This window comes from Bombina bombina, chromosome 9, assembly GCF_027579735.1.
Source record: "Bombina bombina isolate aBomBom1 chromosome 9, aBomBom1.pri, whole genome shotgun sequence".
Classification (NCBI taxonomy): Eukaryota; Metazoa; Chordata; class Amphibia; order Anura; family Bombinatoridae; genus Bombina; species Bombina bombina.
This window is the reverse complement of record NC_069507.1, coordinates 70,326,881-70,398,969: the sequence shown is the minus strand read 5'-3', so window position 1 is coordinate 70,398,969 and position 72,089 is coordinate 70,326,881. Positions and strand designations below refer to the sequence as shown.

Genomic DNA, 72,089 nt, shown 5'->3' with positions numbered 1-72,089 from the left:
TAACTAGGTACAATAGCTATTAAATAGTTAATAACTATTTAATAGCTACCTAGTTAAAATAATTACAAAATTACCTGTAAAATAAATCCTAACCTAAGTTACCAATACATCTAACACTACACTATCAATAAATAAATTAAATTAATTAACTACAATTAGCTAAAATAAAATACAATTAAATTAAATAAACTATATTACAAAAAAACAAACACTAAATTACAGAAAATAAAAAAATTACAAGAATTTTAAACTAATTACACCTAATCTAAGCCCCCTAATAAAATAAAAAAGCCCCCCAAAATAATAAAATGCCCTACCCTATACTAAATTACAAATAGCCCTTAAAAGGGCTTTTTGCGGGGCATTGCCCCAAAGTAATCAGCTCTTTTACCTGTAAAAAAAAAAGACAATACCCCCCCCAACATTACAACCCACCCAATCCCCCCTTAATAAAACCTAACACTACCCCATTGAAGATCACCCTACCTTGAGCCGTCTTCACCCAGCCGGGCACCAGTGGTCATCCGATCCGGTCCGAAGTCTTCATCTGATGGGGCAGAAGAGGACATCCGGACCGGCAGAAGTCTTCATCCTATCCGGGCAGAAGAGGACATCCAGACCGGCAGACATCTTCATCCAAGCGGCATCTTCTATCTTCATCCATCCGACGAGGAGCGGCTCCATCTTGAAGACCTCCGGCACGGAGCATCCTTCCTGGCCGACGGACTAACGACAAATTACAGTTCCTTTAAATGACGTCATCCAAGATGGCGTCCCTTGAATTCCGATTGGCTGATAGGATTCTATCAGCCAATCGGAATTAAGGTAGGAAAAATCAGATTGGCTGATTTAATCAGCCAATCGGATTGAAGTTCAATCGATTGGCTGATTGGATCAGCCAATAGAATGCAACGTCAATTCTATTGGCTGATACAATCAGCCAATCGGATTGAACTTCAATCCGATTGGCTGATTAAATCAGCCAATCAAATTTTTCCTACCTTAATTCTGATTGGCTGATAGAATCCTATCAGCCAATCGGAATTAGAGGGACGCCATCTTGGATGACGTCATTTAAAGGAACCGTCATTCGTCGTTAGTCCGTCGGCCAGGAAGGATGCTCCACGCCGGAGGTCTTCAAGATGGAGCCGCTCCTCGTCGGATGGATGAAGATAGAAGATGCCGCTTGGATGAAGATGTCTGCCGGTCCGGATGTCCTCTTCTGCCCGGATAGGATGAAGACTTCTGCCGGTCCAGATGTCCTCTTCTGCCCCATCGGATGAAGACTTCGGCCCGGATCGGATGACCACTGGTGCCCGGATGGGTGAAGACGGCTCAAGGTAGGGTGATCTTCAATGGGGTTGTGTTACGTTTTATTAAAGGGACAGTCTACCATAGAATTGTTATTGTTTTAAAAGATAGATAATCCCTTTATAACCCATTCCCCAGTTTTGCATAACCAACACTGTTATATTAATATACTTTTTACCTCTGAGATTACCTTGTATCTAGGAACCTTCTTCCAGTACCCTGATCACATGACTGTGACTGTTTATAATCTATTGTCTTAAATTTAGCATTGTGTTGTGCTAAATCTTAAATAACTTTCTGTTTTCTATATGGCCCATGTGTACTTTCTGTCTCTTTGTGTTGAAAAGAGATTTAAAAAGCCTGTGATAAGAGGCAGCCCTCAAAGGCTTAGAAATTAGCATATGAGCCTACCTATGTTTAGTTTAAACTAAGAAAACTAAGAGAAAAAAGCAAATTTGATTATAAAAGTAAATTGGAAAGTTGATTAAAATTAAAAGTCCTATCTGAATAATGCAAGTTTAATTTATACTAGACTGTCCCTTTAAGGGGGATTGGGTGGGTTTTAGAGTAGGGGTGTGTGGGTGGTGGGTTTTAATGTTGGGGGGGGATTGTTCTTTTTTTTTTACAGGTAAAAGAGCTGATTACTTTGGGGCAATGCCCCGCAAAAGGCCCTTTTAATGGCTATTTGTAATTTAGTATAGGGTAGGGCATTTTATTATTTTGGGGGGCTTTTTATTTTATTAGGGGGCTTAGATTAGGTGTAAGTAGTTTAAACTTCTTGTAATTTTTTTATTTTTTGTAATTTAGTGGGGGGGTTTTGTACTATAGTTTAGTTTATTAAATTGTATTTAATTTTAGATAATTGTAGTTAATTTATTTAATTAATTTAATGATAGTGTAGTGTTAGGTGTATTTGTAACTTAGGCTAGGATTTATTTTACAGGTAATTTTGTAATTTTTTAGCTAGGTAGCTATTAAATAGTTATTAACTATTTAATAGCTATTGTACCTAGTTAAAATAAATACAAAGTTGCCTGTAAAATAAAAATAAATCCTAAAATAGCTACAATGTAATTATTAATTATATTGTAGCTATCTTAGGGTTTATTTTATAGGTAAGTATTTAGTTTTAAATAGGAATACTTAAGTTATTAATAGTAATACTATTTAGATTTATTTAAATAATAATTAAGTTAGGGGGTGTTAAGGTTAGACTTAGGTTTAGGGGGTAATAAATTTAATATAGTGGGGGCGGGAGATTAGGGGTTAATAAATTTAATGTAGGTGGCGGCGGGGTCCGGGAGCGGCGGTTTAGGGGTTAAACACTTTATTAGTTATTGCGGTGGGAGATTGCAGTTGACAGGTAGATAGACATTGCGCATGCGTTAGGCGTTAGTTTTTTTTTTGTTGCAGGCATTTTAGGGAGTTACGGTGCTCCCATATTCAGCACAATCCCTGCTACGGCTGCATTTTATAGCGAGGTGAAAATGGAGTAAGATTTCTCCATTTTCACCACGTAAGGCCTTTCGCTGGATATTGGATACCGACTTACGACGTGGTCCCATGTTAGCCTATGGGAGTAAAAATTGCGGGTGACAGGTGAAATATACGGGCGTAAGTTGTATGCTACGCCGTATATGTGATACCAAAACAGTGCAAAAACCGGCGGCGGCGGCTTTTGCGGGGGACGCTGCATATCGGATCGGGCCCTAGATTTTTTTATTCTGATAATGTGAGATGCAAGACAAAATGTAAAAATATTTTTATAAAGGTTTATTTGAATTTGGTTTATTATGGGGTTAAATCATATGATGAGACAAATATATATATATATATATATATATATATATATGCCTCCCTCTTTCTCTCACTCACTCGCTTCCTGCTATTTACTTTGGTAATTTAAAAAAAAAAAAAAAGTAGTTACACCCTGACCAAAAAAAAAAAAATGTATCTAAAAAAGGCCTAAAACCTGTGTGTGTGTGTGTGGGGGGGGGGGGGGCAGCAGAATTTTGAGTGCCTAGGGCAGCACAAATTCTAAATACGCCACTGCCCTGACCCTAATGTTGCATCTCCTGCTGCGGTTCTCAACGTCATTGAGCTTGTTCTTTAGCTCTTGTATAGTTTCATCTTGTTTGAGAAGTTTTGTATAGACACTAGATATTGCAGTAGTGTGTGTATCTAGATTAGTTTCCAGTTGTCCCATGTCTGTGATCTCCTTCTTGAGTTCCAATATCTCGTCTTTTATGCACTGTTTTACCTGCACTATTAATGATGAGAAATCTTTTTTTGATGGCAGGGAGTTTAGCAGTGCCCTAGGTATGATGATTACTTCAGCATTGGATTCATCTTCAGAGCCTGAGGATGGAGAAGGTTCCCTTTGCAGGGCAGATGTTTTCTTCTAAATGATTAGGGAAACTGTGTCCAGTGTCTTAAAAAAATATTAACAGAGGTATTAGTAGAAGCTGTGGTTTTTACTTGGCTCTCTCTTTTGTTTAATTTTTTAGGAGACATGTTGTCTGTGTAGCTTGCTTAGCTATGAAGTTAGTGGTGTGTTTCTCTAGCAGTCTATTTAGCTCCCAATTATATGATATAGCATTGTGATTAAATCCTCAGATTATTATTCCATAAAAGGGTATGCTCTGACACACTGTGTGATATAATATTATTCAGCTACTGTCTGTATATAGATCAGCCATGCAGATCAGTTATTCCTTAAGTAAGTTATGCAATGCCTCGGACTATAAGCCGTTGGTATAAGCCTGTCTTGTCGGCCATGTTATGCAATGTATCTCGAACAGCCACGTGGATTCAAAAAACTTGCTACGCTATTATTTTTTTTCCCCCCTCTGCAAGGCTCCTTCATGAGGATCGTAGCGGTAAAAATTACATTATTTATGTACGTTATAGCAGGTCTGTGTTTTACCTTAAAGTTGTACTTTCACTCATTTTTTTTAAGTATGCTATAGCACAGCGCTGCAAGCAGGGTCACCGCTAGAGATGGGCGAATGTTTCTAAAAATTTGAAATGTAAAACGAATTTTGATACTTTCGTTCATTAAAATCGAATTTCGAATGTTTATATAACATTCTAACATTCTATTTTTGAATTTTTCAATAAAATTCGAAAATATTTGTTCAAATAATAGAATGTTTAGCTATGTATTCATTTAATTTCGAAATGTAATATTCAAATTTGAATGTGACATTCGAATTCGAAATAGTATTTCTAGTCTAAAACTGTGTTTTTTAAATGTAATATTCGAATATGACATTCGAATTCAAAATGGTATTTTTAGTTTACAACTGTGTTTAATAAATCTAATATATTCGAATTTGAATGCTACATTCAAATTCGAATGTAACATTCAAATTTGAAATAGCATTTCTAGTCTAATACTGTGTTTTTTAAATGTAATATTCAAATTCAAATATGACATTCAAATTCGAATGTGACATTCGAATTCAAAATGGTATTTTTAGTTTACAACTGTGTTTAATAAATGTAATATTTGAATTTGAATGCTACATTCGAATTTGAATGTAACATTCAAATTCGAAATAGTATTTCTAGTCTAATACTGTGTTTTTTAAATATAATATTCAAATTCAAATATCACATTCGAAAACTGTAAATAACATTCGAAAATAGAATTTTTAAGAATATTCGTTCTTATCAACATTCTATTATGTAAATCGAATTTCTACAATAACATTCGTTCTAACTTTCAAATTCGAATATAAACACATTCGCCCATCCCTAGTCATAGCTGCAGGATCTCTTTATCTTACAGCCAAGACTCCAGACAGAAGCAGATCCTTTTTTGTTGTTGGTGTCACTTCGATGCGTGAGTCTCCTGATACTGATTATCCGCGATCCTCCTTTGCTGTGTGTCGGAAGCTGTTTTTAAAATTCCAACTTGGCAGCTGCGTTGTGATCCTCGGCATGATGGGCACAGTTTGAGTGCTAATGAATAGTGCTTAGGTGCTCTAAAATGATTTTTACATGATGTAGGAGCGGGAGCTCACTCACTGTGCAGCCTCTTCCATCGAGCGCTGGCCCCGTCCCCAACACCTTGAGATTTTTATATAAAATATGTGTAAGGAAAGAACTTTGCAATATATTTTCATTCTTTGTTTTGCTTTTCATGTAATTCAGCTCTGAAAATAGAGCAATTTCAAACATTAAGATCTTGAATTGCACCTGCTGACTTATTAAGGCTAACCCTGCTACATATATGTCCTTATTTAGCTTTAACTGATAACATCAGCTTAACAATTCAATTTTTACTAACTTTACAACAGTGGCTAGACTTGTTGCCTGCAGACTAAATCCCAGATTGGCTCCTCCAAATGTGGCTATTGAAAGATAATTGCAATAAAAGGATGTTAATTAGCTTTAAAAACATTAAGACTTGGCTGATATGTTATTCTATAGCAACACAACAGAAATATCTTGTAAGTACAAGGTGTTTACTGTCACTTTAAATAGGTGCAACAGATATTGTTCACTTGCCCTGAACCCCAGTGGACCAGTTCCCCGACTGTGACCTAAGCATGCACAGGGAATTTTCAAAAAAGCCATGTAACAAGAAAACTGTTTTTTTCCAACAGATCCAAGATGTAGAATATGGAAAGTTAGAATATGGAAAGTTAAAAAAACTAAAAAACACTTTGGACTAGATTACAAGTGGCGAGCTAATGATAGCACACGGTCGCATTAACCAGTTTTGCTTGACCGTGCTACCATAAGCGCACCGCTTTAATATTACAAGTCCATGGTAAAGCAGAGAAGGGTTAGCATGGCTGACTTTGCTTGAACGTAACCATTACTTTCAATGGATTTTGGGACCTTGTTAATTTGCACTGGTATTACAAGTTTAAAGTTACACCCAAGTTACACCCAAGTGCAAGCCGAAACTGCGCTAGAATATTTAATGCATCTTGAGACCTAAAGTAAACTGTAAGGGCTAAAGGAACAGTCTAGTCAAAAGTAAACTTTCATGATTTAGATAGGGTTTGCAAATTTAAACAACTTTCCAATATACTTTTATTAAATTTGCTTTGTTTTCTTGATATTTGTTGTTGAAAACCAAACCTTGATAGGATCATATGCTTATTTCTAAGCCATTTAAGGCCGCCTCTTATCTCAGTGGATTTTGACAATTTTTCAAAGCTAAACAGTGCTAGGTTCATATGTGCCATGTACATAACATTGCACTCACTCCCATGGAGTTATTTTGGAGTATTTGCAACACAGCCCACTCATTCTCTTCCTATCTGTCTAACTGTACCTTTTAGTGTAGTCTTCTCTGGTGCATCCTCTGCCCCTTTACCACTTTTTGTTGGGGTACCACAAGGCTCCATCCTTGGTCCCCTTCTCTTCTCAATCTATTCTATACATCATCATTAGGTTCCTTAATAAAGTCTCACAGGTTTCAATATCATTTGTATGCCGATGACACCCACATTTACCTCTTTGCACCAGACCTATCCCCTTCCTTGCTAACTCGTGTCACTAACTGTCTTTTTCATATCTCATCTTGGATGTCTCCCACTACCTTAAGCTAAGTCTCTCCAAAACTGAGCTCCTTATTTTCGCTCTTATTCCAAATATTGATAATTCCATCATTACCCCAACCCTGCATGCCCAATGTCTTGGGGGTCACACTTGACTCAGATTTTTCTTTCACTCCTCACATTTTCTTTGGCCAATTCCTGCTGCTTCCACCTTAAACACATTTCCAGAATTTAGCATTTCCAGAATTTAGCTTTTCCTCACACAAGCTGCAAATACGATTTTAATTTACTCTCACATAATTTCCCGCCTTGACTACTGCAGCTCCTTCCTCTCTGGTCTCCCTAGCTGCCATCTAGCTTCTTTACAATCCATAATAAATGCCTCTGCAAGGCTCATCTTCCTTACACTTCTTTTGCTGCACCTCTCTGCCAATTCCTTCACTGGCTTCTTGAAGCTACCAGAATAAAACAAAAAATTCTGACTCTGATATACAAGGCCTTCAATAGCATTGCTCCCCCTATATCTCAGAACGTGTCTCCAGATACTCTCCCTCCCATCTCCCTCGCTCTGCTCCTGATCTCCTCTTCTCTTGTTACCTACTCACATTCCTGTCTACACTGCTTCTCCAGACTGTCCCCTATTTTGTGGAACTCTCTGCCTTGTTCCACAAGACTCTCTCCTTTGATGTCCAGCAAGTTAATAATAATGCCCCTGGTTTTGACGCCAAAGGGGGCTCGATATGATTGGCTACAGCCTGAATCGTCATTGAACACCGGAATAGATTATGCGTTACGGGGGGAGGAACAGCACAATGCATAACAACATGCAAGGGTAATTATTTAAATAATTTAGCGTTTACAATGGTTTTGATGAATAAAAAAGCCCATCTTTTACTTTATGATTACTGTAAACATAGAAGTTACCATTACTTTAACATATAGCATAGATAGGTTTGCATGTCATATTTGTCCCTTCACTTTTCATGACATTTTTTAATACCAAATCCAAAAAAGAGAGCAGCACCACTGTTAGTGCAACGGCATAGGGGATTAACTGCTATGCCCCAACAAATAATCCAATTTACAAATAGGATGCCAGCACAATGGATAAAATGTTATAATTTTATTAAAGACCTAAGATAAAGGTCTTTAATAAAATTATAACATTTTATCCATTGTGCTGGCATCCTATTTGTAAGTTGGATTATTTTTTAATACCAAACATTTTATCTTAACATTTCCATACGTTAAAAGGGAGAATTGAAACCACAGTGGATTTGATTTAAATCACAGTTTAAATCACTACTCAGTAAGACTGATTTAAATCAATTTAAATCATGGTTTTCATTTTTAGAATAACTTTTCAGATTTTTTTCCAGTTATATCAGACCATTACTGATTTGGTTATATATCATATTATAAATGAAATTAATGAATAAATTGGAAGGTGAACTATCTCCAGTTTAATAGGTTAATCATTTATATTTGATCAACTTTTCAGCTGTACTTTATTGGAAGGATGAAAATGATTTGTTTCATTTAACTAAAGAAAAATAACCATTACCTTAATAATAACAGTTTGAATAGTTTTATTTAACTAAAACAATAACATTCTGCTAGATTACGAGTCTTGCGTTAGCCTTAAAAAGCAGCGTTGAGAGGTATTACGAGTCTGGCAGGTACAGGTGTTCCGCTCACTTTTTTTCCGTGACTCCAGCTTACCGCAAATCCCCTTACGTCAATTGCATATCGGATCTTTTTAATGGGATTTTCCTAACGCTGGTATTACGAGTCTTGGAAGAAGTGAGCGGTACACCCTCTCCTGTCAAGACTCCTACCGCATTCAAAAGTCAGTAGTTAAGAGTTTTATGGGCTAACGCTATAACATAAAACTCTTAACTAAAGTGCTAAAAAGTACACTAACACCCATAAAGTACATATTAACCCCTAAACCGAGGCCCCCCGCACATCGCAAACATTTAAATACATTTTTTAACCCCTAATCTGCCGACTGGACATCGCCGCCACTGTTATAAATATATTAACCCCTAAACTGCCGCACTCCCGCCTCACAAACACTAGTTACATTTTATTAACCCCTAACCTGCCGTACCTAACATCACCGACACCTACCTACATTTATTAACCCCTAATCTGCCGCCTCCAATGTCGCCGCCACCACTATATTAAATGTATTAACCCCTAAACCTAAGTCTAACCCCCCTAACGTAAATATAATTTAAAATAATCTAAATAAAATTACTATAATTTACTAAATTATTCCTATTTAAAACTAAATACTTACCTGTAAAATAAACCCTAAGATAGCTACAATATAACTAATAGTTACATTGTAGCTATTTTAGGATTTTTTTTAATTTTACACGCAAGTTTGTATTTATTTTAACTAGGTACAATAGTTATTAAATAGTTATTAACTATTTAATAACTACCTAGCTAAAATAAGTACAAATTTACCTGTAAAATAAACCCTAACCTAAGTTACAATTACACCTAACACTACACTATAATTAAACTAATTACCTAAACTAACTGCAATTAAATACAATTAAATTAAATAAACTAAAGTACGAAAAAAACAAACACTAAATTACAAAAAATAATAAAATAATTACAAGAATTTTAAACTAATTACACCTACTCTAATCCCCCTAATAAAATAAAAAAGCCCCCCAAAATAAAAAAAAATCCCTACCCTATACTAAATTAGCATTAGCATTGCCCCAAAGTAATCAGCTCTTTTACCTTTAAAAAAAATACAATACCCCCCCAACATTAAAACCCACCACCCACACACCCAACCCTACTCTAAAACCCACCCAATCCCCCCTTAAAAAAAAAACTAACACTAACCCCTTGAAGATCACCCTACCTTGAGACGTCTTCACCCAACCGAGCAGAAGTGGTCTTCTAGAGGGGCAGAAGTCTTCATCCGATCCGGGCAGAAGAGGACCTCCAGATGGGCAGAAGTCTTCATCCAGGCGGCATCTTCTATCTTCATCCATCCGGAGCGGAGCGGGTCCATCTTGAAGCCAGCCGACGAGGAGCATCCATCCAGACCGACGACTACACGACGAATGACGGTTCCTTTAAATGACGTCATCCAGCCAATAGAATGCGAGCTCAATCCTATTGGCTGATTGGATCAGCCAATAGGATTGAACTTCAATCCTATTGGCTGATTGCATCAGCCAATAGGATTTTTACTACCTTAATTCCGATTGGCTGATAGAATCCTATCAGCCAATCGGAATTCAAGGGACGCCATTTTGGATGACGTGATTTAAAGGAACCGTCATTCGTCGTGTAGTCGTTGGTCTGGATGGATGCTCCGCGTCGGCTGGCTTCAAGATGGACCCGCTCCGCTCCGGATGGATGAAGATAGAAGATGCCATCTGGATGAAGACTTCTGCCCATCTGGAGGTCCTCTTCTGCCCGGATCGGATGAAGTCTTTTGCCCCTCTGGAGGACCACTTCTGCCCGGTTGGGTGAAGACGCCTCAAGGTAGGTTGATCTTCAAGGGGTTAGTGTTAGTTTTTTTAAGGGGGGATTGGGTTGGTTTTAGAGTAGGGTTGGGTGTGTGGGTGGTGGGTTTTAATGTTGGGGAGGTATTGTATTTTTTTACAGGTAAAAGAGCTGATTACTTTGGGGCAATGCCCCACAAAAGGCCCTTTTAAGGGCTATTTGTAATTTAGTATAGGGTAGGGATTTTTCTTATTTTGGGGGGCTTTTTTTATTTTATTAGGGGGATTAGAGTAGGTGTAATTAGTTTAAAATTCTTGTAATTATTTAATTTTTTTCTGTAATTTAGTGTTTTTTCCGTACTTTAGTTTATTTAATTTAATTGTAGTTAATTTAGGAAATTATTTTAATGATAGTGTAGTTTTAGGTGTAATTGTAATTTAGGTTTGGATTTATTTTACAGGTAAATTTGTCTTTATTTTAACTAGGTAGTTATTAAATAGTTAATAACTATTGTACCTAGTTAAAATAAATACAAAGTTGCCTGTAAAATAAAAATAAACCCTAAGATACCTACAATGTAACTATTAGTTATATTGTAGCTATCTTAGGGTTTATTTTATAGGTAAGTATTTAGTTTTAAATATGATTAATTTAGTTAATTGTAGTTATTTTATTTAGATTTATTTAAATTATATTTAAGTTAGGGGGTGTTAGGGTTAGGGTTAGACTTAGGTTTAGGGGTTAATAACTTTATTATAGTGGCGGCGACGTTGGAGGCGGCAGATTATGGGGTTAATATATTTAATATAGTTGTGGCGATGTTGGGGGGGCAGATTATGGGTTAATAAATATAATGTAGGGTTCGTCGATGTTGGGGGCGGCAGATTAGGGGTTCATAAGTATGATGTAGGTGGCGGCGATGTCTGGAGCGGCAGATTAGGGGTTAATAATATAATGCAGGTGTCGGCAATGTTGGGGGCGGCAGATTAGGGGTTAATAAGTGTAAGATTAGGGGTGTTTAGACTCGGGGTTCATGTTAGGATGTTAGGTGTAGACATAACTTTTGTTTCCCCATAGACATCAATGGGGCTGCATTAGGAGCTGAACGCTGCTTTTTTGCAGGTGTTAGGTTTTTTTTCAGCCGGCTCAGCCCCATTGATTCCTATGTTGAAATCGTGCATGATCACGTTTAGCCAGCTCACCGCTACCATAAGCAGCGCTGGTATTGAGGTGAGATGTGGAGCTAAATCTTTTTAGAGGCTAACGCCGGGTTGAAAAAAACCTGTAATACCAGTGTTGTTTGTAGGTGAGCGGTGAGCTGAAACTAAGCGTTAGCACCGCACCCCCGTTACCGCAAAACTCGTAATCTCAGTGATTATATTTTGCCCCTCTGTCCTCACACTTAGGTCCTTGCGCAGATCTATTCCACTCCAAACAATCTTGTATTCAGTAAACTTCTAGAAAGTTAGTATGGGTTGATTCTGCATACATAGATTTGCCGGGGAACAATGGCATTAAAGAGACGGTAAAGTCCAAATTAAACTTTCAGGATTCTGAAAGAACATGTAAATTGTAAACATTTTCCAATTTATCTCTCATCTAATTTGCTTTGTTCATTTGTGGGTAGCCATTGTTGAAATTCATACATATGTAGGCTCAGAAGCAATGCACTACTGGGAGCTAGCTGATTATCACAGTCTCACCCAATGTGTTCAGCTAGGCCCCAGTAGAGCATTGCTCTTCTTCAACAAAGGATTCCAAGAAAATGAATCAAATTTGATAATATAAATAAATCTGAAATCTTAAAATTGTATGCTCTATCTGAATCATCTAATACACAATTTGGGTTTATGTCCATTTAATGTCTATTTCTCAACTCTGTATGTATTTTATAACATTTTGCTGTGAAGAAGGGGTACGTTATTTCAGCAGACACAAATTCAATTTTGAGGACTACAACAATAATAATATCTGATGATATCTTCAAGACAGAAATCCCTGGGAGAGCATGACATTGTGAATGGATTAAAGGGACAGTCTACAATATAATTTTTATTGTTTTAAAAGATAGATAATCCCTTGATTACCCATTCCCCAGTTTTGCATAACCAATACTGTCCCTTTAATATACTTTTTACCTCTGTGATTACCTTGTATCTAAGCTTCTTCTGACAGCCCTCTGATCACATGACTTTATATTTTTTATCTATTGAGTTGCATTTAGTACTGTGTTGTGCTTAATCTTAAATAACTCCTCAGGCATGAACACAGTGTTATCTATATGGCCCACATGATCTAGCAGTCTCCTGTTGTGAAAAGCAAATAAAAAAGCTTGTGATAAGAGGCTGTCTGTATTGGCTTAGACAAGTTAAAAAATGTATTGAGGAGACAAGAAAAAGAACTGCAATGTTTCAGGGGTCAACCCCTTAATCATGCATGATTAAGGGGTTGGCCCTCGAAACGTTGCAGTTCTTTTTCTTGTCTCCTCAATACATTTTTTAACTTGACTGAGGTGCTGCTGTTTTGTTGGATTAAAGGTATAAGGCATTATCTATCATTTTAAACAATAACAATTTTAGTGTAAGCTAGCCTTTTAATGGAATTAATTTTCCAAAAAAGTATACATAACAGCCATAAATATACAGCATCTTGCTATACAATTAAAACTATCCTATATTTCAGGATGAATAACCTTCAGATTATAATGTAGCTTAAATAGAAACTATCTTTAGATCGATTTTTTCCTCAAAAAACATTTGAGATTCCAGAAGCCTAGATAGCTGGATAACAAAATGTGATAAAACATTATAGAAATCTCATTTATGACTGAGGCTATTAACTGTAGACTTACAAAACAAACATATTTTAAAATATAGCTTGGTATACTCATTTTGGAATAGTTTTACTATCATATAAACACCTGTGTTTAGTAATGCTTTGAATACGTCTAAATGCATCAGCCATCTATGGGACTCTCCCCAACACATCAGGCAGATGTTTTATATGGGTATTTTTTATGTCTGAGCATCATGGAGCAGATATAATGGTTTTATGCAAATCTATTTTATAACTGAAAACATGAGTCATTTAGGGAGCTAAATGTGTCTTTAAAGGGGCAGTCTACTTGAAATGCTTATTGATTATAGATAATCCCTTTATTACCAATTCCCCAGTTTTGCATAAACCATACTTTTATATTAATCTCTTCACGCCGTTAGGACGTTCCTTGCCATCTTAACTGCGCTGGGCTTTAAAACCAAAGGATAGCATGGAACGTCCTACCTTAATGGTGTCCTGCAGCCTCCCCCTTCTACGTAATTTAGGATTGGATGGCTGAGGGGGGGCAGTCCCCCATGATCCAATCTCGGCCTTGAATTTATGTGATCATCAGAACTTGCACCCCGGCATGAAGGGGTTAATACCCCTTTGATTACCTTGTATCTAAGTCTCTGCAGACTGCCTCCTTATCTCAGTTATTTTGACAGACTTGGATTTTAGCCAATCAGCACCCTCTCATAAGTAACTCCACGGTTGTGAGCACAATGTTATCTATATAGCACACATGAACTAACGCCCTCTACCTGTGAAAAGCTCTCAAATGCATTCAGATAAAAGGAGGCCCTCAAGGACTTAGAAATTAGCATATTTTAACTAAGAATACCAAGAGAGCAAAGCAAATTTGATGATATAAGTCAATTGGAAAGTTGTTTAAAATTGCATGACCTATGCAAAACATTAAAGTTTAATTTTGACTATCCCTATTTTTGCAGATGATACAAAGTTGAGTATGATGATTAGGTCAGTGCAGAATGTAATTGGTTTGCAAGGTTATTCAAAACTATAGAGGGATGGGCTGTTAAAAGGCAAATGAGATTTAAAGGGACATTAAACACTTTGAGATGGTAATATAAAATGATAAATCACACAGCCATTGGCTGCATACTCTAGTTACCTATTTATAACTGTCTCTAATTGGTCACAGCAGAGAAGGTAACCGAAGGTACAACATGGCAGCTCCCATTGTTCTATAGACACTAAAACTTTACTTATTTTGTCAATATTTAAACAGCTAATGAAACTTTAAAAATTACATATACATTTTATTCTTAGACTAATCTTTTATTTTAATGTATCATTCTATATATAATTTATTTACGCCTAGATTTGGAGTTTTGCGTTAGAAGGGGTGCGTTAGCTACGCGTGCTTTTTTCTGGCCGCACCTTTTAAATACCGCTGGTATTGAGAGTTCACAGAATGGCTGCGTTAGGCTCCAAAAAAGGAGCGTAGAGCATATTTACCGCAACTTCAACTCTCAATACCAGCGGTGCTTACGGACGCGGCCAGCTTCAAAAACGTGCTCGTGCACGATTCCCCCATAGAAAACAATGGGGCTGTTTGAGCTGAAAAAAAACCTAACACCTGCAAAAAAGCCGCGTTCAGCTCCTAACGCAGCCCCATTGTTTGCTATGGGGAAACACTTCCTACGTCTGCACCTAACACCCTAACATGTACCCAAGTCTAAACACCCCTAACCTTACACTTATTAACCCCTATTCTGCCGCCCCCGCTATCGCTGACCCCTGCATATTTTTTAACCCCTAATCTGCCGCTCCGTAAACCGCTGCTACTTACATTATCCCTATGTACCCCTAATTTGCTGCCCCTAACACCGCCGACCCCTATATTATATTTATTAACCCCTAATCTGCCCCCCACAACGTCGCCTCCACCTGCCTACACTTATTAACCCCTAATCTGCCGACCGGACCGCACCGCTATTATAATAAAGTTATTAACCCCTAATCCGCCTCACTCCTGCCTCAATAACCCTATAATAAATAGTATTAACCCCTAATCTGCCCTCCCTAACATCGCCGACACCTAACTTCAAACATTAACCCCTAATCTGCCGACTGGAGCTCACCGGTATTCTAATAAATGTATTAACCCCTAAAGCTAAGTCTAACCCTAACACTAACACCCCCCTAAATTAAATATAATTTAAATCTAACTAAATAAATTAACTCATTAAATAAATTATTCCTATTTAAAGCTAAATACTTACCTGTAAAATAAATCCTAATATAGCTACAATATAAATTATAATTATATAATAGCTATTTTAGGATTTATATTTATTTTACAGGTAACTTTGTATTTATTTTAACCAGGTACAATAGCTATTAAATAGTTAAGAACTATTTAATAGCTAAAATAGTTAAAATAATTACAAATTTACCTGTAAAATAAATCCTAACCTAAGTTACAATTAAACCTAACACTACACAATCAATAAATAAATTAAATAAAATACCTACAATTACCTACAATTAAACCTAACACTACACTATCAATAAATGAATTAAATACAATATCTACAAATAAATACAATTAAATAAACTAACTAAAGTACAAAAAATAAAAAAGAACTAAACCCCCCTTAAATAAACCTAACACTAAGCCACTGAAGATCTTCCTACCTTATCTTCACCTCACCGGGTATCACCGATCGGTCCTGGCTCCAAAATCTTCATCCAACCCAAGCGGGGGCTGGCGATCCATAATCCTGTGGCTGAAGGGGTCCAGAAGAGGCTCCAAAGTCTTCATCCTATCCGGGAAAAAGAGGCGATCCAGACCGGCAACCATCTTGATCCAAGCGGCATCTTCTATCTTCATCCGATGAGGAACGGCTCCATCGTGAAGACCTCCAGCGCGGACCAATCTTCTTCCGACGACGTCCAATTGAAGAATGATGGTTCCTTTAAGGGACGTCATCCAAGATGGAGTCCCTCGAATTCCGTTTGGCTGATACGATTTTATCAGCCAATCGGAATTAAGGTAGGAATATTCTGATTGGCTGATGGAATCAGCCAATCAGAATCAAGTTCAATCCGATTGGCCGATCCGATCAGCCAATCAGATTGAGATCGCATTCTATTGGCTGATCGGAACAGCCAATAGAATGCGAGCTCAATCTGATTGGCTGATCAGATCAGCCAATCGGATTGAACTTGATTCTGATTGGCTGATTCCATCAGCCAATCAGAATTTTCCTACCTTAATTCCGATTGGCTGATAGAATCCTATCAGCCAATCGGAATTCGAGGGACGCCATCTTGGATGACGTCCCTTAAAGGAACCGTCATTCTTCAGTTGGACGTCGTCGGAAGAAGATTGGTCCGCGCTGGAGGTCTTCACGATGGAGCCGTTCCTCATCGGATGAAGATAGAAGATGCCGCTTGGATCAAGATGGTTGCCGGTCTGGATCGCCTCTTTTTCCCGGATAGGATGAAGACTTTGGAGCCTCTTCTGGACCTCTTCAGCCACAGGATTATGGATCGCCAGCCCCCGCTTGGGTTGGATGAAGATTTTGGAGCCAGGACCGATCGGTGATACCCGGTGAGGTGAAGATAAGGTAGGAAGATCTTCAGGGGTTTAGTGTTAGGTTTATTTAAGGGGGGTTTGGGTTAGATTAGGGGTATGTGGGTGGTGGGTTGTAATGTTGGGGGGGGTATTGTATGTGTTTTTTTACAGGAAAAAGAGCTGAATTTCTTGGGGCATGCCCCGCAAAGGGCCCTGTTCAGGGCTGGTAAGGTAAAAGAGCTTTGAACTTTTTTAATTTAGAATAGGGTAGGGCATTTTTTTATTTTTTTTATTTTGGGGGTTGTTATTTTATTAGGGGGCTTAAAGTAGGTGTAATTAGTTTAAAATTGTTGTAATATTTTTCTAATGTTTGTAAATATTTTTTTATTTTTTGTAACTTAGTTCTTTTTTATTTTTTGTACTTTAGTTAGTTTATTTAATTGTAGTTATTTGTAGGTATTGTATTTAATTCATTTATTGATAGTGTAGTGTTAATTGTAGGTAATTGTAGGTATTTTATTTAATTTATTTATTGATAGTGTAGTGTTAGGTTTAATTGTAACTTAGGTTAGGATTTATTTTACAGGTAAATTTGTAATTATTTTAACTATTTTAGGTGTAATTAGTTTAAAATTGTTGTAATATTTTTCTAATGTTTGTAAATATTTTTTTATTTTTTGTAACTTAGTTCTTTTTTATTTTTTGTACTTTAGTTAGTTTATTTAATTGTAGTTATTTGTAGGTATTGTATTTAATTCATTTATTGATAGTGTAGTGTTAATTGTAGGTAATTGTAGGTATTTTATTTAATTTATTTATTGATAGTGTAGTGTTAGGTTTAATTGTAACTTAGGTTAGGATTTATTTTACAGGTAAATTTGTAATTATTTTAACTATTTTAGCTATTAAATAGTTATTAACTATTTAATAGCTATTGTACCTGGTTAAAATAAATACAAAGTTACCTGTAAAATAAATATAAATCCTAAAATAGCTACAATATAATTATTCGTTATATTGTAGCTATATTAGGGTTTATTTTACAGGTAAGTATTTAGCTTTAAATAGGAATAATTTATTTAATAAGAGTTAATTTATTTAGTTAGATTTAAATTATATTTAACTTAGGGGGGTGTTAGTGTTAGGGTTAGACTTAGCTTTAGGGGTTAATACATTTATTACAGTAGCGGCGAGATTAGATTAGGGGTTAATGTTTGAAGTTAGGTGTCGGCGATGTTAGGGAGGGCAGATTAGGGGTTAATACTATTTATTATAGGGTTATTGAGGCGGGAGTAAGGCGGATTAGGGGTTAATAACTTTATTATAGTAGCGGTGAGATCCGCTCGGCAGATTAGGGGTTAATAAGTGTAGGCAGGTGGAGGCGACGTTGTGGGGGGCAGATTAGGGGTTAATAAATATAATATAGGGGTCGGCGGTGTTAGGCGCAGCAGATTAGGGGTACATAGCTATAATGTAGGTGGCGGCGCTTTGCGGTCGGCAGATTAGGGGTTAATTATTGTAGGTAGCTGGCGGCGACTTTGTGGGGGGCAGATTAGGGGTTAATAAATATAATATAGGGGTCGGCGGTGTTAGGGGCAGCAGATTAGGGGTACATAAGTATAACGTAGGTGGCGGTCGGCAGATTAGGGGTTAAAAAAATGTAATCGAGTGGCGGCGATGTGGGGGGACCTCGGTTTAGGGGTACATAGGTAGTTTATGGGTGTTAGTGTACTTTAGAGCACAGTAGTTAAGAGCTTTATAAAACCGGCGTTAGCCCAGAAAGCTCTTAACTACTGACTTTTTTCTACGGCTGGAGTTTTGTCGTTAGATTTCTAACGCTCACTTCAGCCACGACTCTAAATACCGGAGTTAGAAAGATCCCATTGAAAAGATAGGATACGCAATTGACGTAAGGGGATCTGCGGTATGGAAAAGTCGCGGCTGGAAAGTGAGCGTTAGACCCTTTCCTGACTGACTCCAAATACTGGCGGTAGCCTAAAACCAGCGTTAGGAGCCTCTAACGCTGGTTTTGACGGCTACCGCCAAACTCTAAATCTAGGCCTTAGTGTTTAAGGTTCTACGTTTTGGAAGTAAAAATACGCAGGCTGCCTAAATGGGACTACTAGCATAACAGAAGAAGAAAATGATTTAGGCGTACTTATAAATAACAAGCTAAAAATGAGGGTGCAATGCAAGGCAGGAATTTCTAAGGCTAACAAGATACTTGTATGTATTAAAAGAGGCATTGATGCAAGGGAAGAAAACATAATTCTGTCACTATATAAATCCCTGGTAAGACCTCACCTTAAGTATGGAGTGCAGTTCTGGGGACCTATTTTTAAAAAGGACATTGAAGAATTAGACAACATTTAGAGAAGGGCCACAAAGCTAAAAGGGAATGGAGGATTTAAACTATGAGGAGAGGTTATCCAAACTGAGTCTGTTTAGAAAAAATGTGCTTGAGAGGTGATGTGATTTCTTTATACAAATATATTCAAGACCCATATACAGAGATGGCAGAAGCTCTGTTTATTCCAAGGTAATTGCTTGTGACAAGAGGTCATAATTTATGGCTAGAGGAAAGGAGATTTAATCTCCAGCAACATAAACATGTTTTCACTGTAAGAGCAATCACATTTTGGAACTGCTTGCCTAAAAAGATAGTGAATGCCAATACCTTAGATACATTTTTTGCTAAAACAGAATTCAGGGATATGACTGTTCGTGTTAGGTGGAACAGTTTCTAATTGTGTTAAAGGGACAGTGTACTCTAATATTTTCTCTATTTTAATGTGTTCTCAATTATCAATTTTACCTACTGGAGTATATTATATTGTTTACAAATAGCTCTTTCACCTTTATTTTGTCATTTGAAATAGCAGAATTTTGCCTATTGTTTCTCCACATATATTGAAAATGTCTGAACTTAAGTTCTGGTTACAAAATAAATAAATTAATAAAAAATACATGTAAACAAGAAGGTTTAGCAAAATTATGCTCCCAGTCGGGGGCCCTGACAGAGTACTAAAATGTTGATTTTCCCTTGTTCTCTCTAAGGGCCTGATCCTCTAAAGATCTCTGGTCTGCTGAGATTCTATAAGATGCCTCTTCAGTATTCCCAGGCAATTTTATCTTTGGGAACTGTCTATCTCATTAAGGGGAGTTGACTAATGTACTTTATGTTAAAGATAGACACTTACTTTACAATATAATGCTCAATAAAATAAGATGAATGTAATGCTTGTGGGATATTTCCCTATGAGAGCAAACTTGGCCAATAGTCTTATTATCCTGGCATCAAGTAGAAGGATAAGGAAATATCCCAGAACAAAGTGAGTTGTATAAAATGAGGTAAACAGTGCTCGAGGTAGACAGGGCAGTCCAAGGAATCAGCAGTACTGGGAAAAACAGCAGAGAGGTCAGACAGGCAGTGTTTAGTAACAATAAGCCAATCCTGCAATTCAGGGGTTAAACAGCAGAGTGGTCAGACAGGCAGAGTTCAGTAACAATAAGCCAATCCAGCAATTCAGGGGTTAAACAGCAGTGTGGTCAGACAGGCAGAGTTCAGTAACAATAAGGCCATCCAGCAATTCAGGGGTTAATCAGCAGAGTGGTCATACAGGCAGAGTTCAGTAACAATAAGGCAATCCAGCAATTCAGGGGTTAAACAGCAGAGTGGTCAGGCAGGCAGAGTTCAGTAACAATAAGGCAATCCAGCAATTCAGGGTTTAAACAGCAGAGTGGTCATACAGGCAGAGTTCAGTAACAATAAGGCAATCCAGCAATTCAGGGGTTAAACAGCAGAGTGGTCAGGCAGAGTTTTATAACAATAAGGCAATCCAGCAATTCAGGGGTTAAGCAGCAGAGTGGTCAGACGGGCAGAGTTCAGTAACAATAAGGCAATTCAGGGGTTAAGCAGCAGAGTGTTCAGACGGGCAGTGTTCAGTAACAATAAGGCAATCCAACAATTCAGGGGTTAATCAGCAGATTGGTCAGACGGGCAGAGTTCAGTAACAATAAGGCAATCCAGCAATTCAGGTGTTAATCAGCAGCGTGGTCAGACAGGCAGAGTTCAGTAACAATAAGGCAATCCAGCAAATCAGGGGTTAAACAGCAGAGTGGTCAGACAGGCAGAGTAACAATAAGGCAATCCAGCAATAAGTAACACCCAGGAGCACACACAGTAAGTCCTATACTTGGGCAGTGTATGTAAGTTATGCAGGTACTTACATAGGCGCCGATTCACGCCAAGGAGGACTTCAAAGGATCCAACCGGCTTGAGAGGGGAATTGACGTGCGGTGATGACGTCATCACAGCAACAGCCGCGTCCGTGGCAACAGCCAGAGCGGCGCAACGGGGAGCCGCATGACAATGATGATTTCTCTCTATGCTTGTGAGTTTTTAAGAATTGGGCCATAAGTATTGACCTTTAAGTATGCAGTAATACAGAAGATAAAGAGCACTTTGTGTATTTAATTAGACATATTAGATAATGAGATACTCTCTCCCTACAAGATCAGCCCACTGTATTGGGTTGTAATTTCAGTTAACAGAAACAACTATTTCATATACAAAAAAGAACAATTTTCCATACATTTTAAACTCACCATCTGGTATAACAAGTAATTGGAAGCGCATAAAAAGGACATGAAACCCACACATTTTCTTTAGTGATTCAGACAGAGCATACCATTTTTTAAAAAGTTTCCAATTTACTTCTATTATCAAATTTGTTTAGTTCCAATGATATTCTGTGCTGAAGAGATACCTAGGTAGACATCTGCATCACTACATAGCAGGAAATAGTGCTGCCCTCTAGTGCTCTTGTAAATGGATAACATTCTTGCAAAACTGCTGCCATATAGTGTTCCAGAAATGGGCCGGCTTCTAAGCTTACGTCCCTGCTTTTTCAACAAGATACCAAGAGAACGAAAGAAAAATTGATAATAAAAGTAAATTAGAGAGTTGATTAAAACTGTTTGCTCTATCTGAATCAGGAAATAAACATTTTGGGCTTCATATCCCTTTAATTAAAAGTTATCTAAGCCTCTTCTGATGGTCCCCTGATCACATGAATTTTATTTATTATCTATTGACTTACATTTAAGCCAATTAGTGTTGAGTTGTGCACAACCCACGGGCGTGAATGCAATGTTATCTATTTGGCTGACATGAACTAGCACTACCCTGTTGTGAAAAGCTAATAAAAAAGCATGTGATAAGAGGCTGTCTTTAGTGGCTTAGAAACAGGCAGAAATTTAGAGGTTTAAATATTATAAAATATATTATTATAACAATGTTGGTTGTGCAAAGATAGATATGGGTATCTATCTTTTTAAACAATAAAAAAAATTGTGTTGACTGTCCCTTTAAAGGACCATTAAATACAGTGTAATTGCACAATCAAAAACTGCATAATAAATAGACAATGGGATAACACATACTCTGAATTTTAAATGAGCTGCAGATTTTTTTTCCCGACAAATTTCTTCCATTTCCCCACTCCCTGTATCATGTGACAGCCATTAGCCAATCCTCAAAGCAAAGTGTGGAAAACAGCACCAACAGATATGTGGCTTGTGGGGCACGGAACCCAGGATCTGCCTTATCCTGCAAATACTCCAAGTAGAAATAATGATTTGTTCCAGCCACCAATAGTTAAAAGACCTTTATTTCTTCATTAGTGGGGTCTTAGACAAACATACAACGTTTCAGACCTGCTATAGGTCCTTAGTCATGTATGTACATGACTAAGGACCTATAGCAGGTCTGAAACGTTGTATGTTTGTCTAAGACCCCACTAATGAAGAAATAAAGGTCTTTTAACTATTGGTGGCTGGAACAAATCATTATTTCTATTTGGAGCCATTAGCCAATCACAGACTCATATATGTATACATTGCAATCTCTTGCACATGCAGTAGCTTGTGCCTCAGAAAACGTGCATATAAAGAGATTTAGATAATGGAAGTAAAATTGAAAAGTTATTTTTAATATTGAATGTGAACCAAGAAATTTTTATTTTTGAATTTTGTGTCCCTTTAAGTATTATTTTGTTGATTGATTTAATCACATTACAGTTCTTGATATAATCAAGTGCTTGATAGATAAATTATCTGTTGAAAAGAATGAAACTTTTGTATTCTTAATTTAATTATTTTATAAAGAGTCCAAATTATTATTTAATAGCATCAGCATATTGGATCAGCAGAGCTTGTTGTATGCTTAGATATGGTTATACTGTAGAAAGTGTTAATGAATACGTTCTTTTCATACATTCTCTCCTAAGAAATGTCCTACACTTGTCTGAGTTTATCAACCATGTGAAGAAAATGTATTGTTTGTGCTTGTGTGTGTCATAATTTATTTTCACCACAAGATGGAGACATAGACAAACCATTTTTTTTAGAAACAAAATACATTACATTTTGTTACTGGTAGCATATTTTAAGCTTTAATCAAAATAAAACAAACAAAAAAAACATTATCTTGTATCCAATCAGAGCCTAAGACATATTTTGGAATGAAATGGTGGGCATGTACAACTAAGTACACTCACAGTTACATGTTGGAATTGAAAATAATATATATATATATATAAAAAAAGGAAAGGACATTTAAAAGCATTTGCGGTGAACAATAGAGGGTCCAGCTTCATCGTATTCTGGTTTGCTGATCCACATCTGTTGGAAGGTAGACAGGGAAGCAAGGATAGATCCACCAATCCAAACAGAGTACTTGCGTTCGGGAGGAGCGATGATCTGTGAAAAATACGAAATAGAATATTGTAAGAGAAACAAAACTCTATAATTATGTAAAATAATATAAAAGTGTGTGAATATGTTTTCTAGAAGCTCTAAAGAGTGGCATAAAACCTAAACATTTTATTTCATGATTCAGATAGAACATACAATTTTAAACAACTTATTATCCCTTTTACTTCTATTGCCAAATTTTCTTTGTTTTCTTGTTATCCTTTGTTGAAAAGTGTCTGCAGTACTATATTGCTGCAGATTTGCAACAATGTTATCCATTTGCAAGAGCACTGTTTCCTGTCATGTAGTTCTACAGACTTGGACACTACCTATCTAGATATTTCTTCAACAAGGAATGATTTGATTTGATAATTGAAGTAAATTGGAAACCTGTTACAAATTGAATTCTCTATCTGAAGAATCATGAAAGAAAACTTTTGGGTATTATGTCCCTTTAAGAGAATGATTAAACATGTGACAGGGTATATTGATTTAGTTTTTCTTGTAGTTTTTTTATCTGGTCACTCAAAGACACAGATGTAAAACTATCATTCACTGTTACTGGTTATGGACACAAATATAATGTTCTGTCCTCTGTAAGAATACAGCAAATGATAACATTGCGTGCTACCTTGTGGTTAGATGTCAACTGGAATACAATTTACTGAATGGTATATTGGTATGTGTTTTTTTTTTTTTGGTTACTTCAGTGGTTCATATTTAACTGACTGTTTATCAAAGCTGTGGACACACAACTACTGATATAGTGTTTGTATGTTTGTTGAAAACCATAGACAATACATCAGGACTTGCTATTGCCACAATTAAAAAATGGGCAGATAATATTGGATAAAACAAGTGATTTTATACCTCTTTTAACATCTCAAAGTAAGCTCTACTGAGCAAAGGAAAAGTCCAACATTTGGAGAGGATACTATCTGTAAATCTCAGTTTACTTGATGTGTGTCAATGAGTGGTACAAACAGATTGCGGCATAAAGATTACTGGTGAATCTAAACGCTTGCTGCTTATAACCAAGAACTGAAAATGGCCCACGTTTGTGACAATTTGAAGCAGTAGGAAAGTAACGTATTTTGGATTATTTTGTCATACTTTTTATATTAAATTATATATTTTTATTTTCTAAGACTTAAGCATATTAATTAACAAGGGAAGAAAATAAAAATACCTTAATTTTCATTGTGCTTGGGGCTAGGGCAGTGATCTCCTTCTGCATTCTGTCAGCAATTCCAGGGTACATGGTAGTACCTCCAGACAGTACATTGTTGGCATAGAGATCCTTTCTGATATCAATGTCGCATTTCATGATGCTATTGTAGGTTGTTTCATGAATACCAGCAGATTCCATACCTGATTAATACAAAATATTGATCATATTAAACCAAAATAACAATTCTGTGTCTATTGAGAATAATATTTCTGATGAACTATTTTTCAAATATCATGTATGCATCTTTTCTAAATAATTTCATATGGATAAAATACAGAATATCCACATGCATAGAAAGTTTACATTCAACAATATTAAATATAAAAATTATTATATATATATATAACCGTAATATATATATAGTTATGGTTTCTTTCGTGGACAGGATATATTTTTGGCATAAATGAACCATTTCATATAACTATGACAATATTTCTTTGTTATGAACCCACCAATGAAGGATGGTTGGAAGAGAGTCTCTGGGCATCGGAATCGTTCATTGCCTATGGTGATGACCTGACCGTCCGGAAGTTCATAGCTCTTTTCAAGAGAGGAGGAAGAGGCAGCAGTAGCCATTTCATTTTCAAAGTCCAGAGCTACGTAGCACAGTTTCTCCTTGATGTCACGGACAATTTCACGCTCAGCTGTTACCAGGAAAAAAGTGATTGTATTAAATGTTATTATTTAGATATATGTAGCTGTATTTATCCAGTAATTGAGTTCTAGATGGAATGGTGTTTACAACTCTATACAGTAATTCTTTTTATGATTCAGATTAAGCATACAATTTTAAAGAACTTTCCAATTTATTTCTCCTATCTAATTGGCTTCTTACTCTTGGTTTTTGAAAATCATACCTAGGTTGGCTCAGGAGCAGCAATGCACTGCTGGGAGCTAGCCACTGATTGGTGGCTGCATGTATTTGTTGTCATTGGCTCATCTAATGTGTTCAGCTAGTTCCCAGTAGTGCATTGCTGCTGCTTGAACAAAAGATACAAAGAGAATGAAGCAACTTTGATAATAGATGTAAATTTGTTAGTTGTTTATAACTGCATGCTCTATCTAAATCATAAAAAATGTGGGCTTCCATGTTCCTTAAATAAACTAACATTTGATGATTAAGGAAAATATTCCATGAATTCTACTTTAGGCCTCAGGAAGGAAGGATGACTGTTGACATTGTGCCATTATATATGGAATGTTTATCAGATAAAAAGTGGTAATAAATACATTACGATTAATGACTCTACTTTGTTTTATAAAAAGATTTACTAGTATAAATGTCTTTTGCATACGTGATTCAGGTTTGTTAAGTAATCACAACTCCATCTCACCAGTAGTTACAAATGAATAGCCGCGTTCAGTCAGGATCTTCATGAGGTAGTCTGTAAGGTCACGGCCAGCCAGGTCAAGACGCATAATGGCATGAGGAAGGGCATAGCCTTCATAAATTGGTACATTGTGGGTGACACCATCACCAGAGTCAAGTACGATACCTTTAAAAAATGAATAATCAAAGTTGTATTAATTTACCTGTAGAAAAAAATGCATTATACGTTTTTAAGTAAAATAAAAAAATATATAGAAGACTTACCAGTTGTACGGCCAGAAGCATAGAGAGATAGCACCGCCTGGATAGCAACGTACATTGCTGGTACATTGAATGTCTCAAACATTATCTGAAAAGAAAATCACCATAGAAAAGTATTACTTTTTTTACCTTAGATGACATTATATTGATGACATTCTTCACAGGTTATTATATCTACAGGTTCAGTAATGCTCAATAGTATTCATAGTAACTAGTGATAAAAAAGGATAATAATACATTTCTATTAGATTTACCAGGAAAGTGAAATGAACGTTTAAGAGGGATGCACAGATTTATATCCAGTCTAGTTCACAAGTTTATAAATCCATTACCTGGGTCATTTTTTCTCTGTTTGCTTTGGGATTGAGTGGAGCTTCAGTTAGAAGGGTTGGGTGTTCCTCAGGTGCCACACGCAGTTCATTGTAGAAACTGTGATGCCAGATCTAACAAGAAAGTATCAATTTAATATTAGAATATTTATATTATAATTATATTATAGTTATAATATTATCAAATTGTCAACTGCTTAGGCAACAATGGTATTAATGTTACATTGTCAATAACAAGTTACCATTCTAATATGGAATTCATATTCATTTCTATCACTGACTTATGTGCTGTGTACTATTTTCATTTATTCATAGGTTAACATACATTGTTTAATGGGAGAGAACTTATATTAGCATTTCGAAGGATTGTATCATTTCCTAATAAGCACAATTGTATGGTTATCCACATATGGTCATAAGGAACCTTCTAATATGCTGATCTCTAGAACAACCATATTTTATTATCAGTGTTCTTATATGCAAATTGCTTGAAGATAGTGGAATTGTTTTTATGCAATTTGTAGAAGTCCATGTTCTTCAATAATCTAAAGATCTTAAATTTGGATATATTTTTTTATTTTATTAGGGTGATCTCTAAATTCCCCTTGTTCACTCTCATTAAAACTGGAACAGCCAGGGGCATAAATACAGGGGTCTCAAATGAAACCAGGCCCACACATCTAGATGGCCAAGATGGCAGCACTAAAACCATGGGCTCCATCTGCATCATGTCTGCCCTCGGTGTGACCACTCCTCTGGAAAACAGGACTCCCAGTGTACAGAAGGTTTATGAATTTGCCTTTACAACTTTGGTGGCAAGGTTATTAAGATGGTCACCACAGTGTTGTTGTACAGAAAAAAAACATATTTGTACAGGAAGGCTGCACAAGTGCATATTCTCTGGCTTGGATTACCCAATGGGAAAGGATAACTATCAGTCTCTCCATCTCAGTTGATTGTAAACAGGTAGAAATGGCACTAGTGAAATAGAAAACCCACCACTACTTTTGCTCTGGGAACAACCAAGAGATTTTACTCCAGAAAATGCAAAAACATTGACAGTAGTGGTAGCTTACTGTAGTGGTAGTAATTTTAGTTCTAAATACTACTTATCTGACTACTATATAACCTTCTGTACTTATTAATGCACATATAAAAATATGATAACATTGTATTGGTGGTGTTACCTTCTCCATATCATCCCAGTTTGTGATGATGCCGTGCTCAATGGGATACTTCAGTGTCAAGATACCTCTTTTGCTTTGTGCTTCATCACCTACATAGCTGTCCTTTTGACCCATACCAACCATCACACCCTAGATACAGGGGGGGAGGAAATGTTAGTACAATTTTGCCACATTTTTGCTTTGAGACAACATGAAATTATAAAGAACTATAGTATATGTTTAATACTCATATGTTGTTTGTATGTAACCAGTTCATAAAATCGGTACATAGATAGATTTAGACAGCACATAAGAACCATAGGGCCAAGAAGTTTGCCCACAATTACATTAAGTGTAAGCTTAATTAGTTAGTTAGGATAACCTTATGCTTATCCCAGGCATTATTAAAGACCCCCCTATTTGCCTTTATCATCACTAATAGAAGTTTATTCTATGAATTCACCTCCTGTGATGAAGTGCTTCCACAAATTACTCCTGAACTTGCTACCCACACTATGTTTAATAAAAGTATGTTCTGTAAATTCTTCAACTAGAGTAGGGTGATAGACTGTTTCTTATTATAAATCACTTTTTTACATTGACTTTCCTGAACATAAAAATATGTTGCTGTTGCTGGTAATTTAATTGAGAATGTAAATGTAAAGCCATAAATGGAGATTTGTTTTTTTTTATATAAATGATATACAATTTGTCTGTATCAGTCACCCTGGCTTTCATACCAGATGGTACATATGTAATTTAAGGAACATAGTGTAAGTAACCTGATAGCTAGTCATAAATGAATTTAACTTGGAGATATAAAGCCAGACTGTACATTTATTTTTGTAACAGATCTTCCACTGTTGAACTAATGTGTAAGCACTTATTAGATGCATTGCCTTGAAAAACAATAAGTGTAAATTTCTAATTTGCTGCTGAATACATTTTACCATCTTTGCATCAGCCAAAGACATTAAATAATCCTTTTTTTTCTCAAATGACACAATTGGAAACATATCAAGTAAAGTGAGTTAGAATCCAACAGGTATACATGAGTTTAGGAATCTATATTTGAATTAACAATTTTTAAATCTATAGTTAACTTCTATAATTTTAATTTTTTGTAAAAATGTTTTACCTGATGTCTGGGACGACCCACGATTGAAGGGAAAACGGCTCTCGGAGCATCATCCCCAGCGAAGCCAGCTTTACATAATCCAGAACCATTGTCGCACACCAGTGCAGTTGTGTCTTCCTCGTCGCACATCTTTTATTACAACTTTCTCAAGCCTCTCAAATACGAATCCTAAAAAAACAAAATTATTTGCAACATTACTTTTTTTTTCTTTTAGAATTAGACCTGTAATTGCACTGTGATGCAGTAACCGAAAACATCTTTGAATATATTATTCAGGATATGAAGTGTATAGAGCTACTTAAAAACCTAAATATTCTTACAGCTTTTTATAGATTAAAAAAGTAACCCTTTGGCTGCTAATAGGTTAAATGCTTTCAAAGTTAAATGCTTCCAATAAGTCCTCCAAAAACAGATGCAGAATTATATATATATATATATATATATATATATATATATATATATATATATATATATATATATATATATATATATATATATATATATACATACACACACACACACAGGGGTGGAGAAATATCACTATGATTTACTAGTCAGGGTTTAAAAACTAATAGCCCAGAGGGAAAAAGTTAGTAGTCTGCTCAAAGTTAAAGATAGGAAAAAGTCCTATTATTGCAATTGTAACTTTTTCTAACTGATACTGATAGCAATATAGATTTTAATGAAGATTTTTTTTTAAGAATTAAACTTACTAACTGTAATTTTTTTCTATTGTATATTAAAAAAAAATGTGCAAGCAAGGTAAGCAGTAGTTATAAAAAAAAGGTATTTGTTTTAAAGGTTGTGAATCCATTCATGAAGACAAAAATGGTCACAGATCTACACATGTCATGTGACCACTCCTTCTGCAGACAAAACACATAGTACTAGTGATTAACATCCAGTGAGTCTGGACACACTACTGTATCACAGAAAACCAGGGCTTGAGGTAATGAGTGAGAGATTAACTGAAATTATTTAATAATCTATGTTATGGTAAAATTGAAGTTCAATGCACATCATTAATTAATTATATAATTTATACATATTCTGGCAATACAAAAAATATATATTTTAAAATAAATAAAAACACATTTTTAGAGTAAAAGTAAATTCAAGTTTAATCAAGTTTAAATTTACCATTTGGATTTACTGCCAATTAGAAAAAAAGTTTACTGTATTTTATTTGTTCATCCCATTTAATATAGCACTTTGTGAAAGTAACTTTCATAGGAACATGTATGATCGCTTATTGTTAACAATATAATTCCATTTGCTTTAACTTGACATCTCCTTCAAGCAATACACTTGCTAAGAATCTAATTCTTCCTTATATCCAGTCATATTTACAAAGAAAAAAAAATATTCTGCAAAAACCAATAAAAAGAAAATATGTCCAAACAATACAATAATGTTGCAAACATCTGTTTTAATTTTCTTTCTCGATGTTTTATTGCAGAATCTTGATAATAATATCGTGTTATCCAAAGTGAATGAAGTGCCTGGCTCAGAACACACTATTTCCTAATTAGGAAATAGTATGTCAAATATCTGTTTTAGGAATAGAATTCCAAGTCAGAGGTTTTTGTTCACGAAATTCAAGCTCAGTTCTTGCCAAGAAAGATTTATAGGGAGGGGCAGACAGCAGAGGGAACTACAAACTAGTTGTATAGATCTATTTAACAAGGAAACCTTATTTGTTTCCAAACATACATGCAGCTGTCAGCAGATTCCCCTTCTGCTGCATGTCACAGTCAAAGTCAGGCCTGTGTCAGGTAATGGTATTCCCAGTGAGAACTAAAAATATTTACTTTCTGTTAACCTCAGATTCTGCACACGCTGACATATTAGTGTCTGCAGATACATTCAAACTTATAAGATTCAAGGAAACACTGAAGTACAATTCAGCTTTCTCAGCCAATTGTTATCTGCACTGAATTAAAAAATAAAACTTACTTAAAGCATATCATTTAAATTACTCTAGACAAAGCCATTATATCTGTGCAACTATAGCCAAAGACCAAAACAATTATCTGTTTAAACTGAGGTCAGACTGACCTGCTAATAACATAACATTATTATAAATCCTTTAACTGCCAAGACTTTAAGTAAATTGACTACCATGCTCTCATATACAATATGTTAGAATAGTCAGATTTACAAGTTGAACATTCTCATTAAGAATTATAAAATGTTTCTGCAAACGCAGTCTGATGTAAAAAGCTGTAAGCACTACAGCTCATACAAATGCAATGAGACAAGCAGTCAAGTCAGTAGAACAGGTTCAAATGATACTTTAAATGAAACATCACTTACCCTGACTGGGCTTTGCTGGGGTTTGCTGCTCCGGGATGGTGCACTGAAAATCTGGAAACTGTTTGGCTATATAGTCTGTTGGTCTCTTCTCCTCCCACAGACTTCCCAAACAAGGAGCCCAGACAGACTTCAGCCCCATCTCTCACTCTAACACATCCATATAGGGACCTCAAGACAAAAACCTCTAATCTGGGTGGATAAGGGCCCTGGTCCCCTTCCATTGCATTCCATTATAGTACTCAAGAACCAGGAGGAGATTTCACTGGTGGAATATAAACAAAATTAAAAATTCAGGGCAGCTGCTAAAATACACCAATATACTGTTAAGCAGACCTTGGCATTAAAAATATCCACTGAAATGGGCAAATGCTTCTGATATGATGGCTACTGTAGACTTTTCAGCTATACACACTATAGGAAAATATTATTTCCCCCTCCAAAAGGCTGTGACAGTAATTCTTTTTAGAGAATATTAGTTTTCTGGTTATGATAGGGAGATACAGTAATTCCTTTAAATCCTTTACTATCAATAAATTAGGTTGTTTTAGGCACTGGGGGTAACTAGACACTGAAAGAGATACATTAACTTTTATACATGCTCTACTACAAATAATTAATACATGAATATATTTATGATGGCTGTCAATAACAAGAAGTATTTGACAAGGTGAAAACAATTGCAGGAAATTAAAAGATACAGCATTGAATGAAGTGTATACAAATATAAGTAATTTAATGCTACAGAAGAGAAGATTTCCCCCCCCACAATAAGCAAATGCACAGTGATTAATTTACTTTATTCATAAGTTATGAATAGTGATGTACAAGGTGTACAGTAATAAACTACACTGATCCAAACAAAGCTTATGATATACAATGAGTTTAGATCCCTGCTACTTTGGATTTTTTTGTGTGGCAGTGACAAAGGTGAGGGGATTATTTAGAGCTTGATGGTTATATAGTAGGTCAAATATTTTAGTCTGTAAAGATTCCTCTGAGTAATGGAAAGACACATGGAGTAAGAACATTGTGTGCAGATTTCTCAAAATGTATGATTTGTTAAATATGTGCAATTAGAAACGTGAAAATTGGAGAAAAGTCTTATGTAATGAGTAAAGTTTTACCGGGTATTTACAGCATGAGAATGTCTTGCAAGTGGATTTGACCGTTGAAAAAATAAGGAAAAAATGACAGCGGAGGTTGGCTGAGTATTAAGATACAAGAACTGAGATAAGGCATATCGCTGAGTTAGGACTTTGTAGGCTAGGTCAGTATTTTATTCTGCATAATATGTGCTGCCAGTGAGGACATGTGATAAGAGAATTGGCTGATGTTGAATAAGAAGACTCTGACGTTTAAATATATCGGAGGATGAAAGTCTAGATTTTCCAAGGCCCATTTTAAGGTGTTTGCAATAGACAACAAGGCAGGATGTGATTAGAGAGTGGATTGGGTTTCTGCATTGTCTGCCATTAGAAAGGGACAGATACTGGAATATTGCACAGGTGGATAAAGTTATTGCTGCATCCACAGTTGCAAAGATGTCATAGACAGAGCTACACCAGAAGGAGAGGAGGTATTGGTCAATGTGTAGGTGACAAGAAGCTGTCCATAATCATGTTAGCATTGACTGACATCACATAGGAGAGGAAATGACAGATTTATTTGTCAATCTATGACAGTGCTGGAGCTAACATTGGTGCAGCAGGTGCAGTGGCAACAGGGCCCAAAATTCTGGGGGGCCCATAGCAGCCAGTCTACACATAGGCATGTGCAGAATATGTACAATCACAATGTAGGGGGGGGCTTTTATTATTATTTAGTTTGTCTATCTGTCTGTCTAATCTATCTATCTATCTATCTATCTATCTATCTATCTATCTATCTATCTATCTATCTATCTATCTATCATCTAATCTATCTATCATCTAATCTATCTATCATCTAATCTATCTATTTATCTATCTATCTTTCATCTATGTATTTATCCTCAAATTCATTATACTACTGAGCTACCTTCGGGGGGGGGGGGCAAAACAATTTTGCACCAGGGAATTTGTAGAATTATTCTCACTGGAGAATTCTTTAAAATGTTAAAGGGACACTGAACCCAATTTTTTTCTTTTGTAATTCAGATAGAGCATGCCATTTTAAGCAACTTTCTAATTTACTCCTATTATCAAATGTTCTTTATTCTCTTGGTATCTTTATTTGAAATGCAAGGTTGTCCTTGCTGATTGGTGGATAAATTCATCCACCAATCAAAAACTGCTGTCCAGAGTTCTGAATCAAGAAAAAAGCATAGATGCCTTCTTTTTTATATAAAGATAGCAAGAGAAAGAAGAAACATTGATAATAGGAGTAAATTAGAAAGTTGCTTAAAATTGCATGCTCTATCTGAATCACAAAAGAAAAAATTTGGGTTCAGTGTCCCTTTAATAAATCATACCCATATCTTTTATTGCATCTGTAAAGAGTTAGAATCGGTAGGAAGATTGACAGATATGTTTTTAATCATAATATGCAGATAATTAGGGGTTTACTCTACATCTTAATCAGAAATATGTCACATGGATGAAAATGTATCAGGCATCTGCCTATGGGCACCTTAGATGTGAAGAGGGATGTTCCTGACAATTACACATTATATTCTATTATTTATTATGGAAATGTTGTAATATTTTTTACTATATGGTAGTGGTGAAGTACCATGTTGCATCAGGTAAACTATTTATAATGAAAATATAAAATATTGTCCTATTATCTCTACAATTATTCAAACACATTTTACAGCATGAATGCATTTTTTAGGGGCATGAAACCCAAAACTGTTCTTTAATTTTTCAGCTAGAGTTTACCATTTTAAACAACTTTACAATTGACTTGACTTCTATTATCACATTTAAATCATTCTCTTGGTACAATTTGTTGAAGGAGCAGCAATGCACTACTGGGTGCAAGCTGAACATATCAGGTGAGCAGTAACAAGAGGCATACATGTGCAACTGCCAATCAGCAGCTAGCTACCAGTAGTGCACTGCTGCTCCTAAGCCTACTTAGGTATGCTTTTCAACAAAGGAGACCAAGAAAACAAAGCAAATAAGCTAACAGAAGTAAACTGGGAAGTTACAAACTGCATGCTCTATCTGAATTATGAATGAAAAATTTGTGTTTCCATGTCCCTTTAAGTTAAAGGGATATTCCAGCCAAAATTGGAATCCGCATGGATGCATTTCAGTTTTGAATAGAAGCATTTTTGCAATATACATGCATTAGCAAAAATGCTTCTAATAAAAGCTATAACTGTTTCAAAAGTGTATGCACCGTGCACCAGCATTTTAAACACAGCACTTGCTCAGAGAGCCCAAAGTGATTTAAACATCTGGTTAGGACTCAATTTGTTAACTACTGACATGATACAAGCCCTGCAGGTGCTCTGAACAGCTGCAGTATTTAAAATGCTGGTGCACTGAGAATATACAGTTATGATTCTCATGCACGTGCAGAGAAAAATAGTAACACTAAAACAGTGATAACTTTTACCAGAAGCATTTTTGCCAGTACATGTATATTGCAAATATGTTTCTATTAAAAGATGTCATTAATCTATGTGCATTTACATTTTGACCGTCCCTTTAAAGAGGCATAAAGGGATAACATACCATTACCACATCATTTCAATTTTAGCATTTACCTTCTGTGATTGTTTTTAATACTTTTGTTTTTATTAATAATATAAATAATAATAATAATAATACTATTATAATATTAATGCAAGTTATCAGGCGAAGCTATTAAATGGACAGTGGCCATAAAACTTAAAGGGGCAGTCTTGGGAACAAGATAAAAAGTATATTAATATAACTGTGTTGGTTATGCAAAACTAAGGAATGGGTAATTAAGGGATTATCTATCTTTTAAAACAATAAACATTCTGGTGTAGACTCCCTTTAACCCCTTAATGACCAGTCTTTCTATGTGGGTGACTTTTTCAAAAGAGTGTCGAGACCGTGCTATTTTAGCAAGCCAGGAGGAGGAAGGGAGGGTACGTCATTGTCATTAAAGTGTTTATTTATATACATATTATTATTATTTTTATTTAATTTTTGTTTTGCAGAAATGCTTTTGCGATAATATTTTATGTATAGGCCCTGACCTGCTTATTTCAAATGCTGATGACGTAATGAATGACATCACCGTCCAGGGGCGAAACTACAGGGGGTGCAGAGGTCGCAACTGCGACTGGGCCCCTGAGGGTGGGAGCCCAGCTTCAAAAAATGTTGACCTGCCACTGCCTGCACTGATATCATGTGAGTGTGACATGATGCTTCACTAGTGTCTCTGACTACAGGGGTTGGTCTTTCTGTTTTACCCATTGGTGTTTGTGTGTGTGTGTGTATGTATGTATGTGACTGTGTGTGTATTTATGCATGTATGTATGTATGTGACTGTGTGTGTATTTATGCATGTATGTGTGTGTGTATGTTTGTGTGTATGTGTGTATGTATGTATGTGACTGTGTGTGTATTTATGCATGTATGTGTGTGTGTATGTTTGTGTGTATGTGTGTATGTATGTATGTGACTGTGTGTGTATTTATGCATGTATGTGTGTGTGTATGTTTATGTGTATGTGTGTGTGTGTATGTATGTGACTGTGTGTGTATTTATGCATGTATGTATGTATGTGACTGTGTGTGTATTTATGCATGTATGTGTGTGTGTATGTTTGTGTGTATGTGTGTATGTATGTATGTGACTGTGTGTGTATTTATGTATGTGTGTGTGTATGTTTGTGTGTATGTATGTATGTGACTGTGTGTGTATTTATGCATGTATGTATGTATGTGACTGTGTGTGTATTTATGCATGTATGTATGTATGTATGTATGTATGTGACTGTGTGTGTATTTATGCATGTATGTATGTATGTGACTGTGTGTGTATTTATGCATGTATGTGTGTGTGTATGTATGTGTGCATGTATGTATGTGACTGTGTGTGTATTTATGCATGTATGTATGTGACTGTGTGTGTATTTATGCATGTATGTATGTGACTGTGTGTGTATTTATGCATGTATGTGTGTGTGTATGTTTGTGTGTATGTGTGTATGTATGTATGTGACTGTGTGTGTATTTATGCATGTATGTGTGTGTGTATGTTTGTGTGTATGTGTGTATGTATGTATGTGACTGTGTGTGTATTTATGCATGTATGTATGTGACTGTGTGTGTATTTATGCATGTATGTGTGTGTGTATGTTTGTGTGTATGTGTGTATGTATGTATGTGACTGTGTGTGTATTTATGCATGTATGTGTGTGTGTATGTTTGTGTGTATGTGTGTATGTATGTATGTGACTGTGTGTGTATTTATGCATGTATGTGTGTGTGTATGTTTGTGTGTATGTGTGTATGCATGTATGTGACTGTGTGTGTATTTATGCATGTATGTGTGTGTGTATGTTTGTGTGTATGTGTGTATGTATGTATGTGACTGTGTGTGTATTTATGCATGTATGTGTGTGTGTATGTTTGTGTGTATGTGTGTATGTATGTATGTGACTGTGTGTGTATTTATGCATGTATGTATGTGACTGTGTGTGTATTTATGCATGTATGTGTGTGTGTATGTTTGTGTGTATGTGTGTATGTATGTATGTATGTATGTGACTGTGTGTGTATTTATGCATGTATGTGTGTGTGTATGTTTGTGTGTATGTGTGTATGTATGTATGTGACTGTGTGTGTATTTATGCATGTATGTGTGTGTATGTTTGTGTGTATGTGTGTATGTATGTATGTGACTGTGTGTGTATTTCTGCATGTATGTGTGTGTGTATGTGTATGTGTGTGTGTATGTATGTATGTGACTGTGTGTGTATTTATGCATGTATGTGTGTGTGTATGTTTGTATGTATGTGTGTATGTATGTATGTGACTGTGTGTGTATTTATGCATGTATGTATGTATGTGACTGTGTGTGTATTTATGCATGTATGTGTGTGTGTGTATGTTTGTGGAACCAGCAAATTACAGACCTTGTTACTACAGCATGGGGGGGGGGGGGGTAAACAGTGTCACTATACAGTACCACTATATACAGTACGGGGGGGCTGGACCATGTCACTGACTACTGTGGTCACTTTATAAAGTACTGGGGCGGGTAGGGTCAGGCCAGCCATATCACTGGCAGATTACAGAGTGTGTCACTAACTCACTATATACAGTACTGGTGGGTTAAACAGTGTCACTATATACAGTAACAGGGGGTCAGACCATCTCACAGACTGTGGGCACAGGGTACCTCCTTTTGCAGACATGTAATCTGATTCACATTTTTTTTTCTGCGTTAAATGTAAAAAAAAAAAAAAAAAAGATATGTATCAAATTCACCTTTAGATTCCTGCACCTGGGCCCTGTGGTTTCTAGTTACGCCTCTTTTACCGTCTGACCTGCTTGTTTCAAATGCTGATGACATCATGAATGACATCACCGTCTGAACTGCTTGCGTTTCAAATGTGAGTGTACATGACCTACAACCTGCATTTGCTCAACAGGTCCGTGAGAGCAAGAAAAGTTATCCCAAAATGTGTGTGTACTTTTCTCACAGGGATTTTTTGAAGCTGCTTATTATATAAAATGCTTCTTTGAGTGTAATAGATTTGTGCATTTTCACTTCCTAACATTTCCTGGAAAATATCAGGACGGGAGGCTAGTGGCTAGAATGGGGGGATCTGGGATCAGAGTAGCAGGCAGCAAACGGGGTGGAGTCACGTCTTGTCAGGGGAAGAGTTGGGGCAGGAAAGGGTTGGGAGCTGGCCATTAGAGGAGGAATCAGGGCTGGGCAAACCGAGACTTTTATAAGGTCCTAGAGAGTTTGTTGAGGGAGCGACTTTGCCCTAATTGGCTGTATCTTTATGCTGTAAATGTTGGAATGGAATTGATGCATTAATGTTAAAGGGGCATCAAACACACAAGTTTTAAACAACTTTACAATTTGCTTATATAATCTATTATGTTCTCTTGGTATCTTTCCAATTTTTAACTTTCCAGTTGACTTCAGTTCGCTAATTTGCTTTGTTTTCTTGGTATCCTTTGTTGAAAAGCATATATAGGTATGCTCAGGAGAAGCAGTGCACTACTATGAGCTAACTGCTGAATGGTGGCTGCACATACAGTATATACCTTTGTCATTGGCTCAGCTGATGTGTTCAGCTAATTACCAGTAGTGCATTGCTGCTTCTTCAACCAAAGATACCAAGAGAATGATGAAAATGTTATAACAGAAGTAAATTTGAAAGTTTAAAATTGTATGTTCTATCTAAATCATGAAAGAAAAATGTGGGGTTTTGTGTCTCTTTAAGACATTATTTTTCTAGTTTATTGAATATCTATGTAACTTTAATTTATGAGACAATAAAAATAAATCACCAGAAATCAGCGCACTGTGGTTTCTATGGGAAGAAGTGTTTTATTAATAATAAAATAAATAATTTCACGGATCACAGTATAGTAATGTGCAACACATGTTAATCAGACCCTAACTGGGCCGTTTCTGTGAGCTGATTTGAAGGCCATATTCACCATTAACACACTGTGCATGTACAGTATATACAATTGTGTGAAACACTTTTTGTTGTTTTGTAGAACAGTATTTTACAAATTATGTTTTATTAAACAACTGTATTCCTCAAGAAAGTGACAACAATGTTTTTGCTATGAACAATAGGTGGGAACGTAACGCCTCTGAGCAGTGTTTATTAGGAGCTGCAGAGTCCTGGAGCTAAGCTAAGTCATTTTATTTTTGCATTTTTATGCCCCTTTAATTTATGACAATTTTGTAAATACAATTCATTTAAAGGGACAGTAAAGTCATAATTAAAATTTTATGATTTAGATAGAGCATACAATTTTAAGCAACTTTCCAATTTACTTCTATTAATTAATTTGCTTCCTTCTCTTGTTATCCTTTGCTAAATTGTTTATCTAGGAAAGCTCAGGCGCAGCAAAGAACCTAGGTTTTAGCTGCTGGTTGGTAGTTTGTTGCATATATATACTGATTGTCATTGGCTCACCCATGTGTTCAATTAGAAACCATTGCTGCTCCTTCAACAAATGATACCAAGAGAATAAAGCAAATTTGATAATAGAAGTAAATTTGAAATTTGTTTAAAATTGTATGTTCTACCTAAATCATTAAATAATTTTTTGGGGGTTTCATGTCCCTTTAAGTTTGCAGGTGTTAAATACATAGTCATATGCAAGCAGCAGTGCAATAATATATTCGCTAACACAATAGAGCATTTGCTTTTTGTATTGTATGTCCCTTTAAGGGGTATATCATCAGCTTGAAATGGATTTAAGTGGAAGTGAAGTCATGCCAGTTAATAATTATTTTTCACATGTGAGATGTGGGAGCCCATAGTTGAAGAAAAAAAAATATCAGGGAGACTGGTGCAGAGATGTTAAGTAAGCAGATTGCGAGAGTACTGACCACACGAATCAATTCCATAGCTCCTCCCACTCTGTTCCACCTCAAAACACCCAAAAGAAATGTCACAATATGCACAGAATATTAACTATTACCTTAATCTATCTCAACTGCAAACTCCAAGAGATTCACAGGCACCAGTTCACCAAATTAGATATATTTTATTATTCTGCTGTTCTAATGTAAGGTGCAGGAGACTCAATACTGCAATATACAAGAAAAATGCAGCACAGACTCTTGGTACAAATGTACCATGGGACAGCATAGCCAAAACCTGGAACTGTCCCAGACAAATTAGGCCAGATGACAATTATGGAAGTCTTTGATAACATAGCAATTACTCTAAAGCATTTTGGGTCAGATTACAAGTGGAGCGGTATTTTACACTTCCACTTGAGCGCTAACTCCGCTAGAAGTTAGCTTTTGCGCACGTCGGGTAGTGCTCGTATTCCAAGTTGAAAGTCAAAAGTTTTTGCTTGCGCGCTAACCCAATGCACGTAAAAAGTCGAACTTGGAATATCGCTCGCGATAATGTATCCCCATAAAAGTCAATGGAGCAAAAAAAGTGGATAAAACCTAACACCCTACACGCTCACAAGCATTATCGCATATTCTCCAGTGTGCTAACCAAAAATATGAATATTTCACATTCCAATGTTCTTCACATACAGAATATGTTCTTTTTATTCATAAATACACACACTTATATATATATATGTACAGGGTACGTCGCTGGTCCTTAAGGGCATAACGACCAGCGTCCTACAGGGTACGGCACTGGTCATTAAGGGGTTAACATTGCTCAAGTCCGAAATGATTTTTTATTGCTCAAGCAATAGATTAGGGTGTGGTAAGATCTGCATGTGGGACAGCGAGGTACACTAAATCCCCCAGTTTGCTGCAAATTTGGCAGTGTAGCTGCCCCCCCTCAATACCCTACCCCCCTCCCAAATCCCTTTTCATTAACGGATCCCACATAGGATCTCCCTCATTGCCCCTACTCCCTCCTTCCCCCTCAATGACGCAGTTATTATTATTTTTTTACTCCCTGTAACGTGGCCGAGCGGTCCCACCCACTCCCGCCCTCCTCCCGCCCCCTCCAGTGTTGGGCCACCCACCCGCCTCCCTCCTTACCCTCCCACTCACCAACGATCGGCAACACCGATGTCCGATGCAGAGAGGGCCACAGAGGCCCACAAGTGGGGCACTGCAGAAATAGCGCAATCTCGCTATTTTGAGCGAGATCGCGGCAGAGAGAAACCCAGGACTGCAGTGACGTACAGGGTATAACGACCAGTGTCGTACAGGGTACGGCGCTGGTCATTAAGGGGTTAACATTGCTCAAGCACAATCAATAGAGATTCTTTTTTTGTGCTCATATTAAGTCAGAAGTTATTTTTTATTGCTTAAGCAATAGTTTAGGGCGTGGTAAGATCTGCATGTTGGACAGCGAGGTACACTAAATCTTATGCATCTTAAGATTCATGTAAGATGTCGCTCAAGAGCTAAGCTTAGGTTGCACAAGTAGTGAAGTTCTTTGTTAGCACATGCAGATTGTCTATGATAGATATTTAAGAACTTTAACAGTATTTTATTAGCTGGTCACACATTGTAAATCATGCTACTGCATTTTTTACTGGAAATAGTCCATTTAAACTGGAGTATAGGGGAGGTTTCATACGACTTTTGATATCCTTCAAATGGGACAATTCCTGTTTTTTTTTGTGACCTTAAAGGAACAGTCAACACAAAAATTGTTATTGTTAAAAAAAACAGATAATGCCTTTACTACCCCTTTCCCCACAACCAACATTGTTAAATTAATATACTTTATTACATTTAAACCTCAAAATGTCTGCCTGTTTCTAAACCACTAAAGACAGCCTCCTAATCCCAGGCTTCTTTATTAGCTTTTCACAACAGGGGAGTGCTAGTTCATGTGAGCCATATAGATAACATTGTGCTCACGCCCCTGTTTTGTGCACAACACATCACTAATTGGCTTAAATGCAAGTCAATAGATAATAAATAAAAAGTCATGTGATTAGGGGGCTGTCATAAGAGGCTTAGATACAAGGTAATCACAGAGGTAAAAAGTATATTAATATAACTGTGTTGGTTATGCAAAACTGGGGAATGGGTAATAAAGGGATTATCTATCTTTTTAAACAGTAACATTTTTTTGAGTTGACTGTCCCTTTAAGTAATCTCTAAAATTCTACAATGAAGCTATTTCAGCAAGGATATTAATAGCAATACATCTCTACCTTAAAGGGACACATTGGTATGTTTGGGCACTTTTCTTTCTTTTCAGTAATTTTATTTTATAACTTTGCCACATATTTAACATGGAGAGAACCTGAATAACTTTATTTAAACCACCAGTGCATTGAAAAGCACATTCAGACACACCTGGCAACTAGTGGGTTAAGCAGTAAATGAAGTGCTAGATGTGTGGATAACAGAGACCTGTAGCACAGAAAAGAATAAACATTACTTATGGGCATAGGAAAGGATTGTCTAATTTACAGTCCAGACTTTCAAAGGGAGTGCACATTTGCATCTCCTCATCAATGTACATAAAAGGAAATTATCTGATAATATGGTACTGAGACCATTCTCTGGCTGGCCCCTTAGTGTTCAACAGAAGCTGCAATGCTCTGTGTGCCTGTCACTGTAAAAGGAGATCTGACACAACATAATACATGTGTCATGTAGCCAAGATGTATAATGCTACTGAGCTGGAATACAAACACTTGCTCTGTTGGGCTGGATGTCTATCTGTCTGTCCTTTATATCTTGCTTGTCATGTCTGTCAGTATGTCTAAATGGCATAACCTTTTGAATGTCACTCAAAAGTTATAATTGTTTCAGAAAATACAATAAATGGAGAAAATAAGCCTAGTGGATACTACAGGAGCTTCTGGTCCTAAATAATAAAATAAACAATATATACTGTGAAATATATATACTGTATATATACACACACATATGCGTATATATATATATATATATATACACACACACACATATACGTATATATATATATATATATACACACACACACATATACGTATATATATATATATATATATATATATATATATATATATATATATATATATACACACACACACACACATATACGTATATATATATATATATATATACACACACACACACACACATATACGTATATATATATACACACACACATATACGTATATATATATATATATACACACACACACACATATAAGTATATATATATACATACACACACAGATATACGTATATATATATATATATATATACACACACACACACACACACATATACGTATATATATATATATATACACACACACACAGATATACGTATATATATATATATATATACACACACACATATACGTATATATATATATATACACACACACATATATACGTATATATATATATATATATATATATTCACACACACACACACATATACGTATATATATATATATACACACACACACACATATACGTATATATATATATATATATATATATATATACACACACACATATACGTATATATATATATATATATACACACACACACACACACACATATACGTATATATATATATATATACACACACACACATATACGTATATATATATATATACACACACACACATATACGTATATATATATATATATATACACACACACACACACATATACGTATATATATTCACACACACACATATACGTATATATATATATATATATATATATACACACACACACATATACGTATATATATATATACACACACACACACACACATATACGTATATATATATATATACACACACACACACACATATACGTATATATATATATATATATATATATATATATACACACACACACATATACGTATATATATATATACACACACACACACATATACGTATATATATATATATATATATATATATACACACACACACACATATACGTATATATATATATATATATACACACACACACACATATATGTATATATATATATAAACAAAACCCTTTTCAAGAAAGCAGACACTCACTGGTGTTCCATCAAGGTTTACTTAGTACAGCAAGTTAGTACTAACTTGCTGTACTAAGTAAAACTTGATGGAACACCAGTGAGTGCCTGCTTTCTTGAAAAGGGTTTTGTTTGTATGTGGATTTGGTGGGCACCCTGGGAGCTGTTATGTTGAGTGAGTGCTGGGTTCATCTGGAGGACTGTATATATATATTATTTGTTTGATAGGGTAATTCAGTCTCCCATTAACAAATCTATTTTAAAGAGACACTAAATAAAAAATGATTTTTAAAATCTTCTCCTGAGCAGTGCATATTAATAGTTTTAAAAGTCACCAAAGCACAGTGTAGGTATATATTACACGCAACAATATATGAGCTGCTCTAGCAGAGGCACTGGGAGTGCAATGTCCTTTCTGTGAATGGAGTAGGGCTTAGGCAGTATGGCTTGTGGCTAGCTATGCCACCCGGCTTTAGGCAGTATGGCTTGTGACTAACTATACCACCAAGCTTTAGGCAGTATGGCTTGTGACTAGCTATACCACCCAGCTTTACGCAGTATGGCTTGTGACTAGCTATACCACCCAGCTTTAGGCAGTATGGCTTGTGACTAGCTATACCACCCGGCTTTACGCAGTATGGCTTGTGACTAGCTATACCACCCGGCTTTAGGCAGTACGGCTTGTGACTAGCTATACCACCCGGCTTTAGGCAGTATGGCTTGTGACTAGCTATACCACCAGGCTTTAGGCAGTATGTCTTGTGACTAGCTATACCATTCGGCTTTAGGCAGTATGTCTTGTGACTAGCTATACCACCAGGCTTTAGGCAGTATGTCTTGTGACTAGCTATACCACCCGACTTTAGGCAGTATGGCTTGTGACTAGCTATACCATTCGGCTTTAGGCAGTATGGCTTGTGACTAGCTATACCACCAGGCTTTAGGCAGTATGTCTTGTGACTAGCTATACCACCCGACTTTAGGCAGTATGGCTTGTGACTAGCTATACCACCCAGCTTTAGGCAGTATGGCTTGTGACTAGCTATACCACCCGGCTTTACGCAGTATGGCTTGTGACTAGCTATACCACCCGGCTTTAGGCAGTACGGCTTGTGACTAGCTATACCACCCGGCTTTAGGCAGTATGGCTTGTGACTAGCTATACCACCTGGCTTTATGCAGTATGTCTTGTGGCTAGCTATACCACCCGGCTTTAGGTAGTATGGCTTGTGACTAGCTATATCAGCTGGCTTTAGGCAGTATATCTTGTGACTAGCTATACCACCCAGCTTTAGGCAGTATGGCTTGTGACTAGCTATACCACCCAGCTTTACGCAGTATGGCTTGTGACTAGCTATACCACCCAGCTTTAGGCAGTATGGCTTGTGACTAACTATACCAGCCAGCTTTAGGCAGTATGGCTTGTGATTAGCAATACCACCCGGCTTTAGGCAGTATGGCTTGTGACTAGCTATACCACCCGACTTTAGGCATTATGACTTGTGACTAGCTATACCACCCGGCTTTACGCAGTATGGCTTGTGACTAGCTATACCACTTGGCTTTAGGCAGTATGGCTTGTCACTAGCTATACCACCCGGCTTTAGGCAGTATGGCTTGTGACTAGCTATATTACCCGGCTTTAGGCAGTAGGGCTTGTGACTAGCTACACCAGCCGGCTTTAGACAGTATAGCTTGTGACTAGCTATACCATCCAGCTTTAGACAGTATGGCTTGTGACTAGCTACCCCACCCGGCTTTAGGCAGTATGCCTTGTAACTAGCTATACCACCCTGCTTAAGGCAGTATAGCTTGTGACTAGCTATACCACTTGGCTTTAGGTAGTATGGCTTGTGACAAGCTACACCAGCCGGCTTTAGGCAGTATGACTTGTGACTAGCTATATCACCCGGCTTTATGCAGTATGGTTTGTGACTAGCTATGCCACCCGACTTTAGACAGTATGGCTTGTGACTAGCTATACCACCCAGCTTTAGGCAGTATGGCTTGTGACTAGCTATACCACTCGACTTTAGGCAGTATGGATTGTGACTAGCTATACCACCCGGCTTTAGATAGTATGGCTTGTGACTAGCTATACCACGCAGCTTAAAGCAGTATGGCTTGTGACTAGCTATACCACTCAACTTTAGGCAGTATGGCTTGTGACTATCTACACCAGCCGGCTTTAGGCAGTATGGCTTGTGACTAGCTATACCACCCAGTTTTAGGCAGTAGGGCTTGTGACTAGCTGTACCATCTGGCTTTAGGCAGTAAGTCTTGTGACTAGCTATACCACCCGACTTTAGGCAGTATGGCTTGTGACTAGCTATACCACCCAGCTTTATGCAGTATGTCTTGTATCTAGCTATACCACCCGGCTTTAGGCAGTAGGGCTTGTAGCTAGCTATATCACCCGGCTTTAGGCAGTATGGCTTGTGACTAGCTATACCACCTGGCTTTAGGCAGTAGGGCTTGTAGCTAGCTATATCACCCGGCTTTAGGCAGTATGGCTTGTGACTAGCTATACCACCCGGTATTTAGGCAGTATGGCTTGTGACTAGCTATACCACCCAGCTTTAGGCAGTAAGGCTTGTGATTAGCTACACCAGCCGGCTTTAGGCAGTATGGCTTGTGACTAGCTATACCACCCGGCTTTAGGCAGTATGGCTTGTGACTAGCTATACCACCCGACTTTAGGCATTATGACTTGTGACTAGCTATACCACCCGGCTTTACGCAGTATGGCTTGTGACTAGCTATACCACTTGGCTTTAGGCAGTATGGCTTGTCACTAGCTATACCACCCGGCTTTAGGCAGTATGGCTTGTGACTAGCTATATCACCCGGCTTTAGGCAGTAGGGCTTGTGACTAGCTACACCAGCCGGCTTTAGACAGTATGGCTTGTGACTAGCTATACCACCCTGCTTTAGACAGTATTGCTTGTGACTAGCTATACCACCCAGCTTTAGACAGTATGGCTTGTGACTAGCTACCCCACCCGGCTTTAGGCAGTATGGCTTGTAACTAGCTATACCACCCAGCTTAAGGCAGTATAGCTTGTGACTAGCTATACCACTTGGCTTTAGGCAGTATGGCTTGTGACTAGCTATACCACCCAGCTTTATCCAGTATGGCTTGTGACTAGCTATACCACCCAGCTTTATCCAGTATGGCTTGTGACTAGCTACCCCACTCGGCTTTAGGCAGTATGGCTTGTAACTAGCTATACCACCCGGCTTAAGGCAGTATATCTTGTGACTAGCTATACCACCCGGCTTAAGGCAGTATATCTTGTGACTAGCTATACCACCCGGCTTAAGGCAGTATATCTTGTGACTAGCTATACCACTTGGCTTTAGGCAGTATGGCTTGTGACTAGCTATACCACCCAGCTTTATGCAGTATGGCTTGTGACTAGCTATACCACTCGACTTTAGGCAGTATGGATTGTGACTAGCTATACCACCCGGCTTTAGATAGTATGGCTTGTGACTAGCTATACCACGCAGTTTAAAGCAATATGGCTTGTGACTAGCTATACCACTCAACTTTAGGCAGTATGGCTTGTGACTATCTACACCAGCCGGCTTTAGGCAGTATGGCTTGTGACTAGCTATACCACCAAGTTTTGGGCAGTAGGGCTTGTGACTAGCTATACCATCTGGCTTTAGGCAGTAAGTCTTGTGACTAGCTATACCATCTGGCTTTAGGCAGTAAGTCTTGTGACTAGCTATACCACCCGACTTTAGGCAGTATGGCTTGTGACTAGCTATACCACCCGGTTTTATGCAGTATGTCTTGTAACTAGCTATACCACCCGGCTTTAGGCAGTATGGCTTGTGACTAGCTATACCACCCGGCTTTAGGCAGTAGGGCTTGTAGCTAGCTATATCACCTGGCTTTAGACAGTATGGCTTGTGACTAGCTATACCACCCGGCTTTAGGCAGTAGGGCTTGTAACTAGCTATACCACCCAGCTTTATGCAGTATGTCTTGTAACTAGCTATACCACCCGGCTTTAGGCAGTATGGATTGTGACTAGCTACACCAGCCGACTTTAGACAGTATGGCTTGTGACTAGCTATACCACTCGACTTTAGGCAGTATGGATTGTGACTAGCTATACCACCCGGCTTTAGATAGTATGGCTTGTGACTAGCTATACCACTCAACTTTAGGCAATATGGCTTGTGACTATCTACACCAGCCAGCTTTAGGCAGTATGGCTTGTGACTAGCTATACCACCCAGTTTTAGGCAGTAGGGCTTGTGACTAGCTATACCATCTGGCTTTAGGCAGTAAGTCTTGTGACTAGCTATACCACCCGACTTTAGGCAGTATGGCTTGTGACTAGCTATACCACCCAGCTTTATGCAGTATGTCTTGTAACTAGCTATACCACCCGGCTTTAGGCAGTATGGCTTGTGACTAGCTATACCACTCGGCTTTAGGCAGTAGGGCTTGTAGCTAGCTATATCACCCGGCTGTAGGCAGTATGGATTGTGACTAGCTACACCAGCTGGCTTTAGGCAGTATGGCTTGTAACTAGCTATACCACTTGGCTTTAGGCAGTATGGCTTGTGACTAGCTATGCCACTCGGCTTTAGGCAGTATGTCTTGTGACTAGCTATACCACACAGCTTTAGGCAATATGGCTTGTGACTAGCTATACCACCAGGCTTTAGGCAGTATGTCTTGTGACTAGCTATACCACCCGGCTTTAGGCAGTAAGGCTTCTGACTAGCTATACCACCCGGCTTTAGGCAGTATGGCTTGTGACTAGCTATATCACTCGGCTTTGGGCAGTATGGCTTGTGACTAGCTATACCATTCGGCTTTAGGCAGTATGGCTTGTGACTAGCTATACCACCAGGCTTTAGGCAGTATGTCTTGTGACTAGCTATACCACCCGGCTTTAGGCAGTAAGGCTTGTGACTAGCTATACCACCCGGCTTTAGGCAGTATGGCTTGTGACTAGCTATACCATTCGGCTTTAGGCAGTATGGCTTGTGACTAGCTATACCACCCAGCTTTAGGCAGTATGGCTTGTGACTAGCTATACCACCCGGCTTTAGGCAGTATGGCTTGTGACTAGCTATACCACCCGGCTTTAGGCAGTATGGCTTGTGACTAGCTATACCACCCGGCTTTAAGCAGTATGGCTTGTGACTAGCTATACCACCCGGCTTTAGGCAGTATGGCTTGTGACTAGCTATACCTTTTTTTTAAGTTATCTTTATTGAGTATAGCCACATAACAAGAAAAAGAAGAAAGGCAACCATAGCGAACACAAATGTATGTTTTACATATTCAACAATCGCGTAAACACAGAAAAAATTCAATAGTATAATGAAACAAAAAAACTTCAGGCAACTTATTAATCCAGCGCCTTATCAATTAAAAGTTACAATCAAGTAGCTAAATTTTTTTTCACAGAATAACCGTAAAAGAAAGGAGAAAAAGAAAGAGAGAGAAAAAAAAAAAAAAAAAGGGGGAAAAAGAAAAGAAGAAGAAAGAAAGAGAAAAAAAAACAAAAACAAAAACAAACGGGGAAAAGGGCTCCGCCACCCCCTCTTCCCCCACGCTCCGTGGAAACATCCAGGACCCATCAGGGGCTTCCGAACAAAAACTATTCTACCGAATTACTATTTCTGATTCAGGTATCAGGGAAAACCCCGAGTACCACCAACTCAGCAAAACTTATCGAAGCCAGAAAGAGTCTCAGAATCCGTCTCTGCAGGTCACCCGGATATGTCTTAATAACTGGCGCCCAGCCGACCAAAAATTCTTTAATTTTCCTTTCAGCCAGTGACTAGCTATACCACCCGGCTTTAGGCAGTATGGCTTGTGACTAGCTATACCACCCGCCTTTAAGCAGTATGGCTTGTGACTAGCTATACCACCCGGCTTTAGGCAGTATGGCTTGTGACTAGCTATACCACCCGGCTTTAGGCAGTATGGCTTGTGACTAGCTATACCACCTGGCTTTAGGCAGTATGGCTTGTGACTAGCTATACCACCCGGCTTTAGGCAGTATGGCTTGTGACAAGCTATGCCACCTGGCTCATCACTTAAAAAAAAAAAAAAGTTTGAGCTGAGGGCAGCAGGGAAGTAAAATTGGACCAAAATGAGTCTGTAATGTATACTTTAAAAGGTAATTTGTTGACTTTTAATACTATTAATATACTCTACTCAGTGTAATGTTTTTACATTTTTTTTTATTTTTTCAACTTTATTTTCCTTTAATTTAATATCTAATTTTTCTAGAGGCTTCTCCTTTCAGGCAGGCAGTTTTATGGACGTATATTTTCTCTTCAAAGAGATAAACACATTCAAGCCCCACCTTATCTCTCTAAGGGGCTGATTCTAAAAAAAATACCGGTCTATACGTGGTTTTCCACACCAACACTCGCAGAGGCAGCCCTCCATAAACGGGCTGTCCCTGTGACTGGCCAGATTCCTCTCTGCTATATAAAAGCTTGCAACGGAGGACAAAGTACAGAGGGGGAACCAGGGCCAGACTGGGAATCAAAAGCAGCCCTGGAAAATTTGGAGACCAACCCTATTTTCCGTTGAGAAGTCTTAAAGGGACAGTCTAGTCCAAAATACACTTTCATGATTCAGATAGAGAATGTCATTTTAAACAATTTTCCAATTTACTTTTATCACCAATTTTGCTTTTTTCTCTTGATATTCTTAGTTGAAAGCTAAACCTAGGAGGTTCATATGATAATTTATAAGCCCTTGAAAGCCGCCTCTTCTCTCAGGGCATTTTGACAGTTTTTCCCCACTAGAGGATGTTAGTTCATGTGTGTCATATAGATAACAATGTGCTCACGCATGTGGAGTTCCAGTGAGCCAGCTCTGATTGGCTAAAATGGATGTCTGTCAAAAGAACTAAAATAAGGGGGCAGTTTGCAGAGGCTTAGATACAAGGTAATCACAGAGGTAAAAAGTGTATTAATATAACTGTGTTGGTTATGCAAAACTGGTTATTGGGTAATAAAAGGATTATCTATATTTTTAAACAATAAAAATTCTGGTGTAGACTGTCCCTTTAAAAAAAATGTTCTTTAAACCTTAGGGTGGGGAGGATAAGTCACTGTTGTTCTATGCTTTCCTACATAATAGCACACCTTTTCTACATTAACATAACAACAAAAACAAACAAAGAGGTATCAGAGGTTTCTAATTCTTCAAATATCCAATGATTGTGTGACAGCATTATTCATAATTATGTCACATGCTATAAGACTGTGCCTAGAGGTAGAGTTACTTTATTATTGCTCTCTGTTTCATGCAACCCCTCATTTTAAATGCAAGTCTGTCAGTTTACATAAAGTGTTCCTTATCCATCATACAGCGGATTGCTGTAAAGTATGAATCACTTGCAGTAGCAGCTAAATAGCACATTAGAATAAGGGGGAGGTGGACATTGAGAAAAGATGTGATTACCTTCTTGTTAGTTATTTCTTCTGGTCCCTATGACCGGTGACACTGATTGCTTTCCCATGTGTCCTCCAACTCGGCTCCCTCCTGGAGTTTTTACCTAGTCGCGTGTGACTGTTAATGTGCTCACATGATGTTGGCCCCCCCCATATTACCTCCCCCAGTGAGTATTACAGCGCACATGATGCAAATTGCCTTTGGAGCGGGAGCAGACGCGCCGGCACGGCCCTATCCTGTGCCAGCTGAGCACTGTCACTGAGCAGCTGCTTGACTCGAGAGTCTAGTCTGACTCTCTTTCTGCTTAAAAAGCAGAGCGGCCGCTCCCTCACCTGCTCACACATGATGTATGTAAATGTCTGAATGAGCCTGTCAGTCTGTTTGATCTGCTCAAGCAGGTCAGCTGCTGCGCTCCCTCAGTCACAACACTGTGCTCTGCTCTGCTGCTCGTCTCCACACACTGCAGCTGCCGGCCTGGCCCACCGGAATTTTTCCCGGTATCCCGGTGGCCCAATCCGGACCTGGGGAGAACCAATCCTATGTTTAAACTTTAATATTACGCCTAATACAAATAAAATTACACTGTTTTCAGTCCACTGTACCTTAAAATCACTTATTTTGAATGCCTAGGTTTTCCTTTAAGAGTATTTAGTGTTTTTGCTATTCTGATAAAAGTTTGCCACCTTTTAATTTGGAAGAAAAAACTGATCTGTAGGGCGGACATGTTTACAGAATTACAATGGGATTTGAGAGACAATTTCATATACCCCTATGTTCAGCCCATTGTACCAAAAAACAATTACATTTTGTATTTTGTACTTATAAGTACAAATTTCTATGTGTTTCTTTGCACATCCAGTGTACTTAAATTATGATTTACGCTGTGCATATTTAATGATTTATTCCTGTGTAATTGTCGTATAAATTATGTTTTTTGATAAAATACGATTTTTGGCAAACAATTTTGTTACGATTTTTTTAATGCACCCTAACAATACAATTTTCTTCATGCATATTTTTGTGTGAACAGTTTCATTTTTAATTTTGTATGATTTTTAAATTACAATTTTCATTGGGCACGTTTGCATACCTCCCAACATTTAAAAATTCAAAAGAGGGACACCCCCTCCCCCCGCGACAACAAATTTGCAATGTGGTGGGCGGGGCTTAAAAAAATCAAAAGACCAAAGTAATATAAATAAAATTCTAAATAAAGTCATATATTTTAATACACTTAGGCAGCAAATCAAACACAAGCTCAAACCACTGGTATGGCTATGTGAGCTATGTATTTAATTAGCCTTTGCAAAGACATTGCTAAATATTTTTATCTTAATTGGACATTTAATAATAAATTCTTTAAAACTGCTCTCTGCATTCCCCATTAATATTCTAGATTCTGGCCTTTAAAGTCAGCAAAAATGCACAGTAGCACACTATATAGCATACACTTACACATGCAGATACACACACACTACATAGCATACACTTATACATGCAAATACACACACACACTACATAGCATACACTTACACATGGAGATACACACACACTACATAGCATACACTTACACATGCAGATACACACACACTACATAGCATACACTTACACATGCAGATACACACACACTACATAACATACACGTATTCATGCAAATACACACACACTACATAGCATACACTTACACATGCAGATACACACACACTACATAGCATACACTTATACATGCAAATACACACACACACTACATAGCATACACTTATACATGCAGATACACAGACACTACATAGTATACATTTATACATGCAGATACACACAATCACATTACATAGCATAAACTTATACATGCAGCATACACTTATACATGCAGATACACAGACACTACATAGTATACACTTATACATGCAGATACACACACACTACATAGCATACACTTATACATGCAGATACACACACACTACATAGCATACACTTACACATGCAGATACATACACACTACATAGCATACACTTATACATGCAGATACACATACACACACTACATAGCTTACATTTATACATGCAGACACACACACACTACATAGCATAAACTTAAACATACAGATACACACATACAGTTATGGATACAGATAGACACACACACTACATCATATATGGGTATCTGTAATTCATTGTATGGGGTCCTGGGGTTGGCAAGCACATTATCTGGCAGTCTGCGGCTGCCACTGTTCGTCACCCTGGTATTAGCACTGCTCATTGTATAAAATTGAAGGCATGCTAGTATTATCACCAGGGGTTAGACATCATCACTACCAGAGGTAGGTTAGAGAGGTCACCATTACCCGTGCTCAGAGTGTATACAGCCTTCTTACTCCTGCTTAACTGGAAAAAACAATCTAGCGTGAGTGCACCTGAAAATGTAGTTTTTTACAATAGTTTTTTAACAATAGTAACACGCTCTAAACCCTACAAAATGACAGTTGTTCCTTCAAACAGCTGTCTAGTAATAAGATACAAAATAAACCAGGGTGTGGGGAGCTGATTATGTGAATATTAACACAATAGTGTATAAAACAAGAAAAATAAGCGATTAATGAATCTGGAAATAAAATTTAAATTTATTTTAAAACAATTTTTAAGTATTGGTATAGAGCTCTAATACCATTAAAATAGAATCGTATGATGGGTGTACAATCTACAATGTGCAAAGTACAATATGCAGAGTACAATAAAAATAGTATTTAAAAGCAATTTCTCTGATTACAGAATTTCATGTATAAACATTCAATTTGACCAGAGTAATTTAGATACAGTCTCGTATTTCAATAAAGAGTCTTGTGCTCAAAGACCTTATATAATGCTCCTTTGATCTGGAGAGGATTTGAGTATATATAGCTTAAGACTCTCTCTGTGATGTTAAAGACTTAAGCTTAGCTTATATGTACTCACGTTTTGTCCAGATATATCGAGTTCTCTAGTTAGCTGATAAGTGCCGTGAAAAAAGGCATATAATAGGTTGAAAATGCTTTACCCTTATGTGATATAAGAAGGGCGAGGGCAAAAATGAATACCTTTTTGCGGTATTATAAAAAGAGATCTTTTTGAGAACGGTTTCAATATGGAGTATGTAGTAGATGTACTGGAAATATCTCTTTAAATTCCCATTTGTATGATGACACAGATGTTTTACTTCTTTGAGGTGGAAATAATCCCGCAGCTTGTGTATATCAGGAAAACACCGATGTATACAATGTCTCTTTAGAATGGATACAATGTCTCTTAAGGGAGATTGAAACTGTATACCTCTTTGAGGTTTGCTGGAGTTTCAGTTTAGATGAGATGATGTCCAGATGTCCGTTGGTCTCTGAGACTGTATACCCTGATAGAAGGTTAGAGCTTTTTAAATACTCTCATAGGGTTTGCAGGAGTCTCTAAGAGACTTGTGTTTCAGATGTAGAGTCTTGGATGGATCTGAATGGTCTGTATAGATAGATAGACACACACACTACATCATATATGGGTATCTGTAATTCATTGTATGGGGTCCTGGGGTTGGCAAGCACATTATCTGGCAGTCTGCGGCTGCCACTGTTCGTCACCCTGGTATTAGCACTGCTCATTGTATAAAATTGAAGGCATGCTAGTATTATCACCAGGGGTTAGACATCATCACTACCAGAGGTAGGTTAGAGAGGTCACCATTACCCGTGCTCAGAGTGTATACAGCCTTCTTACTCCTGCTTAACTCACACACCATTCCTTTTCCACAGGGAATCTAACAGGTAGCTAACCCTGTGAGAGCAAAGCCAGCTGCTTCTGAGTATGGGCCCAATAGAATAAAAAACAAAAACCCAGGACAGGGGGACAGACCCCTAAAATCCGGGCTGGGGGGTATGCTTTGTAATGTTTGTATCTCCTTCACATATGATAAAGTAGTATACGCCCCTTAGCGAGACAACCTAGGGCCAATTCGCTAAACCTCGCCAGATCAGATGTGTTTTTTATGCTGACCTTTGCAGGGACTGCTGTGGTGAAATTATTGTATAAAAAGGGGCAGTCCCTGCGAGTGGCGAGATGGCTCCTATATAACGTAATAGAGCTCACTGGAATGGGACACTTCACTCCGTAGAGTGAAGTTAGCAGGAAGCAGGCGAAACACTTTAAAAATTAAATTCTGCAACAAATATAAATCACATTACGCTGCTTTATGTGTATAGCATTTTACAATCGTATGCATGTGTTTTTCTATTAGGGTATTAAGTACTTTTAGTGTTTTGAGAAAAGCTTGCTACCTTCTAACTAGCAAGAAAAAAAACGAGAGATCTGTAGTGCCAAAATCTTTATATAATTACGACGGGATTAGAGAGGCAATTTAATATACGCCCCTGGATCCTCCATGTTCATCCAATTTTTTACAAAAACAACAATTACACTTTGTATTTTATACTTACGTACACATTTCTATGTTTTTTTGCACATTCAGTGTACTTAAATTACTATTTACACTGCATATTTAATATGATTTATTCCTGTGTAATTTAAATACAAATTTAAAAGTTTTGATAAAATATGATTTTTTGTTAAAAATTTTACTACTATTTTTTTTCCCCATACGTATTTTTATGTGAATGGTTAATTTTTGTATGATTTTTAAATTACGAATTTTATTGTGCACATTTGTAATTTATGCATCTCCTGTTTATACGAAAATGCAGTATACGCCCCCTTAGTGAGACACTCTGTATTCAGCGGCTTTATTAACTTCCACCGGGGAAATAGAAGGTGTGGTGAGCATTCTTATAGAATCTCACCAGCAAAGAGAGCTTTAGAGAATCAGACCCCCTGTTTTCAGGGTTAAAAAGTGACTTTATAGAATTCATCCATGGAACTAGAAGTACTGGCGAGCATTCTTATAGAACTTCACCAGTCCAGAGAGCTTAATAGAATCAGGCCTGCTGTATAATGGTTTATGAAATTGCATTATTTGGAAGATTAATGTTCACTGTTTGAACGGGATGCTAACATTAAACCCCATTCTGTAGCGTGAGAACTTTCAGTTTGGCACAACAGAAGACGCCTTATAAGTCTTAATGGCGGCAATGTCGCTATTTTGCAAAAACGCAATTTACAGTGTGAGAACTGTTTAAAGCCCCTTATTGTAAATTATAAACGTTTTGGTCATTTTCTTCTGCGAAATATTAACATCCTGCATTGTTAATCTTCGTTCTCTGGCAAATTGCTCAAAATTAAGAAACCAGAAATTCACAATAAAACGTTTTTAAAAATTGTATAATAAGAAATTTTGCAGTATTATTGATAAACATAACATTCTAGACATATGCACAGTATACCCATTATTCCCTAGCTCAAATGCATAAAAAATGAATTAACACATTTTGCTTTTGTTTTGGAAGGGAAATTTCACACATGTAAATTATTCTCATTACATACTGAGGGATCAATCCAAACAGCTCTAATGTAATCTTTTGAGCAGACAAAAGGCCATTGTCTATTTCATTCTGATTAACATTTTTGTCCACAATAACCTAACAACCAAAACCAACAATTATGCATAAAATTGGCACAGTAACAATGACTATCGCAAAATGATACGGAAATATAGGGCAGGATGAATTATTTTGTGTACGGACAAGGTTCTCAAAAAGAAAACCTATCCACAAGCCTTTGGGGCTACTGGAATTCAAGATTGCACAAGCAACTGCTTGTGCAACCCCACCACCTGCTCCTGTGCAACCAGTTGTGCAAGAGAAGTGCTTGTCAGTCATTCTAGAAAAACGAGTGTGGGTTGTCTGAAGTCTGCAATATCTGAGGTTGTGAACACATTAAGAAGAAGCAGTGGTTGTTGGATGTATAACCGGTGCTTCTTAAAGGGACAGTCAACACCAGAATTTTTGTTGTTTAAAAAGATAGATAATCCCTTAATTACCAATTCCCCAGTTTTGCATAACCTACACAGTTATAATTATACACATTTTACCTCTGTAATTACCTTGTATCTAAGCCTCAGCAGACTGCCCCCTTATTTCAGTTCTTTTGACAGACTTGCAGTTTAGCCAATCCGAGCTGTCTCCATGGTAAATTCACGTGGATGAGCTCAATGTTATCTATATGAAATACATGAGCTAATGCCCTCTAGTGGTGAAAAACTATCAAAATGCATTTAGATTAGAGGCGGACTTCAAGGTCTAATAAATTAGCATATGAACCTCCTAGCTTTAGCTTTCAACTAAGAATACCAAGAGAACAAAGCAAAATTGGTGATAAAGGTAAATTGGAAAGTTGTTTAAAATGACATGCCCTATCTGAATCATGAAAGTTTTTTTTGGACTTGACTGTCCCTTTAACTATCAGTTAACAGTCCGAAGCTGCTTACACAGCTTCATAAATTGGGGGCCATATATGCTCTATGAGCATTTCATAGGCATCACTTGTATTGCAAAAATGACTATTTGAATGTTCAAAACAATGTACACACATCTATGAACGTGATCTCATACACATGTGTTACGAGTCTTTCATTAACAAGATTTCAATAGGCAACACATTTAATTTCAATCTTAATCGTGAAAGCATAAAGGTTATGTAACATATAGCTAAACAATATTCACTTTCAAAATTTTGAGAACGCACATTATATGGTAAGTAAATGTCTATTTATAATATGACCCCTCTATGCTGCTGGTATTTGCATTAGTTACTAAAGTTTTGAAATGTTCTAAGGTAGCAAGACCTATACCTTTCTTTAGAAGCCACATAGTGTATCTGTACGAGAAGGGAAAGTCCTTTTTTTAAAAACAGTTCACCAGGCATGAACATTGCAAGGCTGGTGAGACAGAATCAAACAATCCTTTTGATCATCCATAGTAATAGAGTGTGCGCTGGGAGCAAGCTCATTTTCTCATGTAGCTAACCTTTGTAGACTTTTGGCAGAAGGAGCTGAAAATCCCTGTATGGAAACCAGTTTATTAGCACATCTCTATGTATGTGACTTATTTATGTTTGCTAAATGATACAGCTATTTTATTTATTTTACAAAAAAAGTGCTGTTATATTTTTTACACTATCTCTTTATAAACACTTGTTGATAAAATAGTTTAAAGATAACCTTTAAAGTGATAAACTGTAGCTAATCAAATGCCATATACCTAATCTTTGCCATTAAAAAGTATATGTGTAATTTTTTTGTTAATCTATCCGTTAAAAGGGTTTAATCCATGCCTATAGTAATGCTTCTATTACAATGTTATGCCAGCCCACGGTGTTGAACAATTCCAATGAACATCCAATCAGTCTGTGTGTCATATGACATTCTTGAAGTCCAACTCTTTGAAAGCCCTTAGGAAGCCCATGTAGAGAGTTGGTGGGAATGCCCTCTAAGTCACAACCCAGCCAAAAGAGGAAATAAATAGGGGCGGAGCAAAAGAATATACCAAGTAGGATTATAAATATTTTATTTTTATTGTCAGGTATTTGTAGAGCGCCAACAGGTTCCACAGCGCTATGAACATGGGTGGTATATAAAAAATGATTACAGGGATCAAATGGGTGAAGGGTCCTGCCGAGAGTTGCACTGTTGTAGTCGGCTCTTATGAAGGTGAACTACAAACAGATGGGAGCCAGTCTTGAGAAATCTTGTAGATGGGAATGTGAGGAGGTAACAAGAGAGTAGGAGATCATGAGCGAAGGGGACGGGAGGGAGAGTATCTGGAGACAAGGTCTGAGATGTAGGGGGGAGCAATGCAATTGAGGGCTTTGCTTGTCAGAGTGAGAATTTTGTGTTTAATCCTGGAGGCAAGAGGAAGCCAGTGAAGGGATTGGCAGAGAGGTGCGGCAGATGAAGAGCGACGTGCAAGGAAGATGAGCCTGGCAGAGGCATTTATTATGGATTGTAAAGGAGCTAGGGAGACCAGAGAGGATAGAGTTGCAGTAGTTGAGGCGGGAAAGGATGAGAGAGTGGATTAAAATCTTAGTTGTGTCTTGTGTAAGGAAATGTCTAATTTTAGGGATGTTTTTAAGGTGGAAGCTGCAGGCTTTAGCCAAGGACTGAATGTGAGGAGTGAAAGAAAGATCTGAGTCAAGTGTGACCCCAAGACATCGGGCATGTGAGGTTGGGGTAATAATGGAGTTGTCAACAGTTATAGAGACTTGAGGGGGTGGAGATTTTTTGAAGAAGGGGGGAAAATAAGGAGCTTAGTTTTGGAGAGATTTAGCTTGAGGTAGTGAGAGGACATCCAAGATGATATATGAGAGAGACAGTTAGTGACACGGGTTAGCAAGGAAGGAGATAGGTCTGGTGCAGAGAGGTAGATTTGGGTATCGTCGGCATACAAGTGATAATGAAACCCGTGGGACTTTATTAAGGAAGCTAGTGAGGACGTGTAGATTGAGAAGAGAAGGGGACCGAGGACAGAGCCTTGCAGTACCCCAACAGAAAGAGGTAACAGGGCAGAGGATACCCCAGAGAAGGCTACACTATAGGTACGGATAGACAGATAGGAAGAGAACCAAGAGAGAGCTGTGTCACAGATGCCGAAGGATTGGAGGGTATAGAGCAAAAGAGGGTGGTCGACAGTATCAAAGGTTGCAGATAGATCAAGGAGGATAATTAGAGAGAAGTGGCCTTTTGATTTTGCTGTAAGTAGGTCGTTGGTAACCTTAACAATTGCTGTCTCTGTTGAGTGAAGGGGTCGAAATCCAGATTGCAGTGGGTCAAGGAGGGAGTTTAATGTAAGGAAATGGGATAGACGTGCATATATTAGCTTTTCAAGAAGCTTTGAGGTAGTAGGGAAACAGGGTGGTAGTTGGATGGGGAGGTTGATTCGAGAAAAGGTTTTTTTGAGGATAGGTGTAACTAATGCATATTTAAGAGATGTGGGAACTATACCAGTGCTGAAGGAGAGGTTGAAGATGTGTGTGAGTATAGGGGTAAGGGTAGAAGAGAGGGAGGGGAGTAGTTGTGAGGGGATGGGGTCGAGGGGACAGGTAGTGAGGTGAGAGGATAGTATAAGGGCAGAAACTTCATCCTCTGTAACAGGGGCAACAGAGCTAAATTTATGGCTATGTGGGTTTTGGATGATTGTGAGCTTTTGAGGGGGTGGGAGACCGGTAGCATGTTGAGAGCTGATTTCAGTTCTGATGGAGTCGATTTTGTTGTTGAAGTAGCTGGCAAAATCTTGGGCTGAGAGAAAAGTTGTGGTGGGTGTGGGCGGAGAAGAGTATTGAATGTGGAGAACAGACGTTTTGGGTTTGAAGAAAGAGTAGAGATAAGAGTAGAGAAGTAGTGTTGCTTATATAGATTAAGGGCAGAATAGTAAGAGTTCAAGATGAACTTATAGTGAAGAAAGTCAGCAGAACTCCGAGATTTCCTCCAGTGTCGCTCAGCAGTATGGGAACATCTGCGTAGGTACCGTGTCAGAGGAGTATGCCAGGGCTGAGGATGAGTGTATGTTTTCCGAGCTATGGTAGGTGGGGCCAGGTTATCAAAGACCGATGTAAGGGTGGAGTTATAGTGGAAGATGGATTCATCAGGGCAGGAAAAGGAAGGGATGGAAGAGAGTAGAGGTTCATGAGAGCTAGCGAGCTGTTGCTGATCTAATGACTTGATTCTTCTGTGAAGTTTAGTGTGGGGGGTAGAAGGAGGGAGAGTTGTAGGGAGGGAGGTGATGGTACAAGTGAGGAGGTGGTGGTCAGAAAGAGGAAAAATTGAGTTTGAGAAAGTGCATCGAAAATCAGATCAAGGGAGTGACCATAATTAGGAGTGGGAGAGTTAGTCCATTGTGACAGGCCGAAAGAGGAAGTGAGTTGCAGAAGTTGTTTTGCAGAGGAGGTAGTGGGATTATCAACAGGGAGGTTGAAGTCACTGAGAATGAGGGCAGGGGTATCTGAGGAAAGAAAGTAAGGTAGCCAGGCGGCAAAGTGATCTAGAAATAGAGTTGCGGAGCCAGGGGGCGGTATATGACTGCAACGCATATAGAGAGGGGAGAGAATAAGCTAATCATGTGTGTTTCAAATGAAGAAAATGTGAGGGAAGAGAAGGGATGTATTTGTTGAAAGGTGCAACGAGAGGAAAGTAAAATACCAACACCACCACCTTGTCTATTGTCAGACCTAGGAGTGTGGCTGAAGTGGAGACCCCCATGTGACAGTGCAGCAGAGGAAGCAGTGTCTGAAGGAGAGAGCCAGGTTTCTGTGAGAGCCAGAAGATTGAGAGAGTGGGAGTGCAAACAGAGCGAGAGTTCCAAAGTACGCAAGTGAAGGGGGTGGTGGCTTTAGATGCAAGAGGAATGAGATTAGGGTTACCAGAGTTTTGTTTTTGAAGTCTATTGAAAGGTATACATGGGTGTGCAGGGCAAGGAAAATGTGGGGGACCAGGATTAGGGGAGATGTCGCCAGCAGCTAGTATGAGCAAGAGGGAGAGTGAGATAAGATGCAGATTTGCAGTAGTGAGACTGTTTTTGTGATGAGTTGCAAGTGGGAGAGAGAGTCTTTAGGAATGTGTGAAGTTCATGAATACAGAAGTAAGGTAAGGTTAAGAGAGATGGGATAATGAGCAGTGCAGGTGGTGAGGGGTAAGGAGTAAATGAGTAAAGTAGTTTGTTAAACAGACAAAAGGTGGCAAAAAAATATGAAGATATTTAGCATTTTTACAAAATAGTCAGACAATGTATAAAACTCAGTATTAAAACAAAACTTGCCTTATCCCTTGTCCAATCCTTGTTGAATTATTGTATAATTCGTTGTTCCTCACTTATAAATGTTCACTTAAGATGTGAACAGATGATCTTACAATATTGCTATCTAACCTACATTGCTAAACCCCTGCATTGCTTTCCCCATAGCAGTGTTAAATTTATAGGCCAGAGCATTCAGCTGAATGCAATAAATTAGGTAATGACCTAATCAAAGACAGTCAAAAGGCCAATTGGGAAAATTTGATTCAGGGTGAGAAGTTAAAAATAACAGACGGGGGGAACTTCCGGGCAGCGGCCATGATCGGTCGCACCTCTGCTAGCTGCTCCAGCTTTCTACTATAATCCTCACATTACCGTTATATATAGGAAGCACCTTAAGCTGAAATGGACATGAGAACAATCTACAAACGAAAAGCTACCTATTGAGCCTACTCTCAACAAGATCGCTGTTAGCTTCAGAGCCCGGAGCTACTTTTATAGTTGTGGCCTCTAACATCAGCCACGTGAACTACCCCCCGGCAGGACGCTGTTTGGCTCTTGTCGTTAGTTTGCACAGTAAGTGCAATTACAATATAGATCAAGGTGACAGTTGCCTACATACGTTCTTTTAAGATATACCATGGAGGGCATGTTCTTGCTAAACGGCATTAAAACGTTACTAGCGGAGCACTTTCACAAAATGGAGGAAAGCCTGAGTACAATTCTACAACCGTACCCAGTGAACAGTGAACTCATAACCTCTTCGGCTACGCAAAATGTGGATTCAGTAGCAGATGATGGCTCAGAGAGGGAGAGCAGGTCTTTTCCATCTCTGCCATTTGAGTCGGCTGGACGAGCAGACACAGCTGCAGCTGCCCCCACACCAGAGTGTGAGTTTCCGACCCTTGCTACCAGCGTGTCACATGGAACCCAGCTATGGCAACTACAGCTTCTAACTAGTGTCCATGAGGAGCCTAGCCTGCGTATACCTATGGAACTAGATGACCCTCTATGCCGCCGCTACACTTTGCGCCACTATACTTCTGGATGCAGCATGGGGCACGCACCTCAGGTTCCGCACAAGCCTTACATTAAAAGCGAAGCCGGGCCCAACAGTTATCCCTTCTCATTCTCTGATGCGCACAAACTGCAATACGAGAGGCGGGAGGGGATCGTAGGTGGCCTGTTTGCCTGCAAGAAGATCGGTACTCTCAGGTTTTCTTTGATTCACAGAAGCGGTGTTGGGTGAGAGGAGAAAATGATGGAGGTGGAGCGGTTACGCTTGTGGACTCTATCTCTGTGACTTATTGCCCTAACAGTATAACCACCATAGACTTGCTAAATGAAGCTCCAGGGCTGATCATTTTTTTTAACTGCAAGTGGTATTACCCTTTTATAGTTAAGTGTGCATACTCAGTGTTCTAAACGTGTTTGAGATTTCCCTACTGTCAAACCTTTAAGCATAAGAGCTGGGGTCTGCTACGTTTTATTATTCGCTTGTCTCAATATAAGAAGTCAGTCTATTAACTTTAATGTCTGCATAAACTTTGACACATAGGTCATAATTACCATATCTTTGTAGCTGGATTGTTGGCTGGGAGATGCAGTATGATACAGTGCTAGTTTGTTTTTGTAAATCCCTATTCTACACAGAGTATTTCTTAATAGGACATGTGCTGTGGCTTCTATAACTAAAAGAACACCCCCTTGGAGTGCATGGTAGTAGTATGGTATTTTTACTAGTATGTTCTCTCTTACAGGCACCCTTGGAACAGTTATTCACTATGTTACTCTCCAGTATAAGAGTTTCTTGTGGGGTTTCATTTCTTTGTATGTTTTTCATTCATCTTTTATACATGTTGTTTATGTATTCATATATATGGCGTATGACGATTGTTAACTATTTCACACGCATAGGATCTCTTAGGCATGTTGGCTAAATTATATGCTTACCAGTCTGCTTGTTATTAAGAGCACCCCTAGAGCATTACCTACTCATCTCTGCTCAATCCTCTAATACATTTTTTTTTTTTTCTTCTCTTGATGGCAAGGCGCTATTTGAGGCCAAAATTAATATTTATCTTCCTTTTTTAAAGTGAAGGCAGAGGTGATTGGAGTGACTGGGCTGTCTGCGGCCGGGATGGTCTGGTATACTCCCTCCCACTGATCCTACATACTTGCAGCTATTATAGGCAAATGCTCATAAGTCTCATATGGCCCAAATGTCCACCAGATTAGCACGCCAAACAATTACCAGTGCACACACATAGTAATCCAGTGACATATAGTGTAAGGCTTCTAACTCTTTTTTTGCTGACTCTTACTCTAACACATGGAAGTCCCACTAATTGTAATTTAAATGACGTAAGTACTAGTTCTGCAAGCTATAAACTACCAGTAGTGCCCTAATGTTAATTCAGGGAGACGATAGTACATAGATATAGATGTCAAATTATGTTGATATACCAAATATTACTAGGATACCACTTAGAGGGAACCCACAAAGGCAATAACATTGTTCTCCTATAGTTATTAGGCAGCTGTTGGCACTTTTATCACTCTTATCAACTTTTCCACCTTTTTTGCTTTGTACACCTATTTCAGCCCTTTTTTATAAGTTCTCCCCTACAATATCTAATAAGTTCAATTAAACCCGGGACTGACCCTTTAAGAAGTTAGGGAGAACCATATTATAACACAGCAGTTCGCTACATGGCTGTTAAGAAATAAAAACTAAATAGAAGTTCAACATATGAGATCCAAGAGCGGTCTCTTCCAATTAGCAGGTTCCTCCTGTAGCTATGCATTCTCTTTATTACTAGGAGGTCCATGAGTGGCCTCATTTATCAAATAGGAGGTATACAGTTACAAAAGGCAAGCATTACATTTATGCCCCCATGATAGGTCATTATATACTGTCTAATCTATTTTCTTATTGCTTGTATGTTTATTACCAGTTCATCTATGTTTTCTTTTTGATGACATGACTTGCATGTAAGCCTTTGACTGAACTTCAATAAAAAAAAAAAAAAAAAAAAAAAAAATAATAAAAAAAAATAACAGACAATAGAATTTGGGGGAGGCTGTGGTTAAACCATTAGTGAAATTATAAATTTAGGAATTAAAATAAGTATTTGCAAGGTTTGAACATCGCATAGATAAAGGCAAGATATCAGCAGGGTAAATACATACGACTAGATTACGAGTTTGGCGTTAGCCTTAAAAAGCAGCGTTGAGAGGTCCCAACGCTGGTATTACGAGTCTGACAGGTACAGGCTCACTGCTCACTTTTCTTCCGCGACTCGAGGCTACCGCAAATCCTCTTACGTCAATTGCGTATCCTATCTTTTTAATGGGATTTGCCTAACGCTGGTATTACAAGTCTTGGAAGAAGTGAGCGGGAGACCCTCTCCTGTCAACACTTCTACCGCATATAAAAGTCAGTAGTTAAGAGTTTTATGGGCTAACGCCGGAACATAAAACTCTTAACTAAAGTGCTAAAAGTACACTAACACCCATAAACTACCTATTAACCCCTAAACCAAGGCCCCCCCACATTGGAAACACTTAAAATAAATATATTAACCCCTGATTTTCCGACCGGACATCGCCACCACTGTAATAAATATATTAAAAAACCTAACACTACCCCCCTGAAGATCTCCCTACCTTGAGCCGTCTTCACCCAGCCGGGCACAAGTGGACCTCCAGAGGGGCAGAAGTCTTCATCCGATCCGGGCAGAAGAGGTCCTCCAAGCGGCAGAAGTCTTCATCCAAGCGGCATCTTCTATCTTCAATCATCCATTCGGAGCGGAGCGGGTCCATCTTCAATCCAGCCGACGCAGAGCCATCCTCTTCAAAACGACGTCCTAACACTGAATGAAGGTTCCTTTAAATGACGTCATCCAAGATGATCAGCCAATAGGATTTTTCCTACCTTAATTCCGATTGGCTGATAGAATCCTATCAGCCAATCGGAATTCAAGGGACGCCATCTTGGATGACGTCATTTAAAGGAACCTTCATTCAGTGTTAGGAAGTCGTTTGAAGAGGATGGCTCCGCGTCGGCTGGATTGAAGATGGATCCGCTCTGCTCCGGATGGATGAAGATAGAAGATGCCGCTTGGATGAAGACTTCTGCCGCTTGGAGGACCTCTTCTGCCCGGATCGGATGAAGACTTCTGCCTCTCTGGAGGTCCACTTGTGCCCGGCTGGGTGAAGACGGCTCAAGGTAGGGAGATCTTCAGGGGGGTAGTGTTAGGTTTTTTTAAGGGGGGATTGGGTGGGTTTTAGAGTAGGGTTGGGTGTGTGGGTGGTGGGTTTTAATGTTGGGGGGGGGCATTGTATTTTTTTTACAGGTGAAAGAGCTGATTACTTTGGGGCAATGCCCCGCAAAAGCCCTTTTAAGGGCTATTTGTAATTTAGTATAGGGTAAGGAATTTTATTATTTTGGGGGGATTTTTTATTTTATTAGGGGGATTAGATTAGGTGTAATTAGTTTAAAATTCTTGTAATTCTTTTTTTTTTCTTCTGTAATTTAGTGTGGTTTTTTCCGTTTATTTAATTTATTTGTATTTAATTGTAGGTAGTTTAGGTAATTTATTTAATGATAGTGTAGTGTTAGGTGTAATTGTAACTTAGATTAGGGTTTATTTTACAGGTAATTTTGTACTTATTTTAGCTAGGTAGTTATTAAATAGTTAATAACTATTTAATAACTATTGTACCTAGTTAAAATAAATACAAAGTTGCCTGTAAAATAAATATAAATCCTAAGCTAGCTACAATGTAACTATTAGTTATATTGTAGCTAGCTTAGGGTTTATTTTATAGGTAAGTATTTAGTTTTAAATAGGATTAATTTATTTAATTATGTTAAATTTATTTCGTTTAATTTAAATTATATTTAAGTTAGGGAGGGGTTAGACTTAGGGTTAGACTTAGGTTTAGGGGTTAATAAATTTAATATAGTAGCGGCGACGTTGGGGTCGGAAGATTAGGGGTTAATAAATTTAATATAGTAGCGGCAACGTTGGGGTCGGAAGATTAGGGGTTAATAAATTTAATATAGTTGCGGCGACATTGGGGGGGCAGATTAGGGGTTAATAACTATAATGTAGGTGGCGGCGATGATGGGGGCAGTAGATTAGGGGTTCATAGGGATAATGTAGGTGGCGGCGGTGTCCGGAGCAGCAGATTAGGGGTTAATAATATAATGTAGGTGTCAGCGATAGCGGGGGTGGCAGATTAGGGGTTAATAAGTGTAAGATTAGGGGTGTTTAGACTCGGGGTTCATGTTAGGGTGTTAGGTGTAGACATAGATTTATTTTCCCCATAGGAAACAATGGGGCTGCGTTAGAAGCTGGACGCTGCTTTTTTGCAGGTGTTAGTTTTTTTTTCAGCCAGCTCAGCCCCATTGTTTCCTATGGGGAAATCGTGCACGAGCACGTTTAGCCAGCTTACCGCTACCGTAAGTAACGCTGGTATTCAGGTGAGATGTGGAGCTAAATTCTGCTCTACGCTCACCTTTTTGCAGCTAACGCCAAGTTTAAAAAAAACTGTAATACCAGCGTTGTCTTAAGGGAGCGGTGGGAACAAAAGGCTCGTTAGCACCGCACCCCTATTACCGCAAAACTCGTAATCTTGGTGATAATTAATTATACAGACAAATGCAAAAAGAGAGGCTTGCAATACAGATGACTCAAAAAAAAGGGGAAATGGCAGGAATTGAATGCAGGGACCCAATTCACATACCAAAGAGAGACTTGTAGTACAAATGACACAGAAACAGGGAAATTGGCAGGATTTGAATGCAGGCACCCAATTCACATACCAAAGAGAGACTTGTATTACAAATGACACAGAAACAGGGACATTGGCAGGATTTGAATGCAGGCCCCCAATTCACATACCAAAGAGAGACTTGTAGTACAAATGACACAGAAACAGGGAAATTGGCAGCATTTGAATGCAGGGACCCAATTCACATACCAAAGAGAGACTTGTAGTACAAATGACACAGAAACAGGGAAATTGGCAGGATTTGAATGCAGGGACCCAATTCACATACCAAAGAGAGACTTGTAGTACAAATGACACAGAAACAGGGAAATTGACAGGATTTGAATGCAGGGACCCAATTCACATATCAAAGAGAGACTTGTAGTACAAATGACACAGAAACAGGGAAATTGGCAGGATTTGAATGCAGGGACCCAATTCACATACCAAAGAGAGACTTGTAGTACAAATGACACAGAAACAGGGAAATTGGCAGGATTTTAATGCAGTGACCCAATTCACATACCTGAAAGCAGAAGAGAGAGTTGGTTAACTCAGCATTCATTAGTAGATGTCATTAGGCAGTTTGTTAGTTAGTAAACAGCAGTGTGGTGAGTATTATTTTTGTATAATTCGTTGTTCCTCACTATGAGGCCTATTTATTAAAGGTCTGTCGGACCTGATCCGACAGTGCGGATCAGGTCCGACAGACCTCGCTGAATGCGGAGAGCAATACGCTCTCCGTATTCAGCATTGCACCAGCAGCTCTTGTGAGCTGCTGGTGCAATGCCGCCCCCTGCAGATTTGCAGTCAGTAGGCCGCCAGCACGGGGGTGCCAATCAACCTGATCATACTCGATCGGGTTGAATTGGGGTGATCTCTGTCCACCTGCTCAGATCAGCGGACAGGTTATGGAGCAGCGGTCTTTAGACCGCTGCTTCATAAATGGTGTTTCTGGCGAGCTTACAGGCTCACCAATTCCTAACGATCAGAATCAAGTTTATCAGTCCAATTCCTAACCTATGTCTTGCCCTGTAAAGACCAAAATAATGGTACCACATTTATCTATTTATTTATGTATGTATTTATTTATTTATTTTAAAGTGCAGGTGAAGCAGTCAATCAAACAGTTCTAGGATCAGATTGGTAATGCAAAAGATTTGCATTAGAATAGCTCTTAAGTATTTAGAAGTTTAGTTTTATTTTAATTATAAATTGAAAGAAAAAAAAAGAAAATGGACAGGGTTATTTGTTTATGTCATTAACGGGCCATGTTTTTTTTAATTCTTTTTATTAAAGCATTCTGAGAACAGACATGTACAAATATATAGATAATTTGTTGATTACATGAATTGTTACATAGTATAATAGTTCAAAAAGTTGACTTTTATCTACCTTGACAGATTATGTTGATAACAGTCTTAAATTATTAAGTTTCATTACCTCGTCTGTTTCTCTTCAGCCCTTTTTTCATGTTTTCATTTAACCAAACTTGCAATAACATCCAATAAAATAACAAATAATAATAACTTTTAATTATTAGTGCTTGCTCCTCGCAGTTTCCCCCTGAATCTAGTAACAATCTTCAACAGGTATCGAATAACGAACAAAACAAAGAACAAGTGAGACAGTTAATTAACCACAACAATAACATAAAATTAAAATTGAAACTAAAATCCCTCTACTTTTACTGTCAAATCTTATACTTTTTTCTTTTCTAGTCATAAGTCCACTGTCCTGTGAGCTGTTGTTTCAAGATGTATATTGTGTTTCTAAACGGGTAAATAATCTGTTTCGGTGCTTCTATAGGTAGTGTCAGTATGAAGGGCTCCCATTTGTTTATGAATTTCCTATTTCTCCTGTTTGGCTCACTCAATACATCCCACTTCTCTTTTGTCAGCTAGCACAACACTGTATTTTTCAGTTTGCTAAGGTTTGGCACTCTACGGACGGGCCAGTATTTAAAGATTAACTTCTTCGCTAGAAGAATCACATTAGTTGTGAATGTTCTAAATTGTCTCGGTATATTTAGTAAACTGAGAAATATGATTTCTTACTCCTCTAGTGGTGTGTAAAATTTGGTCAATGTCTTGAGCCAGTATGCTATCTGAGCCCAATATTTTCTAATGTGTAGACAGGTTCCAACGAAGTGTTCAATATCTGGATCCGGGTAACTACATTTTCTATTGATTTGTCCCATTTCCCTAGGAATCTTGGTGTTATATATGCCCGATGTAGCAACTTTGTATGTGTTTCCCTCATAGCGGAAGCCAACGTCACACTTTGAACTAGTTGCAGACTAGCTTTTATTTTCGGACTCATTTAGGGGTCATCCGGGGGGACCGACAATCGTGATGCAATAGATTTAATGTTATCTTTTTCTATGGTTTGAAGTAACATTTTATACATTATGGATATTGAATGTATGCCATTTTTAATAGAACAATACATGACTCTAGACCCGGATGTCCCACCGTGTCAATTGGTTTTCTGAGGAGCTGTTGAGTGTAATGTTTAGCTTGCAAATACGCAAAGTGGTGTGTCGTTGGCAGGTCAAACTCTTCTCTCAAATTTTGAAAGGTTCTGATCTCATTTTTCCCCTTTACTAGGATTTGGCTAACCATCTTTATCCCTTTTTCGTACCATATTCTAAAGGGCCTAGTAGTGAATCCGGCAATTAATTCCGGGTTACCCCTTAGGGGGAGATATTTAGAGTATGTGTTATCTATCCTTAGCCATTTGCAAATTTTGTGCCATGCCTTCAGGGGTTCACTTATGGGTAGTATCTGCCCTATAATTCCTGTGACTTGTGACTTTGTTAAGTGTGGTAACATTTCTAGGGTTCAGGGGGTGAACATCTCCCCCTCTAGGCTTGGTGGCTGTGAAATATCTGCTATCCGTCAACCAGTCTAATATAATTTTGCATAGTGCTACCCAATTATAGAGTTCTAGGTTGGGTAAACCAAACCCACCCCCTCCTGATGTTGCAGTAAATTTTCTGTGACCAATTCTATGTTTTTTATTTTTCCAGACAAAGTCCAGCATTGCCCCCTGTTTAACAATTTAAGTCTGACTTTTTTTTAATAAAAGTGGGAGTATTTGAAAGCTATATAATAATTTAGGGAATACTGCCATTTTGATTATATTTACTCTTCCAGAGAGAGAGAGGGGTAGGATGGTCTAGGAATTCAGCCTTGTGATAAGGTTGGTGATCATCTATTTAAAATTATTATTATCATATATTTGTATAGCGCCGCCAAATTCCGTAGCGCTGGGTACAGTGATAGGGGTGTACAATGACAAAGATTTGTGATAAAATACAAAACATAACAAAACGAAACAAATCTAGTACAGGAGGAAAAGGGCCCTGCTCCGGAGAGCTCACAGTCTATAGGTTTAGTGTGCAGAGACATAAGGTTGGGGTAGCTTGTTACATCGGTTGTATTTGCAGCAGTGAGTCAGGCAGTTCATGTACATGTATTAGTTTGGTTCGGATGCGGGATGGAGGAGAGATGGTAAGCCTCTCTGAATAGGTGAGTTTTCAAGGATCGTCTAAAGCTATACAAGGTTGGAGACAGTCTAATGTAGCAGGGTAGAGAGTTCCAGAGGACAGGAGCAGCACGTGCGAAGTCTTGGAGGCGGGAGTGGGACGTAGAGATAACAGGAGTGTAAAGACGTAGGTCAGAGGTTGATCGAAGAGGATGGGATGGGGAATATACGATGAGAGAGGAAATATAGTTGGGAGTTAGACTGTTGAGTGCTTTGTAGGTTAGGGCTAATACTTTAAATTGTATTCTGGAGTGTATGGGGAGCCAGTGTAGAGACTGGCAGAGCGGAGCAGCTGATGTAGTTCGCCGACTTAGGTGGATGAGTCTAGCAGAAGCATTCATAATAGATTGGAGGGAGGAGAGGCGGTGTTTTGGAAGGCTATTTAGGAGTAGATTGCAATAATCAATGCATGACAAAATGAGGGAATGAATAAGTATTTTTGTAGTTTTTGAGTAAGGAAGGGACGAATTCTGGAAATGTTGCGAAGGTGTGAACGGCAGGATTTGGTAAGCGCTTGTATGTGTGGGTTGAATGTGAGTTCTGAGTCTAGTGTGACCCCAAGACAGCGGACCTGGGGTGAGGTGTTGAGAATAGAGTCTCCAACCATCAACCATCAAATTCAAATCGTACCATTTATGCGGGTTTCTGTCTAATTGAATCACCAAATATTTAAAACCATGTCTAACTATTTTGAATTGGAAATCTTGTAATTGCTCTCCCTCCTTCGAGCCTAACCACATGAGTCCGACTTGTCCCAGTTAATCTGGTATCCCGATATCTTTCCAAAAAGTTCAATGAGGGACATAAGAGTAGGTATGTTTTTGGATGGGTCAGGG

At 37.9% G+C, this 72,089-nt stretch overlaps 1 protein-coding gene across 1 annotated transcript; it reads right to left on the bottom strand.

Moving 5' to 3' along the window:
* Positions 1-23,107: 23,107 nt before the first annotated feature.
* On the bottom strand, positions 23,108-31,338 carry ACTA2 (actin alpha 2, smooth muscle). The gene is made up of 9 exons (XM_053692204.1): positions 31,208-31,338; positions 28,892-29,059; positions 27,775-27,903; positions 26,591-26,701; positions 26,262-26,346; positions 26,002-26,163; positions 25,120-25,311; positions 24,626-24,807; positions 23,108-23,442 (listed from the first exon to the last, which is right to left on the bottom strand). Exons 2-9 carry the CDS (start codon positions 29,018-29,020, stop codon positions 23,299-23,301), a joined length of 1,134 nt encoding a protein of 377 aa, XP_053548179.1. The 5' UTR covers positions 29,021-29,059; positions 31,208-31,338; the 3' UTR covers positions 23,108-23,298.
* Positions 31,339-72,089: the final 40,751 nt, after the last annotated feature.

What these genes read in the sequence shown, in the direction of transcription:
- ACTA2 (XM_053692204.1), bottom strand. Translation starts at nt 29,020, where the DNA reads ATGTGCGACGAGGAAGACACAACTGCACTGGTGTGCGACAATGGTTCT. An exon ending in TGGGTCGTCCCAGACATCAG is followed by an intron (nt 27,904 to 28,891) that starts GTAAAACATTTT and finishes CCCTGTATCTAG; the next exon opens with GGTGTGATGGTTGGTATGGG. An exon ending in CTATTCATTTGTAACTACTG is followed by an intron (nt 25,312 to 26,001) that starts GTGAGATGGAGT and finishes TCCTGGTAACAG; the next exon opens with CTGAGCGTGAAATTGTCCGT.